A 66,018-nucleotide genomic window follows, 5' to 3' on the forward strand; every position below is an offset into this window, starting at 1 on the left:
ATTCATTGATAATCTGAGTTAAAAAAGAAGAAAATATTTTGTCAATGTACAGAGAGTACATATGCATACTTTTTTTAATTCAGTAAATGACTAAATACATATATGTTATTTTATCTGTCTTTTGAGCTCTTTATGAATCATACTTTGAATCATACTTTTCTGTTTGATTGCATTTTGTTCTCTACAGGATACAGAAACATACAGCGAATTTCTGGGAAAGGCCCTCTAGATCTCTCAGAGGTATGCCATAATGATGGAAATGTTCCTTCATTTGAATAACAATGGAGTCTGCCTGCTGACTCAAGCTATTTGTATCCACAGCATATATAGGTTTGACAAAAAAGAGCCTAGACCAAAGGCCTTTAAAGTGTATGCATGTTGCATTATTAGATTCAATAGGAGTATTTATCATTGCCTATAATCTGTTCACATATTAATGTAGGCCAAGTTTGAAACAAATGAGCAATTATGTTTTAAAGCTTTAATACTGAAAGTACTACTCATATTAAAAGTGTAGCAACGTTTTGTCTGTATGATTTTAATGGGCCTTTTTACAAATCTATTTAAAGCCACTCCATAAATGCATGAGGACCACGGGAGGATAAGATCATGCTGGTGACGTCCAGAAGTCAGTGGCCCTTCTGCCATAAATGACTTGCTTCATTAGTGTTTGCAGTCCTCATGATCACACCACCTTAATTACAAAGGTGACCCAGAAAATTTACTTTTGCCTGACTACATGCAGATCCCCAAGGTCTTTTATGACATGACCAATGCTGCAAGACACCCCTCCCTTGACGTTTCCAAGAGACACATGCAGCTATCATTAAAGCTTTTTGTTGAAAGTAATTACGATATGCTTTGGATATAGGAACCAGATGGCATTCCCTGCCTTGTTTTCAGTGTGGATTTTCCTATCCTGTTCCTAACTTCACTCACTGGGATTCTGTAGGAGCACAGCCACTGCGTATCATTTCCTTATTCTCTGCTTTTCAAGATACTGTATTGTTCCCCTCCATGACAGTTTCCTTTTGAGTTGTTTGCTGTGGAGGCCCTGCTAATATAATTGCAGTTATCATTCTCAGCTAACCTAGACGTATGTGCGCATACTTTGCCATCTCACTTACCATCATTTTGAATTTTGAGGCTGGCCAGCCTGTACAGAGAGACAAGTTGATGCCAACATATGGAATCCCTAATGAAAGTCAACACTTTGTTAAATTTTCTCAATGCTTATAAACTGGCACACGTTTTACCTTGTCAAAAACAATTTGGATCCATATCCTTTTTAAATGCTAATGAGCTCTGCTCACACTGAGTCCTACTTCCGTGATAAGACCAACCCCTTCCCCCTCATAAGACTATCCTTTAGCTGCATTGCTGCAAAACTTGCTAACTAAGCACAGTAATAGGAAAAACAATTTGCAAAGATTCAAAAAGGCTGAAGGTGCATTCCTTCAAAAACAAAGAATAAATGATAGCTGCTATATGGTGTAAATTTAAAAAAACACCTCGGTCCAGCAACAAACATTCTTACTACGCCAAAAAACAATGGTGGACTGTTGACATCTCACTCAGGAGCCTCCCACTCCAGCTTTGTTTTATTGCAGGTGCTCAAAAATAACAATATGACTAAATACAACATTGGATGGCCAGTGTAAGAATAAAAAATAATGCAGGATGACAACAAGAGATGATGTATGTATACATAACTAGGGCTACTCACAAATCAGGCAAACAACTGGACTTTGTTACACACCACAGTACTTCTCTGATCTTATACTGGTTGCTCTACTGCATCTCAGATCACTTCCTCCTCACTCTTACAAGCCCTCATTGATGGCAAAAAGTGAGTTTTAATAAAAACATTTTTTTATCATGGATGCTACTGTTGTATTATGAAGCATTATATATTGTAAGTTTGTAAGTTTCCTGGCTTAGAACTTGGAAGAGTAATGCTGTATATTGAACAGCAGAAGATTTTAAAATCCATATCTGAGATACAGATCAGGAAAAATGCGTGCTAGTCAGCCCATAGCATGCAGGAATAAGTTAGCAAGCCGTTCAGTCGTTTTTGGGAGTGATGTGAAGCAGTGTTTGTCTGAAGTTTGTCCCTGGTAAGGAAATGTGTATACACATTGTTAATGTACATACGTAATGTACGTTTTACTTTAGTCTTTATCAGTGATTTACTTTCTGTACTACATTATGCTCATTGTGAAATGGCGTTTACATCTTGTTTAGACACTATCTGGCAGCTCAGCGCCACCCATTCTACCTTTGTCTGTCTAAAGTGCTGAAATCCAAAAATTCCATTGACCCTAAAGTATCCAGTCCTCCTCTCTTCCCTTTCTGCAAATGTCTCACTGCTAAAGACATATTATATTCATGCTCCAGAGTGTAGATGCGTCTAACTCTTTTGTACTCTTTAAAACAATTCAGTTTTTGACCTCAAGTACACAGGTACAATTTGTCACGCTAAACTAAGCAAAACCCTCGTAACTAAGACAACAGAAAAGAAAAAGAAGTTCAGTCTTTCACTTTAGGATTAAGGAGTTTTGCATTTAAAATAATTTAACTTAAATAAGAAATTTATTTTTCTCCATATGGCTCTTATTTTGTGTCTGTGAATTCTACGTTTCTCCTCCCTTGGGAACATTTGAAAAAGCAGCATAGTGTATGTGGGAGCTTGCCAATGAGATGCAATTTTAGAGCCAAAATATTAGCTAATCCATATTGATATATCGAGCCGGCCTAAAGTATATTGTGCAAGAAGTCCCTGGTAGTATTTAAAGAAACTTTTCTAAGGTTGGGAGGTCTGCTCCACATCATTAACAACATCCCATCACACAGTGATTTTCCCTCGGCATTTAGACTGGCTCCTTTCGCCAGCCACCTTAATCCATCTCTTTTAAAGAACTATGGAACTAGTTTCTCTTCTTCCTTTCATTGCAAAAACACTTGAAGGGGTTGTGTTTCACAACATCTAACACTGGGTCCCTTAAGGTTACAGTTCTTGAACTATTTCTCTTCTCTGTATACATACCTCACTAGGTTCTGTCATCAGACACATGGCATTTCATATCACTATTATGCTGAAAACACTCAATTCAACCTATCATTTCCATCCTGATGTCAGCGATGGCTTAGCATCTCAGCTTGCCTAGCAGACGTGCTTGCTGGCTGAAGGACCATCACTTCAACTCCAACATTATCCAAGACAGAACATCCTGGACACACAGGTAGTGAGCCGACACTCTTGCTTCTCAGAAGCTCAGTACTGGTGGCTGTCCGTGACATCACAGATTCTCAGTGATCCTGTTCTGTTCTTCTCGGAGGCTAGTCTGTTCAGAAGCTCTTAAAGTGTTCTTTGCTGTACTTTGCTTTTTCTTCACCTTTCATGGTTTATCTTCCTTGCTCTTTCACTGTCCTTTTTGGTCTGGCATTTATCCTGTCTGTCCTGTCCATGTCTTACTAGCTTGAGCACCCGTGCCACCAGAGCTGATGGTGCAAGCAACATCTGCTCCTCTCCTGTCATGTACATCTTGCAGATCTCAGAACTTCCTCATAGTGCACATGATTTATCTGGTTTGAGTAAACATGTCTGGCGATAACAGGTTACCTTGTATTTACGGTGAGTGAATAATTCCACCTATACCCAGTTTGCTTGTTTGCCAGGTTGGCATTTCTCTCTCCGTTGTCATTCCACCTCACCTAGACCCTGCTGTCCATTACCCTTAAGTATCCTTCTTGGCATTGAGGTCGCCGACCAAGACAGTGATTTCTCTTGCTGGGAAGCTCTGGATAACTTTCATGACAAAATATATAACGTATGTAAAAACACTTTTATACTGTGGCAGTCAGCACCATTCATTTACAACATTCAGGGCATTTACAGCATTTAAGATTAACTTGGTGCAATTTTATCATTTAAGTGCAATTGCAAAATGTCGATTAGAGGATAATTCTGCAGGTGATTTACTAACAAAGTGCATATTAAAATGTGCATATTAAAGCCATCATTTCCATAATGACCAGTGCAGTCTGCAAAAGGAGCATATACTACTACCTGTTTGAAGACTTTCCTTTTTGGGGGAGTTAAATAGTGGGTGCAAATACAGCAATTTTGATGAGTGCAATGTTAGTAAATGCCATGATTGTTTTAAATGACCTGACAAGCTACATGAAGCCACATTCATTATCAATGTGGATTTGCAGCTCAAATCGATAATTATAATAAATATATAAATATAGTATTTCATTTACATTTTATTGGAAATTATAAAATTAGATTATTATTATTTTATCACGCTCAATAGCTTTAGCATTCTGCCCGCTTTAAATCAGACACAGAGGGAAGAATGCAATAAATGAGGCCACTTTATCTTAATGAGAAACATCTGCAGCCCACACAGCTTACAAATTTATGTTGTGAGCATTTTCCAATGTTCTAGTTTAGTTTGCCAGGAAATATTATTCAGAATGTTCTTAAAAACATAGAAATGTCAACAACATGAATGTTATTTTACAGTTAGCGCAATGTTCCTGCGGTGTCTTGCAATCTAAATTTTTAAACAAAATAACGTTCTATGGACACTAAATTATAGACATTCAGAACGATAAAATGTCCTGTTGCTTAACATTCCCTAGAACATTATTTTAGGAGTTAGCATAGTATTCTGCAGCATTCTTGTAACCTAAATTTCGCAAAAAAATAACGTCAAGTTGATATCAGTAAAATGCAAGTAGAAATGTCGGTTGCTAAAACCTTTAGAATGTTATGTACAGTTTACATAACGTTCCTGCAATGTTCTTGCAACCTAATTTTCCCATTCAAAATATTATATTGTATGAATGTTGTAGGCAATTCCAGATTATCAAAGTGTCAGTTGTTGTTGGAACATTATTTATGGCTAGCATGTCGCTACAATTTTATTCCACCTACATTTTATTAAAAAGTACATACCCAAACATTTGTTTGGAACATTTCTTACAATAAAATATAATTTTTAAGATTGTTATTAACACAAACTTCCAGATGCAAGTATATAATTCCATTACATTTCAAGCAGGCCTGAATTAATCTATATTATCTGATCCTGTGCTTTCAAAAATCCTCATTAACACATGGGAAGGAATTGGTAAGAAATTGTATATTAAAATATTAATAATAATAATAATAATAATAATATAGTTGAAAATATACTGGCAATGAACTATAACTTCACGGCTAAGTAACAAATGGATCTCATTTCTGTGTGAGAACTTTGTATGAGATTTGTGTGTGGGAGTGTTAGTGCAGACTAAGCGTTAAATGCGACTGGATACCTTTTTGCAACAAATTTGTTGCTATGTTCAGTAATGTATTAAGTAGACTGATTTTATCAAAGTTACCAAGAAAAGCAAAACATGGATTTGAGTAGATTTCTGGTTGTTACAATTATGTATTGCTGCCAAGGTGTTAGAGATAGGTGTGTTTGATGGTACTGGAAATCTAATTTGTTATCTAATAAGGTAAGCAGTGACAGATCAGATACGTATATGAACATTTATAGGTCAGCGCATAGCACATAGCAGTCTGAATAATCCCAGTAAAATAAAGGCAGATCGCGCATAACTCCGTAACTTCAAATTGATGTGCAGTTAAACAACAGCCATTCCAAACAAAGAGAAAGAATCGAAATTATGTATTATAGCAATTGTTCTGCCTTGGTTTCTCCGATAAGGAGATAAAGATAAAGAGATGTGAATGTCCGGAAAAACATCAATGAATTATTTTGAATTCACGGTATTTGCCTTTGCAGCAGTCTACACATACACACCACTGGAAATATGTCATAATAAAAAGCAGTTAGAGTGAACTGCAATATCAATTATACCAATTTGAAAATCCCAAATCCCTTGAAATATAATAAGCGTTTGATTATTAATAAAGTTATGAATGGCAAAGTTGTCTTGTTACATGCTATTAGCTGATTAGCTATTAAGCAAACTTTAATGCTTCAAATCCTTAGAGTAAGAAAACAGGAAATAGAGTAAGATTAATAGTTATAGTAAGTGAAGTAGTTATAGTAGGTGCTGGATAAGGATACTAACATTCAACATTAACTGACAGTAAGAATTTTGTAGTTAGCATGACTAGGTGTTTTACGAATAATAATTTCTATTTTTTTATTCTAAAAGTGCGCATGCTGTAACAAGACTGAAAGCCTGTCCAAATCCATATGCAGATGTTTATTAGAATCTGCAGCAAATATCTCCAAAACAGTAGGCAGAAAATGCAAGCGTTGGCAGAAAAATTCTGCAAACCAGAAGGCAATCATTCAATCAAGCATCAAAATGAGAACAATCTATGAAAACAAAAAGAACAAAGTAAGGCAGACAATGAGTCGCTGCAATAGTCAAGAAGAAAGAGAAGCTGCTGTAAGTCAGGTAGACTGTACCTTTACCTCAGCCTGTCAATATTCAGGAGGCTCCTCTGCTGTGTGGCGTTACACAGAACAAAAAAACTGCATTGTCAATTGGCATTGAGAGGAAAAAAAGTTATTAGTTATTCCTTTGCATTTTACATAAATTTTAAATTAAAGCACAAGTTATAATGCCGACTATTATCAATTAGAAATAAATGTCTAGCCAAAATAGAACTGACCTAAAACAAGCATTCATCACAAATACAGAGTATTTTTTTCCTATTTGTAATACATATGTGATTTTTTTTTATAAATGTCAGCCCAAACTAAAGCCCTTGAATCTTGAAAGTAAGACTATCTAGACTTTCAATGGAAAGACAAAATGTTGAAACAATATAAAACCCATTTGTCTGAAGATTAATTAAATTAATAAAAAAAAAGCCTGAGTGTGCGTAATCCACACTACAAGAATCGTTTTTTAAACAATCACTGATTTCAGCTAAAATGTTGTAGAAGTAAATAAAAGTTGTCTGACATTTTGGCCTACCTTGAAAAACCTGCTTGAGTCTTCTTTACAGATATTAGTAGATCTGCAAGATCAAAACCCCCTTATCACTGATGCCATTGTGTTCCAGCACAGTGCTGCGATTCTTACAGCACAACATATCCTGGGCATATTGGAACATAACTATTGTACCTTCATAAAGTGTTTAGCTGATCTTTCTCTAGTAGTTGTGGCTACTGTTACCATAGTCGTGTGATAAGCACAGTGAAGTCAAATGAAACTATGGATACCTGTCAATACATAGCTATAGCATTTATTGCCATTGCTATATTGCATTTTGGTATTTTACATTGTTATTTTGGTTATAGATATTTTAATTGTATTTACTTGTATGCTATTAATGAAGCATTAATTGTTGGGCCTGGAGTCTATGTACTAGGGGATATAGCGGAAGATAAACAGCCTGATAAAAGCATGCAGTCTCTTGCACTTAGAGCCGATCCAAACTTTCAGAAAACATTTGAATCTTGTTCAAGTTATGCGAGAGCATTTTATCACCCAAGCCATTGCAGTTGTCGATGTTTTCCGATTTTGTCAAAATCAGTGTGAGGAGAGGCAATTTCCAGTTTTGTGCCAACTTGAAGCATTACCAATTTGGACATATTAAACTACATGCTGTAATGTGAACGATTTAGTATGTAAATTCATCATGGAGAAATTTCCAAAAGGGCTAATAGACTGAGCCAATTAAATAGGCAATACAAAGTACCATTTCAATGAAACTGCAGCCAAAAGATGCTCTCGAGTTACAAGTGATGTAAGGCTGGAAATGTAAAATAGGCTATCAACTGTAAATAGAGACAAATCAGATGCTCTAACCATTGTAGGAAACCTTTCTCTATCTCCTCCCAGCACAGATGCAGAGTATGGAGTGTAGACAATGTCACAAAAATTGGCACATTCAAAGTGTATAGCAGAGCCCAAGCAAAGAGAGTGTCTGGGAAGGACAAAGATATTGCACTGAAAGAAGCTTAGAGAAATACAATTGATAGGATATTGACATGGACAGTGAGAATACATTGGCCAGTCTGGGAATTATTCAGTCTGGGTAGAAGAAAACCGACAGGCTCAGTCTCAAGTCATGATCCAGAGTGGTACAAATGGAGGCTGGACACAGGTTCAGCATTTTCAGTTTATGAGTGTGATTATGAGTGTGATTGCAGTCTTGCTTCAGCAGCGAGAAGCTCTCTACCCATCTTCAGCTGTTTCTGGTAAAATAGTAAATAAATGCAAATTCAATTATATTGTAAATACAAATACAGAGTGTGCCAGTTACAGTAGAATAAGGCCATTAAGAAATTGAAACAACCACGTCATCAAAGACAGGAGGACAAGGTTATCAAAAAAATACATTAAATATTTGTGATACTCAGACATACTTATATTTCTATGCTATTGTTTCAAGGATAGAAGTACATTTGTATTTAACAGTATTCTTTAGACATTCCTTTTTAAAAATAAAAAAGTATCAGCTAAATGCAATGTGACCCACGTTGTTTTGACCACTGAAGATGTGCAAAGTTTAACTATTTACTTTTTGAGTACTTGCTCAAGATCAATATATGTAGACTAGACCATACTAAACCATTTTTACCATTGTACCTCAAAACATATTTCGCCACCAACAAATTATACTAATATACTAACAACATCTAACAAAATAGCATGATACTGTCATCTTTCACAAGTCATTTTATCCCTGTAATTTGGCTCCAAATCCTAGAGTGAAAATTAATATTTTAGACCCTTCGAATAGTCAATCATTCAGTCAATATTCATCTATATTATATAATATTTTAGTTTTCATTTACCTATTTGTACAGTATTTGAAAATTATCCACTACTTAAAAGAATAGTTCGCCCAAAATGAAAGGTTTATATTTATCTTCTGCCCACACCTTCCAGGGCATCAAGATATAAGTGACACATTTCTTGATTAGAACACAAATCAAATTTTTACACTCAAACCGTTGCTGTCTATATCAGTCATATACTGTCCCAATGATGATATAAACGTTACAAGCTTTGAGATGATCATAAACATAAAATGATAAAACCCTTAGCTTCCTGTTTCACAGATATATAAATAGGAAGGAAAAACAAACTCAAATTCCTTTAATCATTCATTATGATGAAAAAAACTAAGAATATTTCTTAGTATTCATAAAAAGTTAAATGAAACTTCACAAATTAGTAAAAGTGGCTTTAAAGGGGAAAAGTAAATACTGATTTCTGCACCAACAGGAGTAATAATTAAGGATTTCAATCAACATAAAAATGTTACAGGAAACTATCACAAGAGAGAGGATGTGTGTGTCTATATGACCAAGCCTGATTTTGTTGAGTTCTATGTATTTCTTAAGAGTAAACATCTTTGTGATCCTTGAACAACATTTTGATCAACCAATCAGATTTGAAGAACCATTTTATAGTTTTGGGGAGTTTGGAAGCTTACAATCAGTGTTTGGTGCTTGTGGCAGTATCGTTATATCTATCATTTTCTCTAAATTTTAGACATTAATCATGTATGGTAAGAGTTACAGAGTTTAGTTGCTTGAGGATATGAGTCAAGATAAAATTTTTGATTAAAATGTTGTTCACGTGGTAAGAAAAATATATATTGACAAGACACAGAACTCAGCAAAGAGTCTCAGGATCAAAACCTTTAAAAAATAAATTGCCAAACAGAACCTACATTATCACATATTTATTTCCCTTTTTGGGAACTCTGAACTACGTACAAAATGCTATGGGAAAACCTGCGTGACCATGCTCAGAATCTGCTATAGAATGTGTCCAATGGAGAGCATGACGTTCTGGTAAAGTGATGTCAGTGACCAAAAAGAAAGTATAAAGGCACAAGCAGCATCAGCTTTCTGTCAGTCAGATCTCTGTATGTCTGTTTCAATTTCATATCCTGTGAGTTTTATTTGTGGCGTCTGTCACAAACAATTAAGTTTATATGACAAATAAAGATCCCAGAAGGCTTTTTCTCGAGGAAGAACCTTCAGCAGGTTCCCCTGTGTTGCCTAATCTTGCTGCCACAGAGTGAATGTGACTGCTGCATTTGCTGCTGCAAAGTGTGCTTTCTTTGGCCAGAGAGGATGCGCTAATCTGGCGTGGTGTGGGAGATCGACCACGTGCGGGCCTGATGTCTCTGTTGAGTCGATTCTCAGTTTTAGACAGAAGTGCAGAAGGCGGCTCACTTGCTCAAAGCAGTTTCAGAAGTTGCTGGGTCTGATGGTGATGCACTTTCTGGCCTGCTGTGCATGAGACCCTGCAGTGATGGCACAGAAGCTTACTGTTAGTGGTTTGCTTACTGTTAGTAACCCATTCTGGCTGGAGCCAGAAGTATGGTTCTCAGACCTGATAGATCTCTAGACTGACCCTCCATGGGAAATTCCTGTCAGGAAGGATCTCCTCACAAGCAGGGCACAATCTGTCATCCCATCCTTCAGCGAGCAAGGAGTATTCCTGAGGAAGTTTATCACCTCATGATGCAGAGCTCATGCAAACCCTATGCGGTGCCTAATGTACGTTACAGTTTTGGAGTCTCATAAGAGTTATCACTCTACATTGAGGTGCATGGCAGCGTGCTCGACACCATTGTTCAGTGGCAGGACTGTGAATAAACTGCCCCTATGTGCGCACCTCCTTGATGCAGCTGGGGTCAGGACCACCAGTGATCTCATGTCCTTGTGGGACCTGGCAGTGGTGCCTAGAGGCTCTGGAGCCAGACCCATAGAGATTTCTTGATCCCATCTCACTATTAATAAGACAGTGATTTTCATGCAATCTAGCCTCTGAAGTGAAGACTTTCCAGGTCTTTTGGTAGCTATCCTATTAGACTTTCCGGCCAGTTTGTAGCTCTGCTTATACCCTCAAGCGGGTTACACAGCAAGGAGTCCCCACTGCTTCTGCACCATGCCCCACCATGATGCAGGCATTTCTCCTCCCTTTGGGACCCCCACCAGAAAAAGATAGACTTTGTGTGCTGTCGAGCACTGGACATGTCGTTCTAAGGCAGCCTTGAGAGAAGTCGGACTAATTAGCATGTGCATTGGTCGTACTAAGACCCAATACTTTAGGCAGACCATCCAGTCGGTGGATTGTTGAGACAATCTCCAACTTGCTATAGTCCTCCTGGTCTCCCCTCACCCAGAGTCCTCCACAAGGAGTATGGCAGCCTCAATGGCCAATTTGGCAAGTGCCCCTGTATCAAAGATATCTGGCGCTGCAGCATATTCAATTATCAGACACAACTGGAACTTCAAATGGGCCTGCCTTCTGTGTCAGATGAAGCTAAAAATTAATTAGTAAATTTGTTTAGTATGTACTTATATTTTTACTCTCTAAGCTAGACGTTTGATGCATACATGGCGGCATTGCAGACTGACAGAGTGCAAAGAGATTTAAATTAAACAAAAAGAAAGAAGTCAATTGACATCTTGAATTGCCTAGAGGAAGTAAGCAGATTAACATACAATTAAATTTTTGGGGTTAGTGTGCACAAGATACAAAATGTTCACTTATTAGAAGTGATGTTTTCTTATTGGAATCATATGATTGTAATAAATTGCATTGAAAGTATGTATGGGAATATTATACAATGAAAGGTGCAGTACTACTTTTAGTAATAATACTACACTACTACAGTTTATGAATAAGGTACATTTTTCTTCTCTTTATAATTAAGTCCACCTATTTTAAGGTAAATAAGAGTAAAGTCATTTCAACCTTCTTAAATCAACAATTTATGCAATCTTAGATATATCTAGATTTTTACTGGAATTTATCCCATAATATAGTTTTAAAGATGACAGCTGGGATGTTAAACACATAGAAAGCGTTGCTCCAGTTGTAACTTCAAACAATGATGATGTAGAAAGTGAATACAATAGATGGCCTGGGGCTCCACTTATTTGCATAACCATCTTTTCCAGTTAAATTCTTCCTCAGTCTATGACATATTCTCAGCTAGATAAAGTTAACATGTCATTGCTGTAAACAGGAGAATGCATAGGGCAGTGATTTTTCTCATAGGAATGTAAGACTTTAATCTGATTCTCATTAGATTATTATTTAAGATTAAGCTCTTTAATTAATATTTGGGAATCATTATCTTAATAATTCAGAGTTAGTTCATGAGAATTCATAGAATACGATTTGACAGCTAAATCTGCCCAGCCCGTTGGCACAATTAAGTATACACCAGTTATATTTATTTTTATGATCTGCAAAATAACAACAAATTAATTATTTACTTTATTATCTGGTTTGAATTCCTAATTCACAGGCTAAGTACAGGTCTGTCAGGGTTTAACTTTACAATACACAGCACTACAATGTCGCTGAATGGGCCGTTTGGCCAGATACTAGTGGAACTATAGTCTGCAGTGATTCATTTCCCTGAGCAATGTTCAGATTTGTGTAGATATATACTTTACTGCCAGGTGGATATTCAAATACCTCAGGTTATAGAGATGAGAATAGTCTCTGGAGTATCTCAGTCTTGAATCAGCATCATACAGATACAGCCCAATCAGCCAGCTCTACCCAGTTAACAGTGTCATCAAGAAAAGCACACATTACTTTTCCTTCGATTCAAACTTGATTTCTTGATGCGTCTCTGAAGTATAGTCTGACTTCGATGAACAAAACCATACACTGTTCAAGCAGTACTGTCAATTTATCCAGGAGAGCAAAGCTTACCGACTTGGCGAGTGGGAATGAGCAAATGAAATGCTCATTGGCCGGATTGCAGCTTAGTAGATTGATTCTGATAAGCCAAACACTGCTTGAAGATTAGAAACTTCTGCTGGAATCATGGGCACGGAGGCTGAAATTAGAATCCATGTCACGGTCGCAAGACAATAAAAGCAGTGCACGATTAGGCAGGCGGGAGTCAGGAACACAAAGGCGGTCAATCCGTCAACGTAGTACAATGGAGATATCAAAGGCAGAGGTAAACTTGGGCGGGCAATGGAGTCAAAAGATCAGACCGATGATGCAAAGTGGCAGATCTGAAGTCAGAAACAGGTAAACCAGACAAATCAAACAGGATAATAGGTAGAGCGCTCAGTACGGCAGATGATTAATGCCAGCATTGATATGTTTTATAGTATGTTATATTATATATTTATACAATAAATTGCAAATATGGTGCAAAAGTTCAGGCACATGTCCTGGTGTGCTCTCAGTGCTCTATATCTCTCCTTGGTACAAAGATACGTGCCTGCTACGTAGGGCTGATCGGTCATGCTGCTGTCTGGAGGAACAGAGAAAGCGTTGAGTGTCTTCACTCAGGGAGGCCATGCTTGTCTACTGGCATGCCTCGTGAGGTTTATGTAGCTGGCTCTTGATGAGAGCGAGCGGTGACCCGATCAGCCCGGGTGATGTGTGCGGTCAGATGCACTGTTTTTTCAGTGCGATGCAGATTGATCAGCAGGACACTTGTCACAATTTTATATATATATGTATATCTCTGAAAGTTAGTTGTACTGATTCTACAAGAGCTTTTCCTTATCTATTTATCAGTCGGAGTTAAAAATGCCATTTAAACAGTACATTAGGAGCAACTGCAATACATTTTGCCCCAATTTGAATTTTAAACCACGTAAATGTAACGTGTCTCTACTGGGAGTGAGAAAAAGCTATGTAATTACAGTGGAAGCAGAGAGATTTAAGCAATTTAAAGTGTCAGTGGAATGAACTTGTTTGAAAGGGATTATGGATTATTGTGCTTTGGTGATTTCTGTAAAAATTCTCCTCTCAGTTATTAAGGCTGGCACAAGGCTGTCTGCGTTTCACGTGGCGCTGTACGCTGTTGATCACTAGTTAAGTATAAATGTATTGTACTATCAAACTCTGACATAGCAAATGTATTATATACCACAGATTGTAATTTTACTCAAGATTTATATCAGACATTTAACTAGTTAATTAATGCAAGTACTAGTAGTGCTAATTCAATTCAAGTTATATTGTTAGTGGGAGATAAATTATTTAGCGACTAATGTCCTCGATGCTACCATGCGAGCCAATTGTAGTGTATCTCCTTGGGACTATCAATATCAGAGCAGCTAAAAGCCACTAATGTTTAGAGTATGACCAAAGCTAAATTAGCTACCACCTATTTATCAATTATTAATTTAATAAGTCTCTATGCTCAAGTGCTACGTGCTAATGTAAGTGTGGCAACAAAATAAATCATCAGTACCATGAATAGTTAGGAGAAAAAGCAAATCTGGTGGTTTATAGATTCTTTAATCTGGTTCAGAATTTTCATTCCAATTGGCGTTTTGTTGATGATACTGATATGAGCAAATCATTTTTGCTGTATGTATAGTTTAATGCGTTTTATTGTTTCTCTGTTTATTTATATTGAATTTATTTTTAATTTATAGTTTAGTTCATTAATATTTTTCTGTATATATAGCAGTACTATTTATTATTTTTAATCATCATATTATGAAGTTTGAATTAAAATTTCAAATGTATAAATGTATTATATTTGTCTATTATTGCCATTTTAACAATGGCAGTATATAAAAGTATATTATATATAAGGACTATATATATTATATTATATAATATACTTATATATGTAATATAAAGTAAAATCATAAAATATAAAAGTACTTGAAGGAGCACTATGCCATTCAGGGCTTTATAAATAATGAACAAGATCAGGGATTCTAGACTGGATTCAAGGAACAACATAAAAAACGTGAACAAATGACATTTTAAATAAGCAGTTTCTACAACACATTGAGCTACTCAAACAACTGCAAGCACTTGGCATTTCGTATGGCAATGCATGTTTAGCAAATGCTGTAGCAAATGCTGCTGTACGTAGAATCACACATGATGAATTTACTGCTAATTACAGAATTCAGCTTTACTGAAAGTTGTGCTTGAAACATCGGCGTTATTTATGTTATCCCTGAATTTAATTCAAGACATATAGTTTTTACTGTAATCAGTGTAAGCCATATAATATTTAGAACCTCAAAGTTCTAAGCTTTGTTAGCACAAAGAAAATGCTTTTTTGTCTATATTTATCCTATGATGTCATCTTGTAAATCAATCTGCAGAATAAATGCAGCAGTGTAGTCAGGAGTAAAATATAACGCCATTATGTTAGCCCAAAGTCACTTATGGGCCTATAGCCTAGAAGGACCATGTAATAAGATAGTATTGCCAGCAGTATTTTTGCAGAAAACCATTTTCGGAACACATTGTTTAATGAGGAACTCCCAAAGCAGAAACATTTAAAATATAGATTCTGCTCAGGAATGAACTAAATGTTTTATTGAATTTTTTTAAACCTGAACAAGATTTTCTGTCAATGTTTGATAGAGAGCCAGTGCAGTGTTGACCGAAACTGGCTAATATAGTCCATCACTTCTAGCTGCCGTTTTTGGACAACTTGCGATCAAGCATACAAAACAATCGCAATAAAACATTAAAACATAGAGCTGAGAGAGAAGATTTTACAAAACTAGGGAGCCACACATCCAAATTTTAACTGAAGACAGTAAGAATGTAAGGGCTGTAGATTCTGCTTTGGATGCAACTAAAGTTTAACCAGTCATGTATATTGTTGGGTTGCAGTTGGGCTTATACAGCAGAGGCATCTGAGTGAGTATGAGACAGCATAGTTGGGTGTTCAAACAAAAACATCAAACAGGGTTCTGTTCAGAACATCAAACAGCTTCTCGCTACTCAGTGTCCTTGCCTGCTGAGAAACCACAGTAGAAAGTGCTCTAGTAATTTATCAGTTCTATTGTACAGAACGTGAAAGCCAGGGCCACCTTCCACCATAGTCCAATGTTTACTGGGGCCAGAGTTCCTGACATCTTGGGGCAATAAAAGTGCTGGCTAATGCTAAGGTCAGGCTAAACACGCCTGTCTGCTAAGCTGCCTCACATCACAATCAAGTCAGTTAATTGTTATAATATACTATAGAGACTATGTCTATTCCAAACTAAATACAGAAAATGTCCAAATCAAATTAAAGTATGATTTAAGTGATGTCCAACAAATAAAAATATTTACACTACAGAAAATTATTAATAAAACTTGACTATCAGGTCTTTGCTGCAGAAACACTTTTTGTAAATGATTTGATCAGTGATTTATAGCCTAGATTTGCTCATATTTAAAATCCTGGAGTCCTGGAGATACAGAGGGGAGCAAGTCCATCTACGGCATTAGGGAATGCAGTGACCAGTAGTCCACAAGGCACTTCAATTCAGTAGCCCCCTCACGTATTCGGACTGAGGATATATATTCTGCGGAGGTCGAGCAAGTAGAGACTGATGCCACGGAATACTCTAAGGCTGCTGGGATGAGTGAAGTGGAGACTTTCACAAGTAACCTTATTGAAGATGCATTAATCAATACAGAGCCTCAAGCCTCAAAATCCTTTTGCCACAAGGCTTTCGCAGCAGGGAGTTGGAAGGATGGATGCATACTTTGTTTGAGGAAACTTCGAGTGATATTTCTCCTCCATGGCGCTGCTCTAGAAGGCCATCCAAGCGAGTGGATAAATCTTTCCATTAGACATTGGCTCACCCAGAATGAGATCGATGGCTCAGTCCTATGTTGGTGTGACGCTAGTTGTGGGGCCATCACTGAGAGCATACCAGGAGGTAAAATGGACGAAACTTTTTCTACCGGGCATTCATTGGTCATGAGAATTCATGGAGTAGCTGAGAAGAATGTGAGGAGGATTTATTCAGAAACATTCAATGAAACAGTCCTTATCACCACCAACTGCAGCGCTAAGGTGACCCTACACCACTGATATGAGGTCAACACTTACACACATCTGTCATAGTCAAGGGCTTCCTGTTACCAGATTTAGATTTGGGTATGCATTTTTGATTAGCTTTGGGTCTGCAGCTGGGCTGAGTAGCGGAGGTGAGACTCAATCCAGTGAGTAGATTGGGTGTTTTTGGGAGAGAGATCTCTGCTAGACAGGACTGCATGCAATTAGAACAGAAGTGAATAGAGAGCTGGACCAGGTTCTTTCAAACCCAATAAAAGTCATTATAGGCTATGATTTAGGGCGAATTTTGAGTTTGGAGTTCCAGCCACAATCACCATTAGTCAGCAGTGACTCTAAAATGAAGCTACTCCACCCTTTTTGCATGTATTTCTGTTTTAGACATTAGAAATAAATAAATACATCTACAGAAAGCTTGAAAAATAATTCAAATATAATCTCTACTACGCTAATAATATACACTATCTGAGTATATAGTCCATATGGGTGCGTTTCTCTATTAAAGGCATGTGTATTACTGAAGATGGCTAAGTAGGCTCCAGCATTCTGCTTCCATCTTTGCAGCCTACACTTCCTGAAAATACACGTTTTAATACATAATTAAATAGTCTTTGTCGCTTTGTCGGAGAATACAAAGGCTATTACTTAAAAAACTGATAAATTCTGTGTTTGCTTTAGATACAGCACAGCCATATAACATCCACTATAACTAACTTTTGACACGGACTTTTGCACTCACGCGGCCCTTTCCGAAGCCGAACAAATCGTAAACTATGTTAAGTTATTAAATGCTCTTTATATTTATTCTGACTGAACTCATTTTAATGCGTGCTTGTAGGAGTTCCGTTCAATCACAATCACATTGTTTCAGCTGGCCAATCAGGCATACTGCGCTTTTTTTGGAAGGAGGTCTTTGTAGAAAATTATGTGTTTGAGAAAGCGGGGAAGTCTGGAAGTCTATGCAGTGAATTTTTAAGCCAGAGAAGATATGACACCTATCAGCACTTGATGGTATGAGGACTAAAAGACAATTCCACCAACTAATTTAAATAGAACATTGAGGAAATATAACACAGTGGCAAACTGTGCAGCTTATGTATATTGTTTTACTATAACCCCTGCAAACATTCTTTTGAATTAATTACTGGACTTGTAGACTTTTATTTTGTACTATGATTTGTACTGTAAGTTTACAGGCCAGTCCTCCAAAAGCAGCCTGAAACCTTTTACACGTAGATAACAAACATAAACTACTTTATTACAAACTTTTATAAAATGAAGGCCCTGTAGTATATAATGTGTTTTATACAAAATATAGTTTTAAAATAACAAGTATTACATTGGTTATAATTGGCCAGCAAAGTAAATCTTTTTCAAATGCCTGCGAAGACAGCAATACCACATTTGCACAGGCCTCAAATAACCAAGATTGGAATTTAGGCTTGTTTGAGATGAGCAAAAATCTGGCGCAGTGAGTCAGCCAGTGCATAAAATTCATGCATAATTCAAATATAATTGCATGAAATCAGGTAAAAACTAAAACATTTTAGAGAGAAAGCAGCATCAAAACATCTTTCTGTCAAACTAATGAGGGAATGAAGCTATGTTTATCAGTCAGTTCATCTTGCTTTTAGTCAATTGAAATTTGTCTATTATTTATACATTTTAGAAAGTGGTTTTATTTAAATGCATTTTTACATTTATTTCCTTCCTTTCCTTTCCTTTCCTTTTCCTTTTCCTTCTACTTAGGCTATAGCCTTACCCTTGGAAGGAAAACATTTTCAAAACCCCACCCTACTATTACTTTTTCCAAAAATTTACTATATATTTAATTACACAATAGAGAATATATGACTCTGTCTACTTTGTTTCAGATCTCAGCATTCTATTCCCTTTTGGAAATGATTTAAGTGGGAATTTAATAAAAATGGATCCATAGAATGAATTTCAATGAGAATTCTGCAGTCAGTCATGCATGATGACCTGACCTCCAAGGCTCATTTGGGTGTGTGTTCACAAATCCACGAGTGCACTGCATTAATGCCTTCCCAGCAGGCCCCAGGCTAAAATGTTTAATTATTTACAGAGCATCCTCATGAAACAGATATCAAGCATGAAAAATGACCAGTTGTTTTATTCAGCATTTAGCTAGTCCCAAGAAGCAATTCAGCACAGAAATGTTCAAAGCCTTACATGTGTTGGAAGTTCTTCGTGTGCTGAAGACGTTGTGGCATTGCAGAGTCAAGACAGGCCAAAATGTTTTGATCATCCCCACCACATCTTTTCCAGCATGGATATTTACATGATGACCAGTGAGCAAATATTGAAACATTCCCGTAACCACTGGTTTGAATGTATATCTTTTGATATCATTTGATTGGAGGCCAATTATACATCTGAAGGAGCTGAGTTTTAGATTGTCACCATACAGTTCATTCTCTACAATTTACTACCTTTTGGCATTTGCTGTGACGGTAGCTTTTCAAATCCAAAATGAAGTATAAACTAGTTTCTGAAGATATATAATCAGCAAGCACAAAGTCCTCAGCCCAAGGCATGAAAGAGGTATGAGTTAGTTCCTTCATACCTTTACTGACTTCATATGCTAACCAGTCATGATAAAAAGAAGATCTGGTGACTTTTCTTGTGCTCTTGAGCTTTTTCTGAAGAGATTCTGCAGCAAACATTTTAATCTATAAATAGCAATCATTTTTGTACATTGATTGTGGCTAATAGAAATTAGTCAGAACTTTTCAATACTAAAGGCATTCTCTAGTCATCAAATTGTATAGGGCTATCACACACTTGCCAAAGAAACCTTAATTATTAACCTTAATTTTCTTGGAATGAGTGTATTGAATGCAAAATGTTTTTATTTTTACTTTTAATTCTTCCTGTAACTAGTTTCTCTAACTAGATTCCATTTATACTCAATATGTTACATAATGTGCATGTACTACTCCATGTTGTATGAAGATAAAGCATGTAAACAGTTTTTACCTCACACGGCAAATCCATGATGGCCATTTGGGAGATTCTTCTGCAACTCTTGAAGGTAGAAGTGTGGCTGAGCTTGAGAATGCGTTGTGTGGGAAACCACCTGTCACCTGTCAAAAGTATCTCTCTCCTCTCTTTTTCAAAGGAAGCCTAGTCATTTGCAATCTACACCCGATCGTTGAACCAGGATATATGCTTGATGTTGGGATAGTTCCTACCAGAGTACTTATGACACTTTATTGTCATTGTTGATTATTGCGCTAAGTGGAACAGGTTATTTCCTTTGAGAGCAGACACCCTGACCAGGACTATACCATCAAGTGGCACTGAGGTGCAAAGGACCTTTAGAGCCTAATATGAATGCCTGATCCTATCCTATCCTATCAACTTAAGGCCCTCGTCAGGTAAAAAGGCAGATATTAGAAGAGACAAACCAGAAACTAGTACTGCAATATACACACAAGCGATTTTCCAAATTAGAGAATTGTAGTTTGGGTGACTCATCTTCTGTCAGAGCAGATGAAGGGTTTGTATATGAAACCTTTTCAGCAAAGGTGGAAAATAGTTTTTGATGAAATTACTGCTGCTTTTGGGGGCTCTAGGGATTTCTAGTGACTTGTATTTACCCAGAGAAGTGCTATTTTATTACAGATTTGTTTAGAGAGAGACAGCGCATGATCTTCTGAACATGTTTAATAACTATTTGAATTTGGAAACTGATTTAGTAGAACATGTGTTTTAGCTCAATCAAAAGGGAGTATGATATTCTCCTTAAGATTTTATGCTATGTATTTGCCTGAGTTTTGTATAGGTTTTCATGTTCATTTTGGAGTTTTGTATGATTTGTTTGTGCTTAGTTTCAATGCTGTCTTAAAATGTAAAATCTTATATATTAGAAGCTCTTTTTATTGCCACTATGGTTAGACTCTTCAGTCATCTTTCAGATCGAAGATTATGTAGATCTTGTGCACAAATGGTGGATGGTAAGGCTGTTTGCAGCTGGAATTACGGCTGTTCAGGATTATCATCTTCATCTTTGCTGAACTTTCTTTCTCTTCACCCAACCTTGGATGTGATTAAGACATTAATGTTGATTGAACTTATAGACATTTGTTGAGTTATAAGGATTGTTGCGTTCATAAACAAACCTGGTTGTGTGTTTTTCAAGTGTTTTTGCTGGGGTGTTTAATACACACTGTGGTTATTTTATATAAAAGTAGAAAATATCTCTCTATATCTTATTGTCACATTAGATATATACCACTTGTATCATGCAGAAATAATTTGATGAATCCCTCCTAAATCAGATTCATAGAAATTACTCTCAAAGTGGTTAAGGCAGTTATTACCTCCAAATGCAATGTTATGTACTTATGCAGAGCCTTATAAGTGTATAAAGAGACCCACCATATAATTAGAGTCAAACAGCAAATCACATATCAATCCTTATATAACAGTGATTGTTTATGTCTCACCTTGTGTTTGGAGGCCTTGGCACACTCCCGGTATTGCAATGTATTCTAGGAAGCACATTTTTAGAGACAGATGGCTGTTTAGTCAGCTAGGTTACATAGAAGTTCTTATTGATTTATGTGAATCTTCAGTTCATATTGTTGAAGTTCTTTCTTTTATCTTTTGTTTCAATTGCCATAATTGTCTCTCTCTGGACCGTGCTACTTGTCTGAAAGCTCTTATATATTGCTGGTTTGTAGGCATGTATTATACAGTTACTAACCTCTTATTTGAAGGTACTTATTTAGAAGACTCCATATTCAATAGCAGAAGAACTAGTTTAAGAACAAGCACATGTGTATATAAATGTACAAAGTAAACCAAGCGTTTTTTGAGAGAATTTCAAATGTGCGTGTCGTCACAAAAATGTGTGCATTAGTAGATGAGACCCCATTATTTCAGTATATACATTCATATCTTATGCCTCAGCAGTTTGTGATTTACTCTCAAGTGCCCTTAAATTTTGAGATGCAAATATCACCAATTATGTTTTTCGTAGCTGCTTTCATTGCTTTTATTTGTATACAGTATTAAAAATCCTCTCTCTCTCTCTGTCTCATTATACTCTGTTTGTGCATGAGAGGATCAAAGCGACTGGGACCACGGGTATGTTTATTATTCATTTGTTTTTGCATATCTTGTTCTAATCATTGAGATAAATGTGTTATATCTCTCATATTATGGCCTTATGGGCTGCATAGTTGAGATGGGTTTTCTTAATAGTGTGTGTGTGGATGTGCGTGCTTGTAGCAACAGCTAAAAGAAAATCTTGCAGAGAAATTAAACTATAAGCGCCAAAGGCCATTTTAAATACTTCAATTACCGACAGTCTGCCTGCAAGCAGAAAGTCCTGTATACTCTGAATATTACATTGACATATAGAATTATACTAGACTGAAGTCATTCAGAAACATATTTTCTGCTCCTGTTTCTTAAACCCAGCAGTTAATTCACAGGATAATTAACAATTACATTTATTTCATTTCTCAGATTCTGAAATAAATCAACCAAATATCAGTTTCGTTATTTTTGCATGTGCTGTATTTAATGATTGCTTTGGCTGGATTGAAACCTGACTTTTTATGTGTCTGAGTAAGTGCCTTTGCCTCCATACACTTTCTCATTATTTGGTGCATTTTTTTTTTTTTCCTGATATCTGTCCTCAAATCTCCCGGAATAGTCTACCCAGGGGTCCCTCAGTTTTAAAGGTGTGTAAGCATGACTTGCGGCCCACATGATGCAGTGGATGGTTCATCCTTGGGTAAAATTACACGATTGTTAGGTTCCTTAATCCACCTGTATACACTTTTACACCTCTTGGATCTGTCAGTAGTTTCTCTTGGAACTGCAGAAGTGCTCATTGAGCCATGATTCCAGTCAACCTGAAATATCTGTCTCTTAAGACTTCATCTCTAATCACCACTTACTTCTATAAAGCAGATGGGGATATGCAGGCATTCTCTTTGTGCCTAGATTCTTACTTAGGTTTAGTCAGCTGATTCTCATGTACACTTAAGACCCAGCCCAGATTATGTTCACACTGTTCCCCTTGGATCCATACACTTTCCCAAGTTTGTTCCTTGCGGCCTCTGGTCCATCTGCCTCACCAGTTCTGACTGAATTAGGTAGTCTGTTGCTACTCTTAGTCAGTAGTGGAATTCAGCCATCCCTCGGAGCTTGTGTATCTCAGTATCCACATGATTTATTCCCACCGTGTTCCCTCTTATTAAGATAAAAAAGAAAGCTTAGTACCACATCACCTCTTGTCATTTGTGCTCCACTGCCTAACAGTTGTTTCAGAATCTGCAGCATCCCTGAAAGACTCAGGTGTTGTTATAGGGCGTTAGGAAGGTTATGTATTGAACTAATTTTTCTGACACACTGGCATGGTAGCCTGGCAGCATTATGGCCTCAATTTCAGAGTTTGGGTTGTATGCGTTTTCCACAGGATCCCATGGCGTCAGTCGATATAACGTCATAGTGACTGACTAAAAGAGAATGTCTCAAGTTAAGTACATAACCCTCATTCCCTGAAGGAAGGAGGGAAAAGAGATATTACATCCCTCCTCAGGGAGTGAAGGTTACATATGTAACAGAGGCATAATTTTTCTTAGTACAAGATTTTATTTTTTTAACTTTTTTAAGGTCCTGTTTTTTCCCACTTCTCAAGAATCAGTGAAAGAGCAGTTTAAACTTTGCAACTAGGGGACATTTTGAAAAAGCAGTGTGTAGCATTTTTCAGAGCGCAAATACCTTAACATTCTTTAAATGACACCTTTTAAAGCTACAAATTCAAGGAGGGTAGTAGGGGGCTTTGGTGGAGGAATGCGGAGCAGGCAGAAGAAACAACACAGGTTGAGGGAGAAACCAAGGCAGAGCTTACATTGAGAGAGTCAAAAGATGCTCCCCCAAAAAGCCTGCCTTAGTTGTGATATTGGGTGTCAGAATTTATGTAATACAGCCTCAAATTATAAATTTGATCGCATACCTGCTGCTGCCAGACAAAAAAATTTCATGAAAAGGTTGACCCAAAGTGCTATACAATCAAAAGTGCAAAAGAAACTCAACATTGAAGCAGTATAACACCAGTATTAAGCCTCATGAAAGGCTTATGATAAAAGATGTTTTTTCAGTAAAATGAGGTAGGGAAGAGACAGTTTCTAATAAAAACAGGCAACTTGTTCTAAAGTCTAGGGCCTGCAACAGAAAAGGCTTGTACACCTCTTCTTTTGCAACTTTGTTCTTGGAACAATAAGGTGGCCTAGTGTTACCAGATCTCAAGGTTCTAGAAGGAGTATAATTAGAACAGACCTCCTGAGAGAGATAAAGATGGTGTCAGGTTGTGTAATAATTTAAAACAAAAGTTACATTTGATTGGTAACAAATTTAAAGAAATTAAAATGGGCGAATTTGGTCAAATTTTCATCTGCCAGTGGTAGTCTAGCAGCAGCATTTTAAACCATCTGTAGGTGCTTCAAACTAGGAATGACTAATTTAATCAAGACAAGAAAAAATAAAGGTGAATTAACTGTTCAAAGTGTTTTAAAGAAAGAAAAGACTTCAATTTTTGCAAGACATCGCAAATGGAAAAAGCTTGATTTAACCACTGCATCACTTGCTTCTCAAATATCAGACCCAGAGTTGAATATAATACCAAGGTTCCTTGAAGATAACAAACGTAGACTGAAGAGGTAACAAATTTAAAGCAATGTGCAAGGTCAGAAACATGATTATAATTATATGAAACATAATAATTTTTGATTTACTATCGCTTAACACCAGAATATTTTGATTAATCTAAAAATGTAAATCAGTTAAACAGGAGAGAAGTGGTTCTATGGATGCATTATTTTTCTGCTGTAATAGAAGGTAAAGTTGTGTATCATCTGCAAAAAAGAAAAAAAGAAATGAAAACCGTTTTCTAGACTGTATGATGTAGGCCCACGTGATTCTCCAATCTAGAGAGTAGAACCTCATGATTGATCATGTGTCAAAGGCTGAACTTCAACATGATCTAGAAGTAACAAGGCCTACAAAATGTTATTAAATACCTTTAGTAAAGCCGTTTCTCTGCTGTGGAGGGCTTGAAGCCAGATTGATACTTTTCAAAAAATATTATTTTGATTTAGAATTGCTGAGCTAAAACAACCTTCTCAAATTTTTCCAAAGAAAGGTAAGTTAGAGATTGGTCTAAAGTTGTTATAGTTGGAAGTATCAGAGAAGGCTTCCTTTAAAAGAGGAGTCACTATAGCTATTTTCCCGTCACTTAAACTAAGGTCTAAAATCCTAAGAAAATCTGTACCAATCACTCCAGGTTCAGCACAATTTCCCATGGACAGATTTGATCTTAAAGAAACTGTTTTTGTCAGTGAAGAATGTACAAAAGTGTTCACACAACTGAGGCATTGGGAAAGTATCAACATGAGTATTCAGTAATAATAGAAAAGATGACATTAGGTATATGAGGAATTGTCTTCTAAAAGATCAGAGAGATATTTCGATTTGGCAGTATTAGCAGCTTTCTGAAATAGGTTTAAGGAATCGCCACATTTCATATGAAACCTGTAGCTTATCTTTACACCATTTGCGCTCTGCTTTACTGCAAGCCTAGCCGAGTCATTCATCCATGGATGTAGTTTGGAAATACTACGTTTTGATTTTAGGGGGTGCAATAAGATCCAGGAAAGCTTTACATTTCTGATTAAAATGGTTAAAAAGACAATTCACATCCAATGTATCTGAGTTTTTTAAAAGTGAAGAGTGTTCCATTTCATAAGCATCTGCAAATTTTTCACTGGGCTATACAGTAAAAGAAACGACTCAAACAAGCTACAGATTTAGATTTTGCTGGTCCAGGGAAGAAAGCGGAAAACAGCACATTTATGATCAGAAAAACCAGTATCATTGATTACACTAATAGAGACTCGAATCCCATATGAAAACACTAGATCCAACATATGACCATGAGAGTAGAGGAGGCCCTGAGGCCCTCATTATTAAAACAGGAGGACAGTAAATATAAACACAAAGAACTTGACATACCATACCATATATAAGTTGTATCTCAAAACATGAATAGACAGCAGTCGAGATGATGGGGGTGCTGTATTTTTGTATTTTTAAAAACAACAGCCAGGCCACCTCCACAGTTGCTTGGTGAGGACAGTTATAAAAGGTGCAATCTGGTGGTACAAGCTCAGAAAATAGGCTAGAATCACTCATTTTAATTTTGAAGTTTTGTTCATAAATAGAAAATTTAGGTCCTTTGAGACAAAGTCATTTAAAACAAAAGTTTTATTGACGAGAGAGCGTGTGTTAATTAATCCTATGTTGAGGGGCAAAGAATCACTAGGCAGCCGGCAATGACAATCTAACACATGGATAGCGCTATGATTTACTCCACGGGCACAGACCCGTGTAGAATGTGAGGATTTGAGCAGAGAGGCGGGCACGATCGGTTGACAGTACTGATGGAACGTCTCCACGGCGTTTCCTCCAATGAGCAGTGGACCGTTGTCAGCACAAGAAGGCCAGAATGGCCGGAGTAAATCAGTGGCGGAGAAGAGTGTGATCCGCTCTGGAGAACATCAGGTAGATCTGAAACTTGATTTCCAATATCTAATGGTGTCTGGCAGTCGTAAGTTAACATGTTCGGTCGTATCAGTTCACCGTATTTGAAAGTGAAAAAACAGATAGTAACAGCACAAACAACAGACAGAGCAGACAGCTGGCCGCACACGCAGGCGCCATCTTTAATCCTAATTTTAGTCTCAATAAGCAATAAAACGAGCGGACTGCACAGACGATTTTCAAAAATGCTTTTAAAGAGCTTGTTTCTTATCATAAATGGTTCAATAAAGTATTGTCTTTTGTTGTTATGGGTACATTTATGGGCATAGTCATGTTTGTTTTGGCAGTGTATTTTGGGTCATTATCTTGCTGCATGATGAAGAATCCCCATACGTTTGGTTGTAGTTTGAACAGGCAAAACCTCAAATCTGAAACTGAGTCTAGACAATGAGTCTGCTACTTATTTTCTGAATAATCCCTGTTATAGCACACACCTGGGCAACAAAATACATCTGTCAGTAATATGTTCCAATACTTTTGCTCATATGAAAAATCCTTTTATGTTTTTAAATGAACTTAAATTGATTTTTTTATTGAATACAGTATTCATGTTATATATAGATATATTGTAACACTATCTGGATGATATGTGTTTCTGTAATGAATCCATTCTATGAACATCCATTCACTCACCACCAGAGCTCACCTGCTCTGCACATTACTGACTCTCACACTACACAAACTGATACACTATACCATGGAATACATTTCCCATCATCCATTGCACTGATTTCAATCACAGCTGTGACCAATCACACACCCTACATAAGCCATGGACTTCCTCTTTTTCGCAGCTGAGTATTGTTTAGCATTTATCACTGTTCTAGATACTTTAAGTGACCAATTCCCAGTCTTATTTAGTTCCTAGTTTAGTGTAGACTAGTCCTGCCTTGCCTGTGTATTTCAGATTGGCCAATCTTCTTGCTGTTTGAACTCTGTTTGCCCCCTGTTTGGGCTATTGTTTGTGTTTACAGATTACCCCTTTTGTTAAGATCTCTGGAATCTGTTTGCCGATTGAAGACTTGTCCTAGGATTACTCATTACCTTGCCTGTGTTGTTCCTGTTTACCATATTCTGAACTGTTCCTGCTTTTAAGTCTCTGAATTAAAAACCTTGCAAATGGATCCACACATCTTATGTCGCATTCACCCCATAACAGAACACGTAACTACACAGCGATCCAGCAGATTTTCAAGTGGATAATGGCCAACACTGTTATCAGCCCTTGAACAGGGCACATGATCGCTGGAGGACTATATTAAAGAGTATTTGAATGTATATCAAGTAGATATTGACAATTGTTCAGTCATTATTGAAGCATTGCTGCCTGTCAGTATAGTATTGCCAATAGACACTGGCATCTTTCCTGACCTCTGATTGTTGTATGGACCACATTTTTCAAACCGGCATACAATAAATGTACCCAAATGCCTGATATGTAATCGTGGAAGTCAGGCATTTGGGTACATTATTGTATACAACAATCAGAGGTCAGGAAAGATGCCCCTGTCTATTGGCAAAAAGACAGGCAGCAATGCTTCAATAATGACCGAACAAGTCAATATCTACTTGATATACACACTCATTGCTTCTATCCTTGGTCCTCAACAACTTGTTTTATTACTCCAACCTTATGGACATTTCACTCATCAATACATTCTGTAATAAGTACAGATTTTGTCTCTCCGTCTTCCAAAAGTCTTCCAAAAATGAACCTAAAACACATGAATTAAAGGAATGAATCCTTGCCAAAGCTGGTCAGTAGTGCCAGCTACACCAAATATGCATCATATAATAGGACTTTGTCAGTTATGCATGATGCTCAGATTTTTAGATTTTTGAGTTTTTAATTAAAGTGCCTTAAAAAGGAAAAAAAAAACACTTTATGAAGCCCATATTTATAATAAATTATAAAGGGTATTCTTAAGGCATTATAATGAATGCATAATGCATTATAAATAACTTTATTGAATGTGAAACATCTCATGAATATTCATAAGAACAGTTTTAATGTGTTATAATATTTACTTATTTGTGGTTATAGCTTTTTAGAGTATGATCATTTCTAATACATAATGAACATAATTCATTCATTTCACGTTCTACGATGGACTGTATTTCTCATATATTGCTTTGAAGATTTTATATATATATATATATATATATATATATATATATATAGTATTAGTTTCATAATTTTGATGATACCCTTTAGAGCGGCTGTTGATGAGTAACTCTGCAACTACATGTCAGCTAGCCTTTATTAGAGTATTAGTAGTGTGTCTGCTAAATATATGCTAAAACTTTATCTTAATTAATCTTCAACAGACAGCAACAACAAAGAGTGTAGGATACTTTTGCAAGTATTTGAATATTCTACCTACCTTACCTAGTCTACTAATACTCTAGGCTTATATAATAAGCATTGCATTTTTTAGTTTAAAGAATAAGCTAGCTCACATTAGCCTCAATATTAACCTCACAGGAAACAACAAGAAACCCAAATAACACTCGTCACCTATAACCACCTAACAGCAACTAAGTTGTTGTAAGGTACTGTGCAGATATTAAATAAGCAGTGTCAATCCATCAGAGATATGACATTGTTCATGATACATTAAGTAGATTTAATATGGTGTTCATTTTTGTGTTATTGTGATGAAGCACCAGACTAAGAAGGATCCATTAAGGATCCACTATGGCACAGAGAAGGAGCATGATGGGATTTACTCCGACGAGGGTTCCCTCTGGTGGCTCGAAGTTAGCGACCCGGGTGCCTCATCATAACAGTTACAAATAATCGGATTCTTAAAAGTTATAATCACAAATATAGAAGTATTATAATCAATTATAGTTGCTTTTATTGATGATATACCACATTGTAAGGTTTTCTATAATACAATTCACATTTATTGGAATGTCTTAGAAATACCCTTATAATATATTATAAATACAGGCTTCATAAAAAAATTTTACCAAAAAACTTTTACAACACATTTGGATGCACAGTTAAAAAATTTGCACACTATGGGCTCTTGAAAGCATGTGACCTAACATGTGCTAATGTCTCCTTTACTATTTTACTACTAACAAAAATATTTTTTTTTACTAGTTGAAGGGGACATCATTTGGCATCATTAAAATAAAATTTAATTGGTTGGACATTCATATTGTATTTTACATGCAATTTTCTAAGCAACATTTATAAATGACAGTATGCCACAGAGAGATGTCGTTTCTAAAGAACTCATTACTTGTATTATAACTACTTTATTTTGTCAGTAATTTTGTTTGCAAGTGCTTTTTGCTTGAGTACCAAAACAGAGGATAAAGTGGTTTCCTTCATGTCCATCTACTAAATGAGCCATGTAATTCAAATTACTTCCCATAACATGATGGGATGGAATATTTATTATGGTATTCCCCTGCATTTTAACTGATGCATTGTTTTGCTGTTGTTGTTTGCATTCCATTGAGTAAGAAAAAGAGAAGGCTACATGGTTTACAAAATATTCAGTAATTTGATTAGGATATTAGGCATCAAATAGCAAATCTTGCAAGACTACAAACATATCAGCGCACAAAACGAGAGCACAAATCCAAAGTAAATGATTAAGAAATACCTATCTGTTTTTAGCTAAGCGCTTTGCTGAAATCAAATCAAAATTAATTTTGCATTATAGCAGAGCAGTGTGTGAAAGCCTCTTTGTCAAAAAGAAAACCTTTTAAACTTGATGTTTTGAGTCACACTCTTGCAAAACTGATGCAGTACTCTTGTGAATGGCTTTTATTGTCATGCTGTGTTGTATTTGTATTGTGCCATATTTGTGCTGTTTGCCCCCAGGGACTTCCTGGTCTACCCACTCTGGCTGCATTACACAGCAATCAAATCCTGACTGTGAAGGTTTGTTGGCGTAGCCAAATGGCCAAGGCAGACTCTGTGGATGGCACACTCTGAGATGTGTCAACAGTGCATTTGTCCCCTATGCCTATGCAGTGACAGATTTGGCCCAAACACAGTTGTGTTTGATAAATCCATTCCAACCAATCAAAAAAAAACTTTTGCTCATTATGACCCTCTTACTCAGTTCCAGTGGTGTTATTATTATGCAGTGTGGTGACGGGGAATTTATGTATTCACAACAGAGTAACTGTTTCTTTCCCATAATAAACCAGTGAAGTGTGATTAATTTCAAACAAGAGTCACATTTTCTAACCACCAAATAGTCTGACCACTGTCTGCTTGGATTCTATGAAGCTAATAATTCAAGAGAGACACATTAAAAGCTAAACTAAAATTCTTAGATGTATTTAAAACTGATATCTTTGGTTTACCACAAATCCAATCGAAACCACAAAAATATGATTCATACTTAAATCTCCAGAATCACACATATAATATTTGGGCCATATATTGTGCAATAATTGAATCTATAGTCAATTAGTCAGAATATTTTTGTCTATTTTGTTTATCTTATGTATTTTGTAATTATAGGTGCCCCTTTTTTTATATCACTGACAAAGACAGATACATCTGCATGATGGGTTTCAGCATGTGCAGTTCCTGTAGTCTGCCTTGGCTCAAAAAACCCTCTGATGAAAGTGCTTTCAGTCAGTAGAAGTTGACATGGTTTTGTTAAGTTTTTGGGGGTTTTTTTAAATTGGAGTCTCTCAGAGTGGGTGAGCTAGCACCCATGAAGTGGTAATTACAGGCTTTGCCAAAGGCAGTCAAGACATCCATTGCTGCCACCATGAAAAACATGTCAACTTTTACTAACGCATGAAGGTACTGGATTGGGTTCTCTGACTCAACAACAACTACTTGAATGTAATCTTTTTTTGTACCCTTTTTATTCCCCTTCTCTTCCTCTTTCCCGGACCTCATGCAACTCTCCTCTCCAACTTCTCTCACTTTTGACCTCCAACCTCTTTTGACCTCACACCTGCTCAGATGGTCTTCCTAAGATAAATCATGGCTTTCTTTCTGCTGATCAGCAACTCATTAAACGCCGACTCATTAAGGTAGTGCTTGTCCTCATTCTGTTCTCTTTCTCACTGCTCCATTAGACTGGGATTTTCATATTTGGTCAGCATTTGCTTCCATTCTTCAGCTTTAATCTCAGAGCTCAGCTGGACTAGTAACTAAGTAAAATTAATGCAACAGTAAGAATTAATGCTAAATTGAACGTCATGGTAACCAACTACTAATTTATTATCTTAGTACTACTAGTTACACTACTATTAGTAGTAAGTATAACCCAACCCTTCAGAATTATTTACTTTATTTACTTAATTATTTACAGTATTCTAAATTGAAAAGCATGATAACTCCTAATATTGACTGAAGCCATAGTAAACATTTGAGATATATTTAGGGTTTTGGATGACTTAAGTGTTACTACATCCTTCTTAAGGAATTACTGTAATGGGAAACCTCAAAAGTTTACAATGACTTCATACATTCCTAGGGTGTTATTGTAATCTTCACTTTAGAATAGAGTTCCTAATAATCAGTAACTCCATTAGATGGACGTATACCACTTGAGTCATTCTTATTCAGTACTTTACAGAACATTTACAAAGCTTACAATGATTTCATGATATAATTAGTATAAAGTTATCATGTTATTCACTTTAGAATAATGATCTATATAATTTGTAATTTCGTTTGAAGGATTTGTTAATACTTTGTATTCAGTATTTATCTGAAGCTCTTTAGGAAACTGAAAAGTAGTAGTTGCCTATGAGCCAATAGTAAACTACCACACTTGACTAAGCACTATTGCTTGATAATTCATTAATCAGTTTCTTGTTAGTTAGCTACTAGAGGGCTAGTATTGCATAACTATTCTTGTGAAGTTATGTATTGATGACAGAACAGCATTCTATAGAGTTACCATAAAGAACCTCTACGGTTAGGGCTGCAAAAATGAGGAGGCTGTAAATTTCTAAGCCTTCGTTGTGGAATTCTGGTTAGTGACCTGTATGAGCTTTCTGTTAAAAGAGAAAATATACAGAATAAGTCATCTGTAAACACAATTATGTATAAATCAAAATGTTATTGTTCCATTTACTCAGACAGATGGTCTTTGGTTCCCATCAAATCTAGCACTAAAGCTTTGCATAAATAAAAAAAGGTCTTCATATACATGATTATTTTTTTATACTTCGTCTCAGATATGGTAGGAAAAAATTGGAAATGATTTAAAGCAATTATTCTCCAAAACTGTGAAAGGGAATCATCACAGTAATTGACTGGATTAATACACAAAGTAAATGTTACATTTGTAGACTGAAGGCCCTAGTATACTTTGAAATATGCAAGCAGAGAAATATTGTTATTGCACATCCCCATGATGTCAATGCTGCAGAGAGTGTCGTTTAGTTCAGTATGTAAATAAGACCTATGTCCTGCATGCTCTCCTATAAAAAACAAACTTTCCTTTTTCAGAAAGTTTGCTTTGACAACTCATTGACTCCACATGAACTTAGTTTGACCTAATTTTTCTTGAAAATGACATAAGTTCAGATGCAAATTCTTAGATTCTACTTGAAATATACTGGTGTTTTTTTTAATGTTGTTTAATAGAGTGAGATAACAACTATGAGTATACAACTTTGCATTGACCTTTCAGTCTTTTTCCCCTTAAACTGCATACAAACATTTATGTATGTTTTATTTATAACTATTAAAATAATGTTTCATATATTTACAACTTTACTTTCACAGGGTGACCAGGGTCAAGCAGGGCCCCCAGGGCCTCCTGGACCTCCAGGTCCTCCAGGCCCCAGGGGACCCCCAGGGGACACAGGAAAAGATGGTCCTCGGGGAGTTCCAGGCCTCCCTGTAAGTATCTCCAAAAGCAGAGCATGTTGAAAGATCCTGCTTACAAATGTACCAGGACTTTCAATTGTTCATTCAGACCAAGGCAAGAGTGTCAAAATATTAAGGGCTCTATATTGTATTTACTCCAGGCAAGATCATTGCATTATTCTGTCACTTCTGTTACTAATTTCTTTGAAACTGATGTATTTTAATCTTTTGAGTGTCTGTTTTTGTGAATTTCACTATGAATTATGTCACATAATGACACATAATGACACAATATGTTGGTTTTTTTTTATTTATTTTTATAAAACATTTTTTACAACAAAATGATTTAACAACAAATAATTAGACAATACAAAACAAGACATCAAGAATAGAAAAGCAAATCAAACAGAAAAGAAAACTTTGGGGGGGTTACATTGTTTCACATTTTGTACAATCAGTAATTGTTTATATTACAGTATTCGGTCCATTTCTTCCAATATCTTAGAAATAGAATTCAGTCTCAAATTGAAAGTCATGAAGATTTCTGGTGTGTGACACAGAAACTTTCTTTCCCTTAAAAGTCCAAAAAGTAGGTCCCCTACTCTCGATGCTTTGTTTCAATAACATTGAAAAGGACATTCTTTTTTCAACCGGTTGTGAAGCATGTGTGTCAAACACGCCAAGAATTGGTTTAAATAACCTCTGTAGGTGATGTGAGGTGATTACATGCAAATATATTTTATAGATTATAAATATATGTTAAACATACACATCTTCTGGTTTCTTTGTCTTCAGAGACCACATTGTGTGTGTGTCTCATGCTGACGGCAGTATCATGTGAAAGTAAAACTCTCTAAAGTCGTCTCTAAAAAGGACTCTCATGAGTATTTGCATTGGATGGTGGCCCCAGTGAGCACAGCGATTCACTTCCTGTTCACATGCTTCGGGTTTTCTTTTCCCAGTACAATGGATGTGTCCCCTTGGGGAGGGCCACAGAAAACTCCAGCGGAAAGTAAGTTCTCCTTCCTGGCACCCTTTGGGGATCACTGTACAACTTTTGCCACCGCTGGTGTTTTGGGGGTTAGCAATCACCAGTGAGATGTTAGATGTTCAGTTGTTCCTTCTCACAAACTCAAGCTGTGTTGACGACGCTTTAGTGAACGCCTTCCAGCATGATGGCTCTGAATCGTGTGTGAAATCAACCCAATTAAATGGTGGGACGTCATAGGTGGGTGACGTCATAGACCAGGAAGCATTAAAGCATGTGGAATGCTGCTGACTTCAGCTTTCTGTTTTACCAGGCAGAGGTGGACTCCAGCTTTCTGTCACCGAGCGGTGACGGTGCTCAAGGAATCACAATTAGATCTTGAGCACAAAAAGAAGTCTGAGACGGGCGAGTCCCTATCTCACTCCTCTCGCTTGGGCTCCAGTGCCTGCCCGGGTGAGGAAGCCTGCATTGCAGCTACTTCCCCCCCACCAGGGCAGCGCGGCACTGCTTCTCTCGTCATCTAAGGATTAAGAGACTGTGCTCTCCTCATTGCCCCAGTGTGAGGAGCTCTGGGAGCTCCACACCGAGGTGTCGAGATCTTGGAATCTTGGGCAATCTTTTGCCCGCAGCAGCATCATCCTTAAAGGCTCTGTCTCTGCCTTTGAAGCCGTTATGAACTACAGGCTGGTGCGTGTCTGCACACTTTGACAGTGTTGGTTGACAGACACCGTGTAAACAGTCTGTGACATTTCAGCGGTTCCTTCTTTTGCTACTCTCCAGCTCGAGAGGCAGCACAGAGCATGGGCATCTCCGGCAAGCGTTACTCTCAGTATCTTCTGCCCGACATAGTAGCAGAACTCAGAAACTCGTCACTGGGCTTGTGCAGGGATCTAGCCATGGCACCCTCTGTTGGCGCACTGCATTGCAACAACCAGATAGACCCTCTATTACCATCAGAGACCAGTCTTGAGAGACTGGTTCCCTTAGTAGATCATTTAGTCCCCCTAAGAAGGGGTTTCCACTTTGAACAGGTGGATATTAGATGCCAACGATATAGCTTATAGGTCATCTGGTCTCCTGCCCAGGTTAGGAGTCAGAGTGCACTCAACAAGTGGTGTGGTGTTATCTGGGGTATCGTTGGCTGAGATTTGACAGAAGCAGGAGCGGCAGCATTCCACATGTTTTTATGCTTCTTGGCCAATGGCGTCATCTGCCTATGACATCCCACGATTTCATTGGGTTGATTGTTTTATTATATCAAATCCGAGATTGGTTATCAAAGAATGATCTTATTGACATATACTTTCATTTTGAAATTTTGAGGTGAGGGGTCAGGCTCCTCCATCCCCCCCGGCTCTACCTCTGTACTCTGTCGCTCCGACTCCACCGTGTCCTTCCCGTTCCCCGTCTCCGTATTGGTCGCCGGTGCCAGGGGTATCGCCTAGGCCCTCCAGCTCCTCTGTGTCAACCTGGCTCTTCAGCTCTCCGCCTCTCTGTCTCCTCTACCACCTGCTCCGCCCCATGGAGGAATTACCACTGGGCAGTGAATTGCTCATTGGATCAACAGAGTCAGAAGAAATAAGTGGAGAAGAAAAGACACATATTAACTGCAAAAGAATTAGGGGTTAATGTTAAGCATTAGGTAAGAAACCATCAGGTGCCATCTAGTCTCCAGCACCATAATTTTCAAGAATTGCAACCTTCCTGGAGTTTTCACAAGTACAGTGTGTCAGGTTCTCATTAGATACAAAATTAAAAAAAATGGCCCTCACTTAATAAGACTAACATGTGTTGTGAAATCAATTAAGACAATTAAGACGGATAAGGACATTTAAGTTGTGAGTGACTCTTGAAGGAACAGCATTACATCCTCTTGAACCACTATTTGAAGAATTCATCTTCCAGAATCTATCAGTAAGTTTAGGAGCTTACATATTACTTTTATATGATTAAATACAAAACAAATAGTAGTTATTAAGATTGACGTGGTTTGGGATAGGTAAAATGTTCTTGGAAAAAAAATATTTACAGAATTTAAACTTGCCTAATAATTGGCCACACAGTGCACATTCTGGGACAGATAAATGTGGGAGAAAATTTGCTGTCAGGCAATCACTTCGATCAGAGTGCTCTGCTCAAGGCTCTCTCATTTTCTTTCAATCAATCAATCACTTTTATTTATATATTTTATGAAAGCACTAAATAGTATCAAATAGGAGAATAGAATGATAGGGATGTATAATGACGAGATTGAAAAATCAGGTATTATTAAATGCAGAGACCGTCTCTGTAATCAATCAATCATTTGACGATAATTGCGTGAAATTAAATGTGTCCACCCCAGATTGTGATGACCTTGCACTCACTGCTGAAGCTTACTTAGTGCTTCTTCAGAAAGAGCCAAGGATGTGGGTTTATCTTGCTTCCAGCTTCCCTGGATCTGGATGCAATGGCCCATATGTGGGCCAGGTTACATCTTTATGCATTTCCACTGAACACTGTGCTCCCAGGAGTCCTGGCCAAGGTATGTCAGCAAGTGTCTTGCACCCTGTTGACCAACCATTGTGTGGATCTCAGATCTGGTATCACTCTGAAGATGAGTGTATGTTTCATGTCTATTGACATCCCTCTGATGCACATAATCAAACGACATCACCTATCAAGGTTATTTAAGCCAATTCTTGGCATATTTCATACACATGCTTCACAACCAAGGAATATTCTCCTCACCATTATTGAAATAATCAATCACGATTTTTCAGGGAACAGGGATGCAGTCAAGTAACCCAAAACATTCTGTAACAATCAACCCTATAGCATATTCAAAAATATATCTAATATATGAAATACCCTGAAGACAGGAACACATTTTTGGTTTTAGAACAATTTTGATTAAAGATTTTGATCCATTTCAGATGTTGAGTACTATATTTATCATATCTCTCACAGGGAGACCCTGGAATGCCAGGAGAGATTGGTCAAATGGTAAGTATCTTGTATTTACATTTAGCATGCAGTGCCCTATTTTAACAATCTAAGCACTTGGTCTAAAGCACATGGCACAGGTGCACCTTTCCAAATTCACTTTTGCAGGTATAACAATGGGAAAAACAGTCGCCGTAATGAATAATATGCATTTTTTTGGGAAAAGATCCAATAAACATAATAAACATCAGAGTCTAAGTTTGCGTACAGACTAAATGCATCTCTAGAGAACAAACAGATCTGCTTATGCATGACAAAATAGCCTAACTCTAGGCTAATTCTGATACAAGCAATGACTATCCATTATGACATGTATGACATTTTTATTTGTATGTAGCCTGCACAAAAAATTATTTGTGTGCAGCTGCATGAAAATAATAGAAATAATAGGAAAATAATAGGAAGACCACATGGGTAACACTTTATAATAACATCCACTTGTAAGGCATTTATAAGTGATTAGTTAATCATGTAATCATTTACAAAGCATAACTATGTGTAGATGAATAATAAGTGATATGTTAATATGTTTATGAATGTATAATATGTTTTTTTAGATTAAGTTATAAATCATTTACAATTATATGATGATTAAATAGCAATTTACAAAACATGACTATATGTTCACAAATGATCACGTAATATGCTATTTAAGTTATGAGTCATTAAAAAAATAGCATGTCATGAAATAATCAAACATATCCTTGGTAGATGGTTAATAAATTACTAGTAATATGTGTGTCAGAGAATACATCTGTCTAACACTCACCTGTCAGCCTTTACATTGCAGTACACACTACAAAGTATTCAAAACCTGCTGTGTAAACGCTTTAATAAATCATTTATAACACTTTCTGCATCTCCTAATCTATTTTTGTAAGTAGATGCTGTTATTCAGAAAAGCTGCCTCTCATTTATTAAGCTGCCTATAAGCTGTCTATTAACTTTCCCTATTTATTGTCCCTATCAACAACCAAATCAATTTCATTACTGATTAGTGGCAGTTTGTAACAGCATATTTTATGTTAAAACATTTTTGCATAAACGTTTTATGTCCAAATTACTCCAATTCCAGTTCTCAAAAAAAAAAAACACAATGTACTGTTCCAAAATGAGAAAGTTGCTCAGAGAAAGAAAGAGACTAATATAAATTATACCCATTTTTATTTGAATGGAAGGCTGTCAAAAGGAAAAAGTAAAAAAATTAAAACTTTTCTGTTTCTGTTTCAGATGTTTTCATTGTTTCAGAGGTTAAATGTCCAGATGAGCATGGGCTGCTTCCATTTGATCATTTTATAATAATATTTAATTATTATAAGTATCATTATGTCATTGTTGTATACAGCACATATTTAGTGGAATTTTAGTAGTTTAGTCAGTTTACTTAAGCTTTAATAAAATAAGCAGAACAATAATTCTTTTTTAAATCAGTCATTTTCTGTCAATTTTAATCACTTTACATATTTGATACATTTGATAAAAGAGTTTATATTTTTAATTATGCAGATTCTTGTGGTTAGGCTATGGCTACATGAGCTAAAATCACATTCTTAATTAGCTGTAACTGTGCTAATGCTGAACACTGACATTTTACTTTGTCTTTACTAGTATGCTACAAATGCTATACTTAGCATGTTCACAAGTGTTATGCTGGCTATTAGGTCTTATTTAATAAATAAAATAAATCAGTTTGAGGTGCAGCACGATTGTAACACTTTTTGAAATATTGAAAATATTCGTCTGTGAATATATTATATTCAACATCTAGCAACTAATTAAGTTAACTGACATCAAGTCTGTAACATACAAGGACGTCACAGAGAGGCAGAGTATCTAAGAAGTAAAGATCGCAAAGGCTCTTCATTTTGTAAAAGCTTAAAAAGGTGTGCAATACTTTAAAAAAAAAAATGTTATTCAATGTCAAATTGCTTAGCAAATCTCATTATCTACAATGCATAACATCAGAAAAAGTTTCAGATAAACTGCAGAAATTTCTATTTTTTACGGATAAGGCCAAAGACCTTTGTTGGATACCTTTGGTCTTTGGGCTTTCAGACGTTGACATTATTAAAGAGGCCCAGTAATGCTTCCAGAAACCACTGTTGGAAAACAAATCTGCCGTATCTGCAAATGCCAACTAAAGCATTTAAAAATCATGCAAGAAGGAAGCCATATGTGAACATATTTCAGAAGCACTGTCTTGTCCTGTGTGTAAAGGCTCATTTAAAATGGACTGTATCAAAGTGGAAAAGTGTTCTGTTGTCATGAGTCCAAATTTGACATTCTTGTCAGAAATCTCGAAGGCTGTTTTTCTCTGGGCTAAAGAGGAGGGAGACCTTCCAGCATGTCATCAACGTTCAGTTCAAAAGCCAGAATTTCTGATGGCATGGGGGTGAATGTGCATACAATATGGGCAGCTTGCATGTTTTGGAAGGTACTATGATTACTGGTTTTAGAGCAACATATGCTTTACTCCAGATGATATTTCAGCTATTACAACAGCATTGCTTTATAATAGAAGAGTCTGGGTGCTAAATTGGCCTGCCGGCAGTCCAGATCTTTCAACTGTAGAAAACATTTGGCACATAATTAAACCAAAAATCCCTCAAAGTCAACCAGAAACTCTTCAGCAGCTGGAAATGTATGTCAGGCAAGAATTGGACCAAATTCCAAAGCCTTGCCTTAACTGGAAGACCCATGGATGACACTGGTAATCCACCACAGCATTTCCCTTAACGGGATCCATGCATACTCCCCTTGGATGACACACTGTAACCCAAACATGGAATTGACTGTGCATAAAATGCGCACTCCTCTGCCTCGACAAAAAGCCGATTCTCTAGCAGCCTTTGGAGCACTTGCCTGACCTTGCCTTACATAAATCCAACTTTGTGAAGATGGATGCCCCCTGCTACATCAACAGCAAAGTATGGGTATTCTTTACCATAATGTTATTCAAACTTTGGTAGTCAATGCGAGGTTGCCATCCTTCTTTGCGACCAAAAAACCCTCCTCTGCTGGAGAAGAAGAAGGGCATATAATCCCATCTGCCAGAGAATGAGAAATATTGATTGAGTACTGGATGAGAGTTTGTTAAGCCATGCTCTACATGACAGTAGCCTTAAACCTACTGTCAGGCTTGATTTTTGCCTAGCATTCAGTCAGGAAATGTTCCACAGCTCGGCAGTACAAACACAATTCATGTCTTCCCCGACATTCTTTCTCCTCCCGGGAAAGCACTCCTCACCTGCATGGCCTCTATGTGGGAGGAATGGCTGACTGTACTCTCTGTACCTGCAGGGGAATACTTGGCAAAATCCATACGTAGCTGATTCTGAGCACACTGGCTCTGATGTCCACAAGTCCCTTAAATGAATATTTCCTTCTGAATGTGATCAGGCAGCCTATACAGGAACATGTCCCACTGCTCCTCCTCGTTAAACTTACAATCCGCCACCAGAGTCCGGAAGTCAATGGAATAATCTGAAACATTCCTATGTTCCTGCAGAAAATCAGGAACGGAGCGGTCAAAGACAGCTTTTATCAGGCGGTGGAACCAGGAGCATCACAAATGTTGGTTCTTCCAGACTGCAGTCCCCTACAGAGCAGCCATTCCTGACAGCAGAATCAATACAAATGCCACGTTTGAATCCTCAGTGACGTCACTCTGTTAGAAAGGCTCTACACATATTTGCTTACCACCATGCCTCTCTGGCGTAGGTAGGCGAGGTTCAGGCTGGGGTATATTGATTGTTGGTCTTAGGGAAAATGGGCAGCATGGGTGGTGAAGTGGGCGATCTCAACAGTTGTAACTGGGTGATGAGCTTGGACACTCGGCTACCAGAGCTACCGCTTGTCCCATAGCCAGCACCTGTTCCTCTTGATGGTCCATATGACCATTACTGCTGGACAGAAAGTTCTGTAGATTGGATGCCTCCACTGAATCCATGTCTGGTCATGAGACAATTGTACATTTTGTTTCAGAATCATTTCAATAATTAATTTATTTAGAACCACTAAAGTGTTCCCTTTGGTGTGACACCCTAAATTATATATTTAAATTTTCATTTAAAAATATATGTATTGAATTGCAGTGTTTCCACTATAGTCCCTGACAGCAAAAAACTCAAGAGAATGTTTTGAACTCGCCTCTTATCTAATGAAGCTTAAATAAAAACAGAATTGCTTATTATCCGCTGAATCCTTTATTTTTAACACCATATATGATCTTTTACACAGACATCTGCTTATCTCTCAGCATCTCTCAGCATTTAATTTTTATTTCAAAACAGACTGATTTGTGGTGTAGCACAAGATTCCAAGCATCATTACAGTGTAAACTGGACATATGGACACATGTAATCATACCTAAATCAGAAAACCAGTAGATACAGTAATATTCCCTCATCACATGGAAAAACTGCAGGCTGTCACACAGACATGTGCTGCACACACAACATATCTCTGCATGAGAAACATTTCATGGAAAATTATGTAAGTTAGCTAGGAATACTAAAGTCATAAATTTACACAAAAGGCCGCATAGCCTCCACAACTGAGGAGAGAAAGAACAGGAAATATAGACAGAAAACAGGGATCCACCAAAAGGAGATTATATGCATTATTAAATAGATAAATGTATTATTAGAAAAAATGCCATTTACATTTTGCATTTTGTGGTAAAATTAAACAGTTTAGTTAATATAAGCCTGTGTTTAGATTACAGTGCAATTACAATACTGTGCAGTGTCAAAAGGCAACCAACTTTGTTTACATATATATACTGGCCCTGATAATTATAATATGTACTTATTATTTAGTGTATTTTTGAAAATCTGTTGTTGTTTTATATGTCTCAGCTCTTCTTGTTGCTTTAGTCTTTGTCAACATCTGCTTGCACCACCTGAGTAACTAACAGTAGATGGAGATAAAGCATAGATACTCTAGTGTCATAGACTCTTTGTGTTTTTGTTTTTAGTTCTCCTGTTTCTCGTTCAGTTCCTGTGTTTCCTTAATTCCTTATGGCACCTGCCACCATTTGCAGGCCAATAAAGCCTACCCGTGGTCCCTATGGCAAGCCAAAAGGACATTACACGGACCATGCTTCCAGTGCACCCTGAAGTGACCATGCCTCCAGTGCAACCTTCATGCCCTGAACCTGTCCCAGGAGGCAATTCCCCTTGACTTCACGGCTCTTCACTCTTGTGACTCAGCTGGTCCCGTCCAGCTCCCCTTTGTCTTGTGCGCCTCAGCTGGTCCCGTCCACCTTAACCAAGTCTTCTGAGCCTCCACTGGTCCCAGCCAGCTTCACACTTCTCCTGAGCACCCTCCTGTGCCAACCTTTGCCACCAGAGCCTGCTCCTCCAGAGTGGCCTCCAGAGCCCTGGTTCACGGAACTTCCCAGAGAACATTTGGGGAGGCAGGGATGGGTGGGCTTATGGGCTAAAGTGGTGGTCCTTGAGCTCAGTGCTCTGCCATTGCTCCCTGATATCTGTACTTTGCCATGGCTCCCCGAGCATGGCCCAGAGAGTCCTGAACCGCTATGATCCCCTGAGACTACTGATCCACTATGGCTCCCTGAGAGTCCTGAAACAGGATGGCCTCCTGAGACTCCTGATCTGCTATGGCCTCTAGGGCACCTACCCACAATTCCTGTTGGATATTGTAGTGTTATAAGGGGTAGTAATGTCACAGACTCTGTGTGTGTTTGTTTCATTCGCTTGTTTCCCGTTCAGTTCCTGTGTTTCCTTATTTGGTTTTTCTTGCTCTCATTTAGTTAATTATTTTCATCGTTACCACCAGTGTTAATTAATTATCTTTGTTTTCCTGGTCTTTATATGTCATGAGTTTATTGTATTCCTTTGTCGTGGATTACTGTTAATCCTGAATTAAATGATTTTTATGTTTACTTCTTCGCCATACATCTTTAATACAACCACGTTGCGTGACATCTAACGCTATTCCTGTACTTTCTGTGCAATGTTGAATATTCTGATGAATTTTAACGATTAATGATTTTGTAATTTTGTAAAGCAAAATCAAATGAATTAAAGTGAAGTGAAGTCTGAAAGATATATATAGATTATTGAAATGGAATAATAAAAATGTGTGTGAAATCTCAGCCCCTAAAACACAAGTGCTGTTAATGCAATGCACTTTTTTTCAATTAAAGTTACAAGCATTCTGAAAAAAAAATCAACTATTTCTTAACAGCCATTAGTGGATAAACTTTATTTTTGTGTAGTTCTGATTTACCAAAAGGTAGAACAGGCACACCAATAAAGACCTGCCAACAGGTTGCACAGTTCTGCTCGAAAGAGGGATAATCAAAGGAGCTTTTGGATCTGGTGCAGTGAGCACTGCTGTAGCAAGCCAAGCACCCTTACTGCTAAGCCAGATAAGCATGTGTTTTGGCTTTGTTTATGCTAGGAGAGCAAGGAGGCATGGTGCCCTTTCACAGCTCAGAGCAGAGCCCTGTAATGTGCTTTTGTGCCTCTATTCAACACCTGTCACATTGCCAAGTATCTGAGGGCAAATCTAGGCTTCATATTATTCATGTTTTTATGACCTGATGTGATGCTTATTTGCATAACAGTTAAATATATCTGCCATGGCAATGCTTTGTTGTGATTATTATTTTGCAATTTAATATACAAAGCTTTGTTGTGCTAATCAGGTGGTAAATCTTTTCATTATTTGTTATGTTTAACATCTCTACACAATAATAAAAAAAAATGCAATAATAAACAAATATACAACATTTATATAATACTACATAAAATGTATAAATGAAAGAATATAAAGCCATGTATTACAAAATTTTGAAATATGAAATTTTCTACATTACGTTTCACACATAAAGAGAAAAGACTATATATATATATATATATATATATATATATATATATATATATATATATATATATATATATATATATATATATATATATAGGCAGACGTTTTATCTAGTATAATAATAAATTTAACCAATGATTAAGATTTAATCATTGCTTAGTTTTCAATATTAAAGCATAATCCTAATAAACAGCCTGAAGGAGATAAGGTATTTCTATATCCAGTGCCATGTGCAATCTCTCTATGAGCAAAGGAGGATAAAAAATATATTTTTACTGGTTTGTTTGCCTGCCAATCAACAACAGAAACAACAATTTTCTATTCTTAAACCAATCAGGCAATGAAATGGCTTTTATTTTTGGACTTCGATTTAAGGCTTGCTACTTTCTTTTGCTTCTTTTGTTTAATATACTGGAAAATTATATTGTGGCTTGGTATTTTATATACTTTTTTATTGTTATCATTATTGTTTTAAACCAAAAAATACAGTAACACTAGTTATTTGGCAGAAAGTGGTAAAGCACATCACAGTGCTCTGCTGCTTTGGTCTGGTTTAGTTTACTTCTGGTTTATTTAGGTACATTCTAACTTTTTTTTATTATTCTCCTTTCAGGGACCTGAGGGCCCTCCAGGACAGAAGGTACTGTACAGTTAAAGTAATCAACATTTCACTAATCATGGAAACCTGTTTCTGCTTAAAAGATAGAAAACAATTTTTATTTATCTATTTGAAAGAAATTAATACTTTTAATTTTTAGCAAGGATACATTGATCGGAAGTGACTATAAAGACCTGTGGATTGTTACAAAACATTCTACTTAAACTAAATGCTGTTCTTTTGAACTTATATTCATCAAAGAATTAAAAAAGTTTCATGGTTTCCATAAAAATGTTAAATATAAAAATTACATTATAAAACATTTCCTTAAAATTGTTAAATAGATAGTTCACCCGATTTGGTGCTACCCCAGGGTATCCAAGATGTAGGTGACTTTGTTTCTTCAGTAGAACACAAACAATGATTTTTAACTCAAACTGTTGCAGTCTGTCAGTCATATAATGCAAGTCAGTGGGTACAGTCGAGAGAGTGAAAAACATGCCCAGACAAAACCAAATGTAAAACCCTGTGGCTCCTGGTGATACATTGATGTCCTAAGACACGAAACAATAGGTTTGTGTGTGAAACTGAAAAATTTGTATATTTTTTTATTTAAATTTTTAACGAATACACCACTATGTCCAGTTTCCGGTTTGTGACGTCTGTACAAAACTGAGCTAAAAGTCTGCACCTCAGGCCATAAAATAAGGCCCATCATGTTTGCAGCAGTCCCAAGTCCCTGTGGTCCCAGGGGTGCCAAGTCTGTTGGTCCCTGTTGGTCCTTCCACTTCCTTTACACCTTCAGAGGCACTGGTGTATAGCCAGTGATTGATCTGCTCACACACACGCAGGAATATTATGGAAGTGAAGACAAGATTCTAAAACCTGGAAACATTATTTAAAGAGCACCACTGCCACTACGCAACTGTCTCGAATGCCCTCTTCGCTCATAACCATGAGGATGCCATACTCCTAGTGGAGCTGGCATGTATTTGTATTCCCCAAATCTGTAAGTAATAGATATTGCATTTCCTGTTTTGCTATACTGAAACCAGCATGAGTAAATCCATTGTCTTGAGAGAATTCTCATAAATTAGCTGACTGCATTAATGTAATGCAGTGTGAGGGGGGAGTTCACCCTTCATGTGCCTCTCAGAAATTGTAATGGTCTTCTTACCGGCCTTCCCAAGAAGACTATTAGACAGCTGCAGCTCATCCAGAACACTGCTGCCAGCATGTTGACTAGAAGTAGAATAATTTGAGCATATCACACCAGTCTTCAGGTCCTTACACTGGCTTCCTGTTACTTTTATCAGTGTTTTTTCTTTTATGTAAAGCACTTTGAATGACCATTGTGTATGAAATGTGCTATATAAAAGACCTTGCCTTGCTGTTTTGCAGACCCTGATTAGTAGGAGAGTGATATGCTAGCAGCCACATACAGTTAGAAGACATGTGATTGCCATCTAGGCATATACAGAAATATCATGCAATGTCATCACATTGTTTAAAGCTGCACTGCTCCCCAGCTCTATTCAAGACCAGCAAGTTTTTTAGGGCCAGTGTTGAACTTATCTTTTTCATGCCAGAACCCACCTTTCAATAATGAAGAGAAAGGACACAGGCTGGGAAAAGTGGTATGAAAGATCCGACTCTCTCTCCTTTCTCATTTTGCCCATGATCTTCACTGTGGGAAATGCATATTTGGGAGCACTCCACCATTGCAGTGTGTGCATATGCACTTCAGAGGAAAAACATCAGGCAATAAGCATTCTTGCATGCATTACCTGAATTGATACAAGATGTTGGCTGCCCCATAGAAGAAGCACGCTTCTTTAAGGGCTGTGATTTGACTCCCTCTGTTGATTTATATCGCAGTGTTTTCTGTTTGGAGGAGACATGTTTCTTAAAACCCCAGTGGTAGGTGTTTTCCACGTAGATGTGCCAGAATGATCCTAAGGCATGGGCACAGACCAAGCAGGGGATGTGCCAAGATCTCGTTCCGACACATCATTGTCGTTCTCCATTGTTATCTTTAATCAGATGGAGAAGATTCACTGATGAAAAAGTTTCACCACAGACTGTTTAATGATGAACAGGTCTTTGTGACTATATTTCAAGTTGAAAAGACATTTTGTTCCCACTTCAAGTGGACCTTATTTTCGCAGGTCATCCACAAGATGGATTAAAATAAAGATGAGGCATAAACAAAAAATATTAATAATAAAATAAAATGAAATAATACATTCTGTGGTACCTAAAAGAAGTATGTGGCGCCCAAGTTTCTTATAGGAGCCAATGGTTCTTTACTTTTTTTTTTCTTTTGGTCTGGAGCCTTGCAGAAACCTTTGAAGCTCCCCTCAATGCAGACACAAATATGCTCGGGTCAGTTGCACTGGGGCTCTTAAATATTTTGTCGAGAAGTCCATGGAGGCCACAAACAGCATGCCGATGCTCTACAGGGTTCAAAAACAGCATGAACTGTATGACTATGAACTGATGATGTATATTTTTCGCTTTTATTTAATCTGAGATGAAGCAAATACATTTTTGTGGGAGTTTCTTACATTATAAAACATAAACTTATGGAAATGGTTTAAACTATTTGCTATTCCACACCAAAATCAAGCCCAGCAGCAGTGAGAAATGACACTTCTACACCTCCTCGGGGTTTTCTGTTTTTAGATAAGCAACAGAATCACAAGCCTGAAACATCACAAATAATGGATTTGCCAAGCACAGTTCTGAACATCCATCTGTGGACAAATTACAACAAAAGAGAATTTAAATGACCTGATTATTAAGCCTTGGGGGGCATCAGAGGTGTGGTAAGACTTCATTATCTCATCACGAATCTCTTCTTCTGTGGAGCGACCTTTCACCATTATTTAAAGACAAGAATAAAAAATAAAAAAAACTAGGGCTTCTGTACGGTCTCTGCATACACACATACACACTCATTTGTAACTCCATACTCTTTATGGAAAAAGCATGTGTTTTTTTTTTTTTTTTTTTTTTTTTTTTAATGTAGTGCACATGTATTTTTTGGAATACCAGACTTAGCTGATGTACTTTAACTTGACATTAGGTAGCTGCCAGTGTTTTCCAAAGTAACATCATTAATGCTGTTTGTTTGAGCTGTCAGCATGACATTTGGGCGATGAAACACTGCTGTGTTAATGACTGTGCTCACCTCAGGGCCTCATTTGGGTGTGCCTCGTATGTGGGTGTGCCTTGGCTGACTCATGTCCTGAGGACCCAATGTAAACAGCTATTTTTTTGTGTATGTGACCTTATTACAGCAGTCTGTCAGAATCGCTTCCCGAGGATACAGCCTGCGTCTAGAACATATTTGCATTTGCGATCAAAAATAATAATTGAAAAAGTGAAGTTTTTGCTGAGGTAAGCGCGTGAACTTCATATTAACTGAAGCACACTCGCCATCCGTCAGTCACCTAAAAAGCTTAGTGGTTTGTTACTTTTAATAAACAAAGTATCGGGTTTAAATGATTCCAAATTCAAAACGAAATTTGAATAATAAACACATTGCTTTGACACTTTTAATTGTGCATGAGTTCAAGATGCAAGTCAACATATTTCTTTCTCTTTACAAAGAACAGTAAAAACGAACAAACACAAGCACACACACAAATCATGTTCTAAATGTATTTTTAATATTCATACTCTCAATTATTCCTTACAGCAGTGGGCAGGAGTCTTTTGCGATACTTGCAAAAGTTGTGCCTGCAGAATATGAGGAAGCAGAAAAGTCTACTCCTTCTGATGCGGCTTTCACCTGCTAATAGAATAAATTTCCTTAGAATAAATGCTGATAGCCCAGGTGACTGAAATTGTAAAGAAGAGATTGAGTCAGGACCACAAATTAGAATTAGTGTTCTCATGAAAATTTATATACATTTTATGCATGTTGTTCTATAAAACATAAATTTACTTACGTTTTTACAGGCACTAAAATGTCCAAATCTGACATATCTTGACAATGTTTATTTAAATGTTAAAACTTTTATTTAAATTAAAAATGTACGTATTGACTACACCTAAAAATGGATCCTTAATATTGAAATCACTGCATTAAATTGATTATTTTTGTTGTTTTTAGTTGTCATATCAATTACCTTGTTTGCAGCTGCATTATTAAACTTTATACAAAAATAGACCTTTATAATGTTAAACAAGACTTCATTTTAAACCTTTAAAATGAACAACATTTCTGCAATAGTTTAATCATTACTTGCCATTTAATGTCTAACTTACGTGCCAAGGGCCACAAAAAGCGTTTTCTCTGACATGCTGTAACTGACAATAGAACAATAAAATACACCAAAAACACATAACATAATTGCAAATGAAACCATAATTGCAAAATTGCTAAATTTTATTAGTGTGCTCTAATCCAAATCTTTCGAATCCATACAACTGAGAGAAACAGACCCAAAGAGATTAGTGACCATAAACAGTAAAGCCTGAATTTATACGCATTCAGAACAAATTCAAATGTTGCCGCTTCAAACAATGGGCTTTACGGCAGGATACTCAAAGGCTAATTGGTTCTCGTCTGCATTCATCACAGATTGCTATAAGCCTCGTATCTGCTTAGGCGTATTCGAATAATGCACGCAGCGTCTTCACGAGTTTAGGAGAGAGGATCGGGAAAATAATCTGGATAATATTTTCAGCGATTAAGAATATAAATTCTGCTCTGCACCTTACACAAACCAACAATATTCCGCCAGAGAGGACTGTGGCTGCAAAACATCGTCATTTGGGTTACTTTTGGTACAGCTTTTAACATTTATGCAATAAAAATTATTGCAATTGCATTTATCTGTCATGTTTTTCTCATACTGTACAGAGATAGTTATGTTTAGGTGTAAAGATAAGAGTGGGATTAGTGAGAATTGTTTTTTTTTTTTTTTTTAAATGCTATGTTGCTACGAAAATGGTTATTTATTTTTCTGCATATATTTTATTTTCTTTTATATAAGGTAGGTTTAGGTTTGGGGTTAAATTAAGGGGTCTAAAAATCTAAATTGCTTCTTTTTTTATATATATAAAATGCTAAAATTGCACTGATATGTAATGTATGTTTTATGCTTGTAAATGTTACATATCCATACCTACGTATAAACAGGAGATCAGGCTAAGAGAACACCACTGAGTCCAGAAGATATTGTTATAAAGAAAAGCTTTGACTACAATGAGGAGGTTCAAGCCACTGGTTCAGATTTGGCAAAGATTAAGAGAAAGGAGATCGATGTCTTTTCTGAGCACATTAATTCAGAGGACATATACATCAAGTTCACTAAAGAAGAGATGTGGGACAAAAAAAATATTTCTGGACTGTGTTATAAGAGTGAGTAAAGACATATACCGTAGGAGAATACATATAGGAGAGAAAAAACAGCCACTTTATTGACACATTGCACAGCATCATTTTTGCATCTACTACAAAAGAAACACAGTTTTCAAGACCATAAGGTGAGAATTCTGGTTAGAGAAGAGAGGTGGTTTGAAAGAGGCTTAAAGGAAGCGATTCGTGTAAAAGTGGAGCGACTCTCTTTGAATAGGGGAGGGGTTGTGAGACATAATCTGTCCCACTCCTATGATGCTGTGCTCGAAACAGTGCCACGTCGCTGTAAGGAGAGATCTGGGTGAAGTAACACCACTCACTCTGGCAGTTGTCACACACTTAATCTTGTAGTCATATGACCTCTATAGGTCTGTTGATCATGTGACTTTTGTGGATATATTTGCCAGAGATACTTCCTGTTTGGAAACTGATGAAGGCGTTTGGATAGACATTGATATGTCTTGTTAAATTTTTTGTAATGGTACATGTAGTGCATGTAGTTTAATGTAACTATTTTACAGCTGCTTATAGTTCATTAAAATCATTTTCAAGAATTTTATAGACCATTAAAACTTATATATATCCATCTTTATCTAATTTATTTTGAATATATCTAATGACAGTATGTAATTTTCACTTCTAGGGTTCTGTTGGGCCACCTGGTATTTCAGGTATCGATGGAATGAAGGTAAGATAACAGATATCTTCACTTTAAATTCGTATGGCTTTTAAAACACTGTAAATTTCCTGTTTTTGCCTTTAGCCACTTTAAATTATAGGACACTGGTTCTTATGACCTGTGACAAAACATCTCCAGCAATGGCAATGACTATTAGGTTTAAAAATGTAAATATTTTTAATTGTAATGTTGTTTGGTATCAACAATGTATTTTGCACAATAATGCCCTTCAGTTTTATTTTATCATAATTAAATCAAATATATAACACTTATTATCCTCTCACTGCAACCTGACATTGTGTTTACAGAGAGGGGTTTATATGCTATAAAATAGAGAAAAAATGTTGTTAGTTTTTTTATCAAAAAGTTTGTTAGATTGCTTTATCAAAAGCAACACTTAATAATATTATCTCATATTAAAACAAGCTTGTTTTTTCATTGACACATGCATGTTTCCTAAGGTTTCAAAGTTTTGTCCCCACTTTTTGTCAACAAAATCAGACATTAAAATTAAAGAAAAGGGAAAAGAAAAAAATCAATGTACATCAGGAGCAGCTGTCACTCTAAACGACTTTTATAGAACATTTTTGAATTGAATTTTGTGTATAAAAACAATAAGAAAGAATTTTGTGGCACATCTTTAGTAGTAAAAATTGCTTTCTTTGAATACATTCAAAATGTCTTTTTAAATATGAAGAATATGTGTTTCATAAATGTGATTCAGTGATTCTTGCATGATCAATTTTAATTAATATGGTGGCAAATAAGTCAAAAAGGGCATGTATACATATATAAAAAGATATATACTGAATATCATGAAAAGTCTAAAAGTTCAAGATAACACTACCTGATTCGAGACCAGACCAGCTCATAAGTATGAGATTTTATTTGTTTATTTAATGGCTTATGACTATAGATGTGGATGTTTGCATTCATAGAGTTGTGCACTGAATAGGCCACATTGTGTTGTTATTTATAGGGAGATATGGGTACACACCAGGATTAGATGGAATTTCTGGTGTTACAGTTTGTAGATTTATTACATCACAAGATCAATTTCATGTCATACAGAGTTTTATTAAAAGAAAGAAAAAAAACATCCTTTTTTTGAGTCTCAGCTCTCATGGTTCGAGGTTGTAGCAAGGGGACATAACGTCTCTGTTCCCTCCATCAGAGAATAAGGGTTACATACATAACCAAGATGTTTCCTGTCTGTCAGTCACTACAAGTTATGTCGTGATGATAGACTGGGGTCCAATGGAAAACGCCACAACCTGAACTCATTAATACCCAATCGCACTGCAACAGTTGGCAAGCAGCACGTGCCAGACTAATGCCATGCAGATGTTGTAACCATCCCATCGCCCCAGAGCAATACACTGTCCTTGGCACCCACCAGGGACTAGAGGTGAGTACATGACTACTGGAGAAGCCAGCCCACTCTTCCTGAATTAGAAGAATTCTAACAGGAAGCACTTCCAACCTTCCAAGAGGGTGCTAACCTCTTCAATTTGTTGACAGGTGGCAGAACAATGGGGAAGCGGACTTCCTGAGAAGGACACTGCAGAGACCACATCCTGAACAAGGGGGGGTGACATGTGGAAGCTAGCATGTACAGACCTGGGGCAGTAAGCATACAACTTACCTCTGTGGCAGACTTACCTCTCCCAGAATGGAGAGGAACAACTGGCAGCAGAGACAGACAGAAGACTCTTTCAAGGGAAGACACTGGTTTACAAGAGGAAACCTTACTGTGGAAAAATACACATATAGGATCTCCATGGAGAATTGGCTATATAGAGCACCTAGCCCAGTACAGGGGATGACTGGAATCAGGCAAGCAACCCCACTACTGGGCCTGGCATCAGACTGCTCCACCCAGTCTGACTGCCGGGGGTGTCGGAGGAAGTCCAACCAGTGTTCGCCAACCAGAGAACTTACTGGAGGGGAAAACAGCACTCGGATCCCGGGTGAGGGGGAATGGTGCAGCAAGCGTGACACGGCCAGTTCTTCCAGCCAATTACCTATTACCCAACACATGGGAAGAAACAGTGTCTGTGCAATCAGGTTCACTGAGGGAAACACATATTTGCATAGGGCCAGAGGCCAGCTGTGTGCCAGCGTGTCCATGCTGAGGGGAGCCTCGGTTAGGGAATAAAACAGCCCGGCAATGGGAGGATTTGTGAGGTAAACAGGTCGAGCCTGAGCCTCTCCGAATCGACTCCCAAATCAGCTGGATCGTCTCGAGGTGGAGTCGCCATTCTCCGGGAAAGATGAGTTGTCATGAGAGAACTCCCCGAATACGTATAGCACACAGTTGCAGAAGCCATATGCCCCAGGAGCCTCTGAAAAGTATCAGTGGAACCGCTGTCTTGCCTCTGAATGAACTCAGACAAGTTAGCACTGATTCTGCTTCTGCAAGACACGCTGTCATACTCACAGGAGTCTAGCTGTAGGCTGAAAAGAGGTCCACTGTAGGGGAAGAGATTGTTCTTTTCCCAGTTGATCTGAAGCTTCAACTGGATGAGGTGCTGAAGCACCAAATCCCTGTGCACAACATTCTAGCTGACTGAGCTAGAATGAGATAACTGAGGAGTCTGTGCAGAAATCTTGTGCAGGGCCAGAAGAAGCGCGCCAGGTGAATTGGACCGCGTGAGATGGCCCCTACATCGCTCGGCAATTGGACAGGACATGTACTGCGAGAGTAATAAGTGGTCTGCGGGGTTGGATCACTGTAGCCCCAGCAATCACTGTAGCCCTCTGATCCTCAATGTGTCAGCTGCCGATCCTCTGTTAGCATATGAGAGACCAAGTTGGGTGACAGCAGAAGGGCTCAATGCAAGACCCCAGTCTGTCGTCACAACATAGCGACTGACTGACAGGAACAATAAATCACACTGAGTCTGTTTCTATATCTACAAAGGTTTCTTAAATCGATCTCAGTGTAGTCTGTCAACATTTGTTCTTTATGCTATTAACTGAAATGTACTTTACAGATATAATAAACATCAGTGCAATTTGCTAATGCAGCATATTTAGCAGCATCCTATTATATGTATTGTGTTGCTGCAGTTATTTTTGACTTCAAAAGATGAGGTAATTTGATGTCATTTGACCGTTTACGACGGTTTAAATTTTCCTGTTTTTATATTAGAAGCGGCATTTTGGTTTTGATTGATTTTAATGTTACTTTAAGTTAGTGTAGAATGAAATGACTGGCAAACCTCAGCATTTTGTTTTGCGTGCCCCTCGGGTGAGTCTCACGTAGCCCCTTTTGAGAACCACTGTTTTACAGAATTGTGATGGATACATGACACTGGCACAATTTTCATAATTTCAGCATTGTATGCCACCAGAACAGAATTAAAAATAAAACAATCAAGATGACATGAAAGAGCAGACTTTTCAATTCAAGGGGTTGAAAAAATAAAATGCTTAGGACCAACCATTTTTATACACAGCCCCTGCCCCATATTCAGGGGCTGAAATATATTAAGTAAATAAATAATTAAATTAATTAAATAATAAATAAAATTTAATTTTTAAAAATATTTTGTAGAGCATTCTTCACAGGCAATATATGCATTAAGTTAAAGGCAATAAATTAAACCATGGATGGGTTTTCTCCTTTGTGACGCTTTGCCTGTAGTTGACTTCAAGTGTTGTTTTTGTGGGTCTTCCAGCATTTAATTTAGTCTCAGTATGTGAAATGCATGCTCAATCAAGGTTGACTGAAAAACTCCTGGATATTGCTGTATGATTTGGGTAATCATCCATTTGAAGTGCCCCCAATCAACTTTGCTCCATTTGACTAAATCTAGGCAGAGAGTATATTCCTATACACTTCGGTGAAGTATTCCACTGCTTCTGTCCTCTGTCACGCCATCAATAAAGACCAGTAGCCTAGTGCCAATGGAAGCTGTGCAAAGCACATGGCATCACACATTGCTCCTCCATACTTCACAGATGATGTTTCTCCGTGATTTAGGACGCGGGAGTACAAACCTTGTTATGATCACATGGCATTGCACAAGTCTCCGAAATCTCGCTGGCTTATATCATTCAAGGAAGCCACACACACCGCCGAGGTGCAACAACACAGAAAGTGAGGTGACAATTAATTTAATGATCAACAGTGACAATCAACAATGTTATAAATAAGTCACCCCCTTATGTGGCAGTGCTACATGTTTTATACTTTGGACCATGAGCTGTCCCATGCCTCCATACTTTTTCTTCCAATCATTCTGGTACAGGTTGATCATAAATTCAGCCATCCAAAGATTGTATTTCAGTAGTAGTTCTGTTTTTATTACATGATTTTGCTATGATTACATGTTTTTAGAGTCTTCTCTTGATTGTAGACTTTGACAGTGACAAGCCTACCTCCTGGAAGTGTTCATTACTTGTACTTCACCACTGTTAAATACTTTGCCAAAATTGTCTCTCAGCTTCATGAGCTGCTCGGTGGATGTCAAGTACAGATGGTGCACACAATACATCCACTTATCAAAGCTCCTTGGTAAGGCTTTCATTACCTGACAAGTTTAATGGCTCACTAGAACAATGTTGATGGTTTCTTCATTAATGTAAGATTTATAAACATGGCCAACAGTGAAGGCTGCACTACAGAAGTGAAGTCACTGGCTTGAAGGAGCAGTTCAGCCCTTTCAAATTAACAGCTTGTCATATCTATTTCACTGCCGTCTGTAGTCAGATCAGTAGATCAGTTGGGATATCATGGTAGAGATCCATCAAGACTTACAGGATGATTCACTACCACTGGAATGTCCACCCAATCAACAATATGTTATTCAAGCCCTTGCCAATTGGACTTTACAATATGTCCACACCTCGCTAAATTCTGGACAACCTGAAATTCAGTGAACAATGACTTTTGATTCATGATACATTTTGTTCACACTTGCCTATAGACTTTGCCCCAGCCTACTTTACTTTAATTACTATACAACTGTGGATTGCTTTCAAGATTAACAGTGTTTAAGGGCTGCCCACTGCTGTGGAGAAACATATTCAGAGTCAATGGCATACCAGAGAACATAGTGTCTGACCAGGCCCCACAGTTCACCTGTTTTTGTTTTTTTATATATATCATTGTGAAAGACACTTAAGATTTTTGTCACACTAAATACATGTTATACATCATTCATAAATGTTAGGTGCACAATAACAGCAAAATCTGGTGCTTTTGCAAAATAAAGAGAATATATAGGCTATGCCTTCTTCTGTCTTTTCTGTCTCCTGCAAAACTGCTTTTAGAAACGTGTCACTAAAATATTGCCCAAAACACTTCAGAATTAATCCTGCTGCTTTTGTCAGCAGTCCCATCATCAATAATTACAAAGAACCCCAGTTCCATTGGCAGCCATACATGCCCGCGCCATGACACTATCACCACCATGCTTCACTGATGAGGTGGTATGCTTAGGATCATATAGAAGTTCCTTTACTTCTCAATACTTTTCTCTTCCCATCACTCTGGCTGACCAAGTTGATCTTGGTCTCATCTGTCCAGGATGTTGTTCCAGAACTATCAAGGCTTTTTAGATGTTGTTTGGTAAGCTCTAATCTGACCTTCCTGTTTTTGAGGACCAACACAGTTGTTTTTCCGTGGTCTTTCTGGTCTTTTGGTGTTGCTGAGCTCCCGTGTGTGTTCCTTCTTTTTAAGAATGTTTCATGTTTTCATGTTTTGTGGCCATACCTAATATTTATCTCTCTGATGGGTTCGTTTGGTTTTCAGCCTAATGATGCTTGCTTCACTGATAGTGACAGATCTTTGGGTCTCATCTTGAGAGTTGACAGCAACAACAGATTCAAATGCAAATAGAACACTTGAAATTAACTCTGGACCTTTTATCTGGTCATCATAATTGGGATAATGAGGGAATAACACACACCTGGCCATGGAACAGCTGAAAGCCAATTGTCCCATTACTTAACAAGTGGAAAGCACATATGCAAACTGTTGCTAATTCCTACATTGTTCACCTGATTTGTATGTAAATACCCTCAAATTAAAACTGACAGTCTGACGATAAAGCATGCTTTTTTTAATTTAATTTCAAATTCATTGTGGTGTTGTATAGAGCCAAAAATTTTAGAATTGTGTCACACTAATATTGTGTGTGTGTATATATATATATATATATATATATATATATATATATATATATATATATATATATATATATCTCTATATCTGTATATTGTGTGACAGTGTCCGAATTACTCATCAGGCGCCCTGGGCTCTTGCAGGAACACCTGGCCGCCTCCACAGGTTGATTTGTCAGCATGCAGCGCTCATCAAAGGCAGGAAAAGTACCACAAGGAGAGAAAAATGGTCCAGAACCTTGGCAGTGCCAGAGGAGCACCTTCGCGACCAATGGAATCAGGCCTGCAGTTCCCTCCAGTGCAAGGCAGGCCTATGTCCACTGAAGGGTCCAGCGCTGCCCATGGAAACTTGGCTGGCAGGCTGTATAGTTGCTCAGAGACCCCAGCAGACACATCAGAAGTAGGAGGTGTGAATGAATGAAAACCCTTCACCTTCCCTTCTTGACTCCGGCAGTGCAGCCCGATGACCCTAGTCCAGGCCCAATGTCCTCGCACTTACGGACTTGAAAGTAGAACATACCTACCCATCACATGTGTGCATAAGGACACCCAATAAGTTCTTGCTCAGAGTTCTCTGATGTGTTCTTGTCACCAGACCAGCAGAAAGGCCCTTACCTCTGGGTGATCTGCATTCCTCCCTCTGCTTCTAACTTCCTGTCTGAGGACTATAAATTCTAGTAACCAGGTCACTCACCTGCAGGTTAGTGTTCGCCTGTTCTGTTGTTCATTTTCAGAGTTCCTTGTGTTTTCCAGAGTTCTTGTTTCCCTGATTTTGACCCTGTCTGTCTTTGGATACTGTGATTGTTTGCTGCCCTGACCTGACCCTGTCGCCTGTTTCTGGATTTTGTTTATTGCCTGCTTCTCCTATACATCTGTTTGCCCTGTTTGGCGCCTGCCTGCTATGACCATGCCACCTTTCTTCCAATAGAAAGCCTGCATGTGGATCCACACGCCTCAGGCCCCTCATTCGTGACAGTTCTCCCCAAAACCGGGCAGACCAATATGATGAAACGTTGACCCTGAGAAGGTGGGAAGTGGTCCAGAATGGCTCAGAGGCCCCTTGCAAGACCAGAGTACGTACGTTCACCTCTGTAGCTGCAGCAGGAAACAGCAACAGGAGGAAAAAAGCAGCAGAAAGCGTCACAGGAAAAATCTCTCTCCCACATCGAAGCTGAGACTAATGTCTGTGTCTTCTTACTCTACCAGGTAGCAGTGTGTGACCGACCGATCCATACACTCCTCATAACCTACGGACCCACTGCAGCACACAAGGAAAGCCAAAGGCTCAAGCATGATTACCTGCTTACCAGGACAACATGATTGGGACTTTATTTTCTGTATCTTCTGTTTTATTGTCAATAAATCCACCCTCCGGGTTAGTTGCTTGAAACTCTCTTTGTTGTGTGATTTTTTTCACCCTTTGCACTATATATATATATATATATATAGTGATCGTCGACTACCCTCCCCTTTATTGTCATCATCACCCACGTCCGCTATTCATGACCCTTCACCAGGCTCCCGACAGAGTGGGCGTGTACAGAGAAGGAGGCGTGAGTGATGAACAGGTCTGGCGGCGTGTGAATCCGAACCTGCGTCACCGCTGCCGTTAAATGCGAATACGCCTCTCCTCGAGGACCGGTCTCTTCCCACGTGCATGCACGCTGGTGTCCTCGTGGGTCTCAGAAAGGTGCCTGTGAGAGTTTCGCCGGCACCATGGCGTGCTGCCGGACTCCATAGTCCTGGTGAGCCACTGCACCGCGTGTACCGCTGGCCAGGTGCAGAATGCTGGGCTGTTTATCCCTTCTGACTGCGGCCCGGAAGAAGCGAAGGAGCTTACGCGGAAAGCAGCCGCGCCCCTGCGCCCGGCCCAGAGAGGAGCGCGTGTAGCCACCGGGGCTCACGCCCCATACCTAAGCCCTTCCCCTGGAAAACTACCCGGCCTGCACTTCCTGCTGCTTGCGACAAAGGACAGAGTTTACTCCTGTTTATTTTTGGACACTTTTTTCCCCTGGACACTTTCTTTTGTATATTGTTTTGTTAATAAAGAAAGCCTTTCAGAGGCCTGACACCCACCTCCACTGTGTCTGTGCGTTGGCTCCTCCATACAATCTTATAGAATAGTGGTCAGGTCACTTTATGCTATTATGCTGGTAAGGAGAAAAACATTTCACATTTCACTCCAGACACCCCCAAAGAGTAAACCAATAATTTCTTTCCTTCCTATCAAACCACTCCATTGCCAGTCTGTACTGTAGTGTATTGGGTGCATCATCATCTGATACATAGCACCACCAACTCTGGTACAATGTTCATGCACATGGTCCTCCAGAATGTTTGGCTATAGCAGCCCGGCCATGTATATTTACCTATGGAGCTCCCCAATGGACAGTTTTGGTGGAAACAGGAGGTTGAAAGTGCATATTTAATTCTGCAGTGAGTTGGGCAGCTGTGGTTTTTATGTTATTTGGATACAAAATTCACTTTCAGACAGCTTCCTCTTGCATCCCCAGTTAATCCTTTTTTGAATGTGGTTAATCCTTTTTGGTGGCATGCTGATGTGTAGCCTGGATACCATGGCTCTTGACCCATCCACAAAGTCTTACTGTCTGGAATTCACAGATGCGCCAGCCGAACATGAACCAACAGTTTGTTCTCTTTTAAACACTAGTGATTTAAAAAACCAACATTGGCTGCCAGAAATCACGTACCACCTTTGATTGGACACACCATTGCAACAAAAAACACTTGTCAGTTTCAACAAAGGTGCTATCTTCTAAGTTATTAAGTCAGATCCAGACACTTGAACACCTGGAAAAGCTAAAAATCTTTAATATCCTGCCTCATATTTCATCTTTTATGTCCAAACCCAAATAATTTCCAGCCTGCGCAAAAATAAATGAAATACTGGAGAGAGTGTGAATGTTTTGCAGATTGTGTAAAATCTTTTTTTTCCAGAATATCTTAAAGTTTTGGTTGATTGTATTAACTATTGTGAAAACATTTGTGAGGGTTGTGTGTATTGTTTTTACAGGTGGTATGGAATTTGTTTGAGAACCACACGTGTTAACTGTTTTGAGAACAAGGGACCTGGTTTGAGACAAATGTGTCAAATCACGTTTACAGAAAAAACTGTAAAATCATAAAATTCTGATCACTTGTTATCCTTATAACACAGAGCTGTATCCCAACCTAATTGGTTAAAGGTTATAAACTGTGCAATTATTTACAGCAAACACACAGTACCTGGTCTTTAAAACTATTAGTAGGGAGAAATGTAATTCGTAAGTGAGCTGTTGAGAGACACACAGACTGATACATAAGCAGAAGCAACTCCACGTCATCAGTTATTCCTTGTACAGGTAAGATTTATTGTGTTTTCCAGGTATGTATTAGGCCACCATGTCTGGGAGAGTAAAGGGTTATTTCAAATCGAATTATATCACGGAGTAGGTGCAAAATACTAGAGTCCACAGGTCTCATGTTCTAAAAGAATGAACTCCAGAAGTAATATTACCAAGCTGTGAGTTTTAAGCATGCTTTAATGTTTGAGTTTATAACATTTTAATATTTACCACTCACTTAATTCTCTTTTTCCAACAGGGTGACAGAGAGTGAAGCGGATTGAGTAAATATTCCCCTCAGTTATCTAATCATGTTTTTCTGTAGTGTTTGTTTTTGCAATTTTGGGATTTATAGGCTCTCACGATGTTAGTTCTTAACTATAGACTTTGTTGTATTAAGACTAGCCTGTTAATCATTATCAGGCCAATAATTCTTTTTAAATAATTGACAATCAATATATCATTTGTTATTGTTAATAGCCTAATTCCATTAACCACTGACTAAATATTGGGGGTGGGGAGCTAGTTTTAGTTATTGGGTAGGATTATATTCTGCCAAAACTCTACCCCCCAGAACAATACAATGTTATGTTCAAAGCTGCCATTTAAAAAGTAAAAAACTTTGAAAAGGTTGAAATATTTCACTTGAACTCAGCATCTGCTTTCTTGGCAAGATGGTAGTGAGCAGCTTTGTGAACAAGGAACAGTTTTCAATTTATTAGAGAGCTTGTAGAATATCTCAAGATGAAATCTGAATCTTTTTCCTAGTAAATTGGTGGAGAAAATGCAATCAGGCTAGGTATTAGATAGCTTGTGTGTGAAATCTGAACAAAGGAAGAGTGCTCTGCAACTTCTCATCTGTCACTTTGGATGAATGTGAGTAAAAAGAGCAAATGCAGGACTGAAGACAAAGGAAATTTTAATTATAGTTCCTTAGCAATTATACATTTTACTCCTAATTTTATGCACTGTGATGTGTGTGTCTTAAAAGAATCCTTTCTTAAATGAGTTTCACAGTGGCAGCCAACTTTTCAACATAGGAATAGAAAGTTTGAGCCTTCATGTCCAGAAGCACTTTATTCTCAATGAAAGTTAATTAATTTCAAGGATGGTAAGCACAGTGCTCTGCTCCAAGAGCACAGTGTTAATACAGCTGTTTAATGTGCAGTGGCCTTTGCTTTGCACATGCCTTGGATCACTACTAGGATTATATCTTGATGCTGTTGGCAGACATATCCTCAACCACAGGTTTACGCAACATTTAGACCAATAGCTCATTTAGACCAAAATTTAGACTTAATGTGTCAAACACCCAGATAGTTTCTATAATAAATCAAATTTATTAAAAGTAGACTCAAGCCCAATATAGACTTATGTATATCAGACTTTGTGCCTGCAGCCTAAAATGGCTGGGAATTACACAAAGACAGGACAAAGTGTTTTATCACCACTGCCACTTCATTACAAATATTGCCCGTTTTGCCAGAGCTACAATAAAATTTAATTTTCGAATCTTCAAATCCCTACAGTTGTTGATGTATTGGATGAGCACTATTACGACTTAACAATAACAACAGCACAGCATAGGAAGGACAGAAATCCTTTGTATGGAGTTGTCGTTCAAAGTGTAATATTTGCCCCATTACTTGTACATATATGACAGTATAGACTATTACAATCTCTACAGCAGACATAGGTTTCAAGGTTGCAAACTTTCAAAGTGTACCTACCATGAAGTTTGTTGTTGCATGCTATCCTTGGAACTGTGAGATGAATTTTGACATTCACGGAAAAACTACAAAACTGTAATGAGTACAGATGAAGCTGATGATGTTATATGCTTACAGTTACAAAAAGCATGGAATTTAGTAATAGGAAGTAGCATGCTAAGCTAACATAACATAGCGTCCTTGGAAATAAATTGTTCTAGAGATAGACACATCCAATACCCATCATTCCACACTCCAACCGCTAGCTCCTGTTTTAAATAGTATATGAACTTTTAACCAGAGACAATTTTTATATGCAATTTTACATTTTACTATACAACATGATGAGGACCAACTTTTCTTGTTTCAATGCTGTATTAAAATAATAAAACTTTTATTTTTCTGCCAGGGAGACATAGGAGAGGAGGGACCAGAGGTGACCCTGGAGAGAAAGTCAGTCGAAAGCCTAAGTGTTATGCTACTCATAGGACTCATTCTGCACTTTGCAAATTATTGTAGTTCCTAACTGCATTATTAAATGAAAAACTAAATTTAGCAAATTTGGTTAAATTTGGTTAAAAAAATAATTTTATTTATATTCTATAAGTTTTGCATTTTATAGTGATAATGTCTATAATAGGTAAAGACCAAGCTCAACCAAAAAAAATATTTGCTAACAATGGTATCCATCAGGAATAATCAAAGATGTAGATGAGCTTGTTTCCTCATTAGAACAGATATGTAAAAATGTGGTATTTCATCACTTGTTTACCAATGGATTCTCATGCGATGAATATGTGCTGTCAGAATTAGAGTTGAACAGCAATCTATCTATAAGTCAATAAATCAATCAATAAATTCATAGAAGAAGAACAATGATAATGCATTTTGACTCCAGGTTACTGGACTGTACCATTGAGTTAAATCCAGCACATGCACATACTCAGAGGCCTCCACTTGAACACAGGCGAAAGAGGACATGATAGAAGTTTAGCGAGAAACATTTCCACCCATACATAATGGGCACTTTTATCAAAAAGTAAGTGCCCAGGTTACTCCACCCTACTATGTAAATTTTACATTAATATGTGATTATTATATACCCCCCATATGTATTTCCGAACCAGTAAACATACACACATGTAACAATCTGCCTTAGAAAACATATGCTGTTTGCATTAGGGTCCAAAATGATGCTATGGTGAAACAGAGAGACAAACTGAAATTAAGTATTTTTTGTTGCTCATGAAAGAGTATTCTCGTTTTCTTTGTAATGTTACTGCTGTTAAAATGCTGATGTCAGATGTTGATTGTGTTAATTACATTGCCTATCTATGGGAGAGTCAGAGATATCAAAATATAACCAATTTGTGTTCAGATACGAACAAAGCTTTTTATTCGTGGGAGTAAATTTTTAGATTAATTTTATTATGCATTCTTACATTTAAGATTTTTTCTCTTTATTTTTACACATTTAATTCAAAATATTCAGCTAAATTACAAGCCATTTTGAATATTTAGCTGGTTTGCTTTATGTGTATGTGTGATTGGATGGCATTAAATGCATATCACCAAAGTATTGTGAGCGCTTGTTTTTGTCGGGTACCATGTGTTCTATGACCCACTTTAGTTAATTGTCTTAAGCGTTTTTTCACCTGTGTCTACAGTTAATTTAGTGATTTCCCACGTTTGTATTTAAGTTCTAGTTTTGATCCCTGCATTATTAAATCGTCGTTCTCGTCTTTACAATGTCGTGTAGTTTTGTCTCCTGTCTCCCTGCCTGTAAAGATATTGTTTATTGGTTCTCTGAAAGATTAGCAGCGTTTACTTTACATATAGCATCGTGCGCGCTCTGCTGTTAACCACACCCATGACGGCAGCGGTGCTTCACGACAATACCTTGGTGTTATGTATAGAAATATTTAACTGGAGTGTGTAATTAGTGACTTGCCACTAAAATCAGATCTCAAGAGGTGAAAAATCCTGTTTAGGTCAAAACCCTAACATAAATAAATCTCTTTAATTAAATTTCAAAAGCTTTTTGGTTTTGATTGCTATAGGCAGCAGTACAGTCTCACGGCAGTTCCCTGCGAAAAATCTTAAAGTTTGCAGCCACAAAATCTGAAGAAGCGGTTGCGGTTCAAGGGCTGGCATTTTCACACTACCAGAACCTCTTCTTCACTCCTTCGTGGGTCTCCAGTGTGCTTTTACGTCAAATCACACATTTCAAGTCAAAATTACCACAGTGCATAAATATAAGCATAAACATACAGATATAAAACCTACACCCGTTTAACCTGACTATGCATCCCAGAAGTAGTTGACTTTAGTGCAGTTGATTTAGTTGCCTTTAGTTTAAAATGTGCCGGTATTGCAGTTTCAGTCAGTCTATAAACTGTGCAACGAGTTTTCTTTATAATAAAAATCTGACCTTCATGCTAACCAAGCATCACTATTGCATTACAGGTCCTCTGTAACCAGATCCTGGATAATAATGACTGTGACTGTGTCATTTTTATATTTTCTTTGAAACCTCCTCTGCTTCTCCTCCTTTTCAGAAAACATAAATAAGCGGTCTCGCCGAGCAATCTGTCAGTGCCCGCTCCCCATTTCTTGGTTTATTATAATTATTAAAAATGATCGAAACCTTGTGTGTGTTGTTCAAATTTTTATGAGACCAAGATAAACACGTTCAATCATTACATTCATATCATGCTGCAGTACTTCTGAAAAACAAATGAAATGCCGATAACAACAAAAAAGCAGTTTTCTTTGCTGACAAAACAAGTGGTATTGGCTATTAATGGGTTTTGTAAGTCATTAGTCTACATGGCATTTTCATGCTTGCAAACTAGTGGCTTCTGTAATGGAATAACATAAGGCCTGGAAGGAGACATAGCAATCAGAACCATATGCTTGATAAATTGTTACCAATATAAATCTCTGCCAATATTTGACAGGTACTGTAGAATGCTTTGATGTATTGTTCTTTTAACTATACTGATCTAAAGTAGAAACAAATATGCCTTTAAGGTGAACGATTCAATTTGATATTCTTTCTTGGCATGGCTTACTCATCCATTCATTGTCATGCTAATAATATTCATAGAAAAGGCAAAACCAGTGAAGGTGCTGATTAGGGCAGAGCAGAAATAGTTTACTGACATCTAGCTATAACTGTTATGTAGTTCATTGCTGTAAAAAATGCAGAATTAAAGCTTGCATTATAATGATGACTATAAAGCCAGGCATTCTTTCCTCAGCTGCCTGCCAGCTCCAATTCAGCAGCAGGCAGTGGGCCTGGCTGCTCTTTCCCACCAGAAGCCAATCATCTTCCATACATTGGTCCCCAAGACGTCCACCTACTACCTAATTAATGTTATTAGCTTTAATTTTTATTTCTGCTGTTGCAGGGAAACCAAAGAAAACATGAATTATTTGATTATTTGGTGTATGTGAAAAAGACAAAAGCACAATGCACTTAGTAGCGGTGACCACTTTAAAACTTCATTTTTGTCTGATGTCCCCCAGTCAGAAAGTACCAAACTAAAACTTGCTAAATAGAGCAAGAAGACAAAAAGATGGAAACTTCTCCTTCTTGTCTTTCTCAAAGATTGGCCCAGGTATTTTTTCAGATATTGTTCCTTTGGGAAATGTTGCTTTGAGCCCAGGAAGACATTTTCAAGATCTTCTGCCGCTTTGTGCATCCGCTGCGCCAGCTCTCTCACCCAGACTGAACTCAACCATCCTGTTTTGAATGTCCAATGATCTGCTCCTGCACTGGCACACATCTGTTTAATGTGACACAGATGGCTTGCCTTGTGTTTATGTGCGGTATAAGTAAACAATTAGACTAGCATATTTTATGATATTTTTCAGGTTGCCTTGATTTGATATATGATGCTGGCATAAATCCTTGAGTTTCACTGAATCTCTGTTTGACAAATGAAATGAAATGATGGTACTTAACTGTTATACTTAAACATTAGCTTACAAGACATGATAAGCTGATTACTATCATCATTAGAAGCTCGTACCAGTGATATTTAACTAAGTCGCATAGCGGAATGTGGAGGACTAAATAGTCTTGCGGTAAATGTGGGCATAATAACATCCAAAGAGTACTAACTGATGTC

The 66,018-nt window shown here is 37.5% G+C and overlaps 1 protein-coding gene across 1 annotated transcript; it reads left to right on the forward strand.

The window, feature by feature from the left end:
* The first annotated feature begins 16,568 nt into the window (after nt 1–16,568).
* LOC122347987 (collagen alpha-1(XXV) chain-like) lies at nt 16,569–60,447 on the forward strand. The gene is made up of 9 exons (XM_043243222.1): nt 16,569–16,631; nt 29,072–29,167; nt 30,252–30,354; nt 31,359–31,429; nt 33,138–33,254; nt 37,159–37,194; nt 44,663–44,689; nt 50,662–50,706; nt 60,433–60,447. The coding sequence occupies exons 1-9, from the start codon at nt 16,569–16,571 to the stop codon at nt 60,445–60,447; spliced, it is 573 nt and encodes a 190-aa protein (XP_043099157.1).
* Nucleotides 60,448–66,018: the final 5,571 nt, after the last annotated feature.

This window comes from Puntigrus tetrazona, chromosome 7 (assembly GCF_018831695.1).
Source record: "Puntigrus tetrazona isolate hp1 chromosome 7, ASM1883169v1, whole genome shotgun sequence".
NCBI lineage: Eukaryota > Metazoa > Chordata > Actinopteri > Cypriniformes > Cyprinidae > Puntigrus > Puntigrus tetrazona.

Bases quoted from the DNA above. Each gene is read 5' to 3' on its own strand.
- LOC122347987 (XM_043243222.1), top strand. From the start codon at position 16,569: ATGGCTCAGTCCTATGTTGGTGTGACGCTAGTTGTGGGGCCATCACTG. The intron at 16,632-29,071 runs GTAAAATGGACG...ATTGTGATGAAG, and splicing joins CACTGAGAGCATACCAGGAG to CACCAGACTAAGAAGGATCC. The intron at 44,690-50,661 runs GTACTGTACAGT...TTTCACTTCTAG, and splicing joins AGGGCCCTCCAGGACAGAAG to GGTTCTGTTGGGCCACCTGG.